Source organism: Simochromis diagramma, unplaced genomic scaffold, assembly GCF_900408965.1.
Source record: "Simochromis diagramma unplaced genomic scaffold, fSimDia1.1 OVJJ01000321.1, whole genome shotgun sequence".
Lineage (NCBI taxonomy): Eukaryota > Metazoa > Chordata > Actinopteri > Cichliformes > Cichlidae > Simochromis > Simochromis diagramma.
The window spans coordinates 16,293,581-16,364,858 of record NW_024386772.1 but is presented as its reverse complement, the minus strand read 5'-3'; the positions used below and the strand labels follow the sequence as shown (position 1 = coordinate 16,364,858).

At 41.6% G+C, this 71,278-nt stretch overlaps 4 protein-coding genes and 1 long non-coding RNA gene across 7 annotated transcripts; 3 read left to right on the top strand and 2 right to left on the bottom strand.

Moving 5' to 3' along the window:
• Positions 1–15,207: 15,207 nt before the first annotated feature.
• LOC120747198 (interferon-induced protein 44-like) lies at positions 15,208–16,002 on the bottom strand. Its single transcript, XM_040052900.1, has 2 exons — positions 15,885–16,002; positions 15,208–15,761 (listed from the first exon to the last, which is right to left on the bottom strand). Exons 1-2 carry the CDS (start codon positions 15,972–15,974, stop codon positions 15,600–15,602), a joined length of 252 nt encoding a protein of 83 aa, XP_039908834.1. The 5' UTR covers positions 15,975–16,002; the 3' UTR covers positions 15,208–15,599.
• Positions 16,003–16,066: 64 nt separating this feature from the next.
• On the bottom strand, positions 16,067–17,461 carry LOC120747182 (interferon-induced protein 44-like). The gene is made up of 3 exons (XM_040052863.1): positions 17,082–17,461; positions 16,546–16,692; positions 16,067–16,258 (listed from the first exon to the last, which is right to left on the bottom strand). Exons 1-3 carry the CDS (start codon positions 17,133–17,135, stop codon positions 16,082–16,084), a joined length of 378 nt encoding a protein of 125 aa, XP_039908797.1. The 5' UTR covers positions 17,136–17,461; the 3' UTR covers positions 16,067–16,081.
• Positions 17,462–31,659: 14,198 nt separating this feature from the next.
• On the top strand, positions 31,660–41,205 carry LOC120747133 (C-Jun-amino-terminal kinase-interacting protein 4-like). 2 transcript variants are annotated; one of them, XR_005699049.1, is made up of 3 exons: positions 31,660–32,146; positions 35,283–36,792; positions 41,002–41,205. XR_005699049.1 is itself a non-coding variant. In XM_040052788.1 (2 exons), exons 1-2 carry the CDS (start codon positions 31,847–31,849, stop codon positions 35,523–35,525), a joined length of 543 nt encoding a protein of 180 aa, XP_039908722.1. In that variant the 5' UTR covers positions 31,660–31,846; the 3' UTR covers positions 35,526–38,178. The 2 variants fall into 2 exon arrangements, 1 of the variants encoding a protein (XP_039908722.1); XM_040052788.1 differs by lacking the exon at positions 41,002–41,205 and having other exon boundaries at positions 35,283–38,178.
• A 4,603-nt stretch (positions 41,206–45,808) lies between these two features.
• Positions 45,809–49,924, top strand: LOC120747056 (interferon-induced protein 44-like). 2 transcript variants are annotated; one of them, XM_040052654.1, is made up of 7 exons: positions 45,809–46,266; positions 46,418–47,695; positions 47,915–48,113; positions 48,218–48,364; positions 49,080–49,251; positions 49,386–49,486; positions 49,624–49,924. In XM_040052654.1, exons 2-7 carry the CDS (start codon positions 47,595–47,597, stop codon positions 49,798–49,800), a joined length of 897 nt encoding a protein of 298 aa, XP_039908588.1. In that variant the 5' UTR covers positions 45,809–46,266; positions 46,418–47,594; the 3' UTR covers positions 49,801–49,924. The 2 variants fall into 2 exon arrangements, with proteins under 2 accessions (XP_039908588.1, XP_039908598.1); XM_040052664.1 differs by having other exon boundaries at positions 45,809–47,335; positions 47,662–47,695.
• Positions 49,925–68,248: 18,324 nt separating this feature from the next.
• LOC120747212 lies at positions 68,249–70,603 on the top strand. Its single transcript, XR_005699069.1, has 3 exons — positions 68,249–68,624; positions 69,621–69,754; positions 70,182–70,603. It is a non-coding gene; the product is annotated as an uncharacterized LOC120747212 (long non-coding RNA).
• Positions 70,604–71,278: the final 675 nt, after the last annotated feature.

Genomic DNA, 71,278 nt, shown 5'->3' with positions numbered 1-71,278 from the left:
CTGGGTGATGGTGGTACCCAGGAAGCGGAATGAGTCCACAGAGGTGATGGGGGTGTCAGTCAGGATGATGGGGGGGAGTGGAGCTGTGTGCTTCCTGAAGTCCACAATAATCTCCACTGTCTTCTGGGCATTCAGCACCAGGTTGTTGTGGCTGCACCAGGACACCAGACGTTCAACCTCCCTCCTGTAGGCAGACTCATCCCCGTCCGAGATGAGTCCAATAACGGTGGTGTCATCTGCAAACTTGATTAGCTTGACAGACTGGTGGGTGGAGGTGCAGCAGTTAGTATACAGGGAGAAGAGCAGGGGAGAAAGAACACAGCCCTGAGGGGAGCCGGTGCTGATGGTCCGGGAGTCCGAGACATTCTTTCCCAGCCTCACATGCTGTTTCCTGTCAGTCAGGAAGTCAGTGATCCACCGGCAGATGGGATCAGGCACATTCATCTGGGAAAGCTTGCCTCGGAGATGGTCTGGAAGGATGGTATTGAAGGCAGAGCTGAAGTCCACAAACAGGATCCTGGCGTAGGTTCCTGGGGAGTCCAGATGCTGCAGGATGAAGTGTAGGGCCATGTTGATGGCGTCATCTACAGACCTGTTGGCTCTGTATGCAAACTGCAGGGGGTCCAGGAGGGGGGCCGTGAGGGTCTTGAGATAGGAGAGAACCAGGCGCTCAAAAGACTTCATAACCACAGATGTCAGAGCCACGGGTCTGTAGTCATTTAGTCCAGTGATCCTAGGTTTCTTGGGGACAGGGATTATGGTAGAGGACTTGAAGCAGGCAGGCACATGACATGCCTGCAGTGAGGAGTTGAAAATGCCAGAAAACACTGGGGCCAGCTCGTTTGCACAGTGTCTGAGGGTGGCAGGAGACACACCGTCTGGGCCGGGAGCTTTTCGAGCATTCAGACTCTTAAACTGCTTCCTCACACCTTCTTCATGAATATGAAGAGTTGTGGTGGGAGGAGGTGGTGTGAAATCCTCTTTTGTGTGGGGTGAGGAGGGGGGTGTTGTAGGTGAAGTGTTTGAAGGTGGTGATTGCTCTATGGAGGGGGGAGAGGTGGGGGAATGAGTGTCCAAAGTGTCTCTATTGTTGGGGCCGTTGGAGGTGTGAAGGCTGCCTGATGGCTCGTCAAAATGGCAGTAAAAGTCGTTGAGGGTGTTGGCCAAGAGCAAGTCATCAGTGGAGTGGGGGGTTTTAGGCTTGTAGTTGGTGATATTCCTAAAACCTTTCCACACAGAGGCCGAGTCATTCTCTGAGATCTGCTGCTGCATCTTCTCAGAGTGCTGATGTTTAGCAACGTCCACTTCTTTAGTGAACCTGTACTTGGCCTCTCTGTAGCAGTCCCTGTCTCCGCTTCTGAACGCCTTTCTCTTTTCCAGCCACAGCTTTTTGAGTTTAGGAGTAAACCAGGGTTTGTCATTGTTATAACTCACCCTGGTGCGTGATGGCACAATGCTGTCCTCACAGAAGTGGATATAGGAGGTGACAGTGTCCGTAAACTCGTCCAAGCTGTTAGAAGCAGCCTTCATTGTGTCCCAGTCTGTAGACTCCAAACTCGTGCGAAGCTCCTCCACAGCCTCGTTGCTCCACAGCTTTTTAGTCCTCACGACAGGTTTGGAGAGCTTCAGCCTCTGTCTGTACGCGGGGATTAGGTGGATCATGACGTGGTCAGAAAGTCCGAGTGAAGCGCGGGGCACCGCACGATAGGCCCCGCTGATCGTGCTGTAACAGTGGTCTAATGTCCTCTCCTCTCTGGTCGGGCATTTAACATACTGCTTGTATTTGGGAAGCTCATGACTCAGATTGGCTTTGTTAAAGTCCCCAAGAGCAATAATGAGAGAGTCCGGGAATGTCCGCTCCATGTGCAGTATCTGCTCCGCTGAGCTGCCTGCGCATCCGCATCTGGCGGGATGTAAACAGCGGCCAGGATGAATGAAGCAAACTCCCGCGGAGAATAAAACGGTTTGCAGTGAATAAAAAGGTATTCCAGAGAGGAAGAGCAGTGCTGAGCAATCACTGTTACATCTGTGCACCAGCCACTATTAATGTAGAAGCAGACACCTCCACCTTTGGTCTTACCAGAGAGAGAGGCCTGCCGGTCTGCGCGCAGCAGATGAAAGCCCTCCAGCTTGAGCGCGCTGTCCGGGAACCCAGGAACCCAGGAACTCCAGACAATAGATGAGATCTTATGAAGTTTACTGGTTCTTTCATTTTGTGAAACTGTAACAATAAAGCATATGTGGAAATGTACATTACTCATCTGTACTGTTAACAACAACATGTGCCAATGACCTAACAATGCATTTGAGAAGCTAGCATGACGATTAGCACCGCTAATTAGCATATGAACTGGCGATCTCATTTACATATGAATAGCACATAGAAAACTTGTTAACTGTGGTCCATCACACATAAAGACAACACTTGGAGTGTCTCATTGCCTTTTACCATTAAATACTTACAGACAATGCTTTAACAAACACCCAAAGAAGGACATGAATGTGGAGCAGCCATCTTGAAACAGCATAGCAAGAAAACATGAACTTCCTGTCTAACTCTTCTTCTACTGTCCCAAAATATCGACTTAAAGGGGCCACAGGGTGGCGCATTTACTAACATTTAAACATGAAATTAACTAAGCAGTAACATAACACTCCCCGCCTGGGATTATAACAATCCCACATTAAACTGTCAGTCACTAAACTTTTGGGGGGACAGCAGCAAAACCACTTCTGTTACAGGACGAGAGAAAGTCTTCTTATTGCCTGAGTGCGAAGTAGTTACTTCGACTTTCCTGACAAGTCCATCTTTCCCTGGGAAAGTCTTGGTTATGATACACATGGGCCAATCGCTCCTCTTCACCTGAATGTCTTTGAGCAGAACGATGTCTCCTTCCTTGAGACTTTGTTTCTTGTCCTGCCATTTGTGTCGCAACTGAAGAGTATGAAGGTATTCCCGTCTCCATTTGGACCAGAACATGTCAGCGAGACCTTGTACTCTTTTCCATTGTTCTTTCAGAAATATCCCCTTTCCAAAGTCACCAGGGGGTGGCGCTGCTGAGTCTGGTTTCATCGTGAGCAGCATCGACGGCGTGAGGATGAGGGGTGACTCAGGATCGGTGGACACAGGAATCAGGGGGCGAGCATTCATAATAGCACAGACTTCTGCCATGAATGTTGACAACAGTTCATGTGTTAGTAGTGTTCTTTTGCAGTCCTGTAACATAGAGTCGAGGATACGCCTCGCAATCCCAATCATCCGCTCCCAGGCACCGCCCATATGGGATGCATGAGGTGGGTTGAAGATCCACGAACAGTTTTGTTTGCTTAAGTAGCCTTCGACATCCTTGACTGACATGTTTGATCCGTCCATTTTCAGTTCCCGAGAGGCGCCGATAAAGTTCGTACCGCAATCCGATCTTAGTTGTCTTGCTGGGCCTCTGATTGCAAAAAGCCGCCTTAAAGCATTTATGAAGCTGTCTGTGCTCATTGATTCGATCAACTTGATATGGACTGCTCTTGTCGACAGACAAGAGAAGAGCTAGCTTGTCCTCCTCTCGTGCGCCGGGTTACAATGTCCCATGGCCCGAACACGTCTACACCCACATATGTGAAGGGGGGTGCAACTTGCATTCGTTCAGATGGTAAGTCTCCCATTTGCTGACATTCCGCTTTTCCTCTCAATTTCTTGCATGTGACACACTTAAAAAGCACTGTGCTGATAGCCCTTTTGGCTCCTACCATCCAGAATCCTGCAGCTCTAATGGCACCTTCCGTGAAATGTCTTCCTTGGTGTTTCACAGTCTCGTGATAGTGCCGTATTAAGAGCGTTCCCAAGTGGTGTCGGGCAGGGATGATGAGAGGGTGAGTGGTGTCGATACCCAGTTCAGATTGTATGATTCGGCCTCCAACTCTTAAGAGTCCATTACTATCTAGAATAGGATGCAGTTTCCAGAGACTGCTTGAGGGGGGAATCGTGATCCCTTCCTGAATACACTTTATTTCCTTTTTGTAGCACTCACTCTGAACACTCTTTATGATGCAAACCTTCGCATTTTCCAATTCTTCCACTGTGGGTTGACAGAGATGCCAACCACGACAGCTGGATGCTTGGTTGGATTGACCAAAGGAACGAGCAATGTGGGTCAAGCGGGCAACTGCTCTGAGGAGAGGACTGTAGTTGGAAAACTTCTCAAGATGAGATGAACTTACTGTTGACTTTGTGGCTTGTGTCAGATTTGTTGTCACCAGCGGACGTATTTCCGTATCAAGGGTGGGATCCACAAGGTCAAACGTGACTGGAGATTGCGACTGTGCAGACGGTTTGAGGAGAAAGGCTGGCCCTTTAAACCATGTTGTGCTGCTCAGTTGCGCTGCTGCAACAGAGCGGGACCCATAATCTGCTGGGTTGAGTTCGGATGGAACGTGCTTCCACTGGTTGGAGCATGTTGATTGGAGGATGCGTTGGACCCTGTTATGCACGTACACATAAAATCTTCGTGACTGATTGTGGATGTAGCCTAGCACGACTTTACTGTCAGTGTAGTACTCAATGTCGTCAAACGTGATGTCTATTTCTGCTACTATCAGCTCCGCAACTTCAACTGCAAGCACTGCAGCAGATAACTCTAGTCTTGGAATTGTGAGGCCGGCTTGAGGAGCTAGCTTTGTTTTTCCAAACACAAAGCCGATTTCTGTTTTGTTTGAAGTACACAGTTTGATGTAAGCGACAGCTGCAATGGCTTTCACGGATGCATCAGCGAATACACAAAGTGTTTTAGTTTGGGCGCCAGATGTAGAGAGAGAAGTGTAGGGGCGTGGTATTTGGAGATCTTCTAAATCTTGAAGTGAGTCCTTCCAATTGCTCCACTCTGCCTTCATGTTGTCTGGGAGTGCTGCATCCCAGTCATCCGTCAAGCTGGTAAGTTCTCTGAGAATCAGTCTGCCTTGAATTGTGATTGGAGCGAGAAACCCTAGGGGGTCGTAGAGACTATTGACAGTAGAGAGGACACCTCTACGTGTGAAGGCCTTTTGCTCGTTGTCAACTTTGAATGTGAAAGTGTCTGTGTTAACATTCCACAGCAGCCCTAAACTGCGTTGCACTGGCGAGTTTTGAGCGCACAGGTCCAAGTTTCCAATATTTTTTGCCCTGTCTTCTGGTGGGAAAGCCTCTAGGACTGTAGGTCAGTTGGAGATTACTTTGTGTAGTCTGAGATTTGAGGAAGCAAGAGCCCGTTGAGCTTGTTGGAGAACTTGTATGGCCTTTTCTTCAGTAGAAAATGACTTGAGAGCGTCATCGACATAGAAATCTCGCTCAATGAATGCCCGCACCTCAATCCCAAAATCTAGCTCACCAGTCGCTGCTGCTTTCTTCAACCCATATATGGCGACAGAGGGGGAGGGACTGTTCCCAAAAATGTGCACTCGCATGCGATACTCTATAACTTCAGATGACATGTCGTTATCTTTGTACCACAAGAAGCGGAGAAAGTCTCTGTGGCTCTCTTTGACAACAAAACAGTGGAACATATGTTCAATGTCCGCCGTTATGGCCACCTGCTCCTTTCTGAATCTTATGAGCACCCCAACAAGACTGTTGTTGAGGTCGGGGCCTGTTAGCAGCACGTCGTTGAGAGAGACTCCTTCATGTGGGGCGCTTGAGTCGAACACGACCCTAATTTTGGCGGGTTTCTTTGGATGGTAAACTCCAAACAAAGGGAGGTACCAGCATTCCTGGTTCTGACTGAGAGCTGGTGGCACTTCAGCATGTCCTCTGGTAAGCATGTTCTCCATAAACTCCAGAAAGTGTGTTTTCATTTCAGGTCGTTTTTCAAGAGTGCGCCGGAGTGACATAAGGCGATCGTAGGCCAGTTGTCTGTTGTTCGGGAGCTGTTGTCGTGGCGATCGAAAAGGCAGAGGACCAACCCAGCTATTGTCACTGCCCTGATAGAACTCTGAGTCCATTATTTGGAGAAACTGCATATCCTCAACTGATGGTGCAAGTCTGTGATCATCCGCTGTTCGTGTGAAAACCTGCTGACCAATGCTGTCCACATTACGTCCTGACACAGGAAGGCTTGAGGGGCTGTGACTGCGCTCGGGAGCTTTGGTGAATGTCTCTTTAACAGTTATTTGACTGTTGCATGGCTGAAAATGGCTTGCACGGCCATTCTCCAGTATGAAAGTCTTATAGCTGTTCACGTGTGGGGGTCTGTGCACTCCATCGAGACAGACGTCACCTACCACGACCCAACTCATGTCGAGTCTCTGAGCAAATGGGGCGTCGTCTGGGCCGTTTATTTGCTCCCGGACTTTGTGGACTCGAAGCATGTCTCGTCCCAGCAGTAGTAGTATGTCGGCATTTGGGTCTAATGGCGGGATCAAGTTAGCAATCTGTCGTAGATGGGCGTGGTGTTGGGCAGCTTCTGGAGTTGGTATCTCAGAGCGGTTATCTGGAATGTCGTTACATTCGAGGAGTGTTGGCAGAGGAAGACTTGCCTTTCCATTCACTGACCACTTCTTCCTGATACTCCTGTGAGTCCGGCACACGTCTTTAACATGTACGGGCGACTCTCTCCTTGGATCTGAAAAACATCAAAGAACTGGGAACGTGCCAGCGATCGATTGCTCTGATCGTCCAAGATTGCATACATTTTCTTTGTTTGCTCTCTGGGTCCAGCAGGGTATACATTCACTAGTGTGATTTTTGAACATTCTCTGGCGCTCACTCCTTCCCCACACACCTCAGTACACCGAGACGTGACTTCTTGGGTGTCTGCTTTGTCACTCTCCCCGCCTTGCTGTGGGGAAGGGGGCGATTTAGACTCCCGTGGTGCTGGACCTGGGTGGAGGGCAGAAATGTGATTTTTGCTGTCACACTCAGTGCACGTGATTTCTGATTCACAGTTCTTGGCTAAATGGTCAGTGGATGAGCAGCAGCGAAAGCAGACGTTTAATTTTTTGAGGATCTGTTTGCGCTCTTCCAAGGATTTCTCTCTGAACCCTCTGCACCTTTTCAGAGGATGAGGCTTGCTGTGAATTGGGCACTGTTTATTTGGATTCACAGCATATTTGGATTTTTCTGCATCTGCCTTGTCCTGTACTTGAGTTTTGTGAACAGATATGGGCCCTTTGGGGAACCTTTCGTGCATGTGTTTTCGTTCTGGTGTTATGGGTTGGTTAGGGCTGTGAACGCTGAAGCTAGGGTCAGTTCGTGTTCTGGCTTCAGTGCGAATGAAGTTGACAAACACAGTAAAGGGGGGAAAGCTGACGCCATAATCGTGCTTGTACCTTGAACCAATATTCATCCACCTTTCTTGTAGATTGTACGGCAATTTTTCGACTATCGCTTGGATCCCTCTTGATGTGTCTAAGTAGGACAAGCCAGGTAAGTAACCATCCAACTTAGCTGTCTCTAGCTCTAACATTAGGTCGGCAAGATCACGGAGTTTATAAGGCTCTTTAAGTGTGATTTTAGGGAAGCTGTCGACCTTTTGAAAGAGAGCTTGCTCTACAGCTTCTGGGGAGCCATATACTTCTTCAAGTCTGTCCCAAGCCATAGCTAAACCAACTTCAGGGCATCTGATATTGACAGCTCTCATTTGTTTGGCTTGTTTAGCTGAATCTTTACCAAGGTAGCGCACCAGCAAATCCAGCTCTTCTCCTGGTGAAAGGTCTAACTCTGCAATTGCGGTTTTGAAAGATGATTTCCATGCCCAGTAACTCATGGGTTGGTCATCAAAGCTGGTAAGGCCTGTAGTAATGAGCTGGCTGCGGGCTAGATATTTGGCAAGGTCGTAAGTCGGTTGGATCGGGGCATGTTCATTGCCCCGAGCACAACTGGATTTATATGGTGTCTGAACAAGAGGTGTAAACTCTTTGTAGCTGGTGGATAGGGGCTTGTACAGTTCGTTATGAGTAGCAGCACAGTTTGTTTTGTTTCCTTCTTTTACAGCAATTTCTTGAAAGGCAGGTGCAGGGTCTTTGTATTCAGTTTTTACTGGGGCTGTTGATTCTGCTGCATTGATAGCTGTTTGTTCCAAAACATACTGCACAGTGCGTTTTTCTTTGTTCTCAGATAGGGATGGCCCATAAGCTACACTGCGTGTTTCGAAGCCTAATTCAAGTAGACCAGCTTCTAAAGAATTAGCTTCTGCTATGGCAGCTTCCTTCTCTTGTTCCGCTCTCAGCGCGTCAAGAGTAGCTTGTAAGCGTGCTTGCTCGACTTTAATTTCTATTTCTCTCTTTGTATATGAGGCTCTTGTTTGAGCAGCTTCAGCCTTTGCTTTTGCTCTGAGCAGTTCAATGCTAGCTGACGAGCCTGCTCTTGATGGTGGTTTGTGGGAACGGACTGACTCTGTCTCGGCTTTGAAGGATTTACTTTCAGACATTTTGGATTTGTTGTATTTTGATTGTGTCCGTCCGTATAGTTTACTTAGCTTTATAGGATGGTCGTAGCTCCACGCGGTGGCTTCTGTAGCTATGATGCTTGCTGTGGTGCTGTCTTTTCACTGTAAATGGCCTCGCTAGAAGTCTGACTAGCTATCCACACAGCTAAACATGAACCCAGGAACTCCAGACAATAGATGAGATCTTATGAAGTTTACTGGTTCTTTCATTTTGTGAAACTGTAACAATAAAGCATATGTGGAAATGTACATTACTCATCTGTACTGTTAACAACAACATGTGCCAATGACCTAACAATGCATTTGAGAAGCTAGCATGACGATTAGCACCGCTAATTAGCATATGAACCGGCGATCTCATTTACATATGAATAGCACATAGAAAACTTGTTAACTGTGGTCCATCACACATAAAGACAACACTTGGAGTGTCTCATTGCCTTTTACCATTAAATACTTACAGACAATGCTTTAACAAACACCCAAAGAAGGACATGAATGTGGAGCAGCCATCTTGAAACAGCATAGCAAGAAAACATGAACTTCCTGTCTAACTCTTCTTCTACTGTCCCAAAATATCGACTTAAAGGGGCCACAGGGTGGCGCATTTACTAACATTTAAACATGAAATTAACTAAGCAGTAACATAACAATAATATTAGATTGATATTTTAAATATGACAAAATGCTTATTTTACGCCAGTAAAATTCTTGTATCTCTGCAGTTTAAACATTTACCATGTTGGAGAGGTATTCAGGAATGTTTTGCTTCTATAACATTTTTCCGGCATCGTTTTATTATAGGTTAAGTGCAGGAATTGTTAGGTGTGGATTATTAAATAATAGTTTATTGCAATAGCAAGTTGTGCCTTGTTCTCAGATGGACAGCAAGTGGAGAGTGATAGATGAGATGAGGAGATGAAGGAGGAAGAGAAGCAAGGAGTGATTCACAGGCAGAGCCGAGTTTATTTCTCACAGTTTGTTGTTGGCTTATGGTTCCAAGCGCTGTCGGTAAAACTAAGAAACGGTAAAAACTATTTTCTAAGGAGAGCGCTAGCAAACACGGTTTGCCTGTGAGTGAAAAAACAAAAAGAAAAAAACACTCCTTCCCTATTGGTGGAAAAATGTACCATGTCGACCAATCAAAAAATGATATGGCAACATGTGGCATTTGGTTGTTTGGGAAGAGGGGGAAGTAGGAGTGACCGGCGAGAGAGAGAGAGTGAGCGAAAGAGAGAGAGAGAGTTTTGATATGTGAGAGGTTTGTGACGTTTGCCGTGTTTGGAGTCTCAAGTTAGTGTGTTGTCTTGTGTAGTTAGTGTGTAGTGTAGTCGTGTTTTGCTTTGTGTGTCAGTTCTACTAGTGAATGTCACAGTTGCTGCAAAAAAGCCACCAAAGACAGATTGCAGTGTAAACGCTGAGTGACACACCTGCTGTCAGACCTGCAGGTTTATCCCTGTGCTGTTCTCATCTGTGTTATAGTGGACACAAACAATTTTTTGGAGTTGCATAAATAATTTGTGTGCCTTCTTATCTGATGCAGAACAGCTGATTCTTCTGTAAAGTAGTTTTAAGTAGTTATATAAAAAACTGAGCCTTGGCTGCATTTTTAGGTAAATAGTACCATATAACTTTGTTGTTTGCAAAACGTACAATTTATTTAAAAATGTACAATTTCTATTTGCATTTGAAGTTATGAAAATGATTCGTTAAACATGCTTGTGGTTTTTACAGTCAAAAATATCACTTTCTACTCGTATTTTAAATTTTGTCTGAATTTAGATAAATCGTGCTGATACAGTATGTCGAAATAACAAAATAACAAAGGTGAAATATAGTCCAAAACGGCCAATTATACCCTAGACCCCAGAGGGTCAAAGGCTAAAAGTAAAGTTGTCACCAAGTACTGTTTATATTTGTGTGTATTGCTGCAGCTTTTTTGAGTATTAACTTGGTGCCTTTGTGTGAACTAATGGTAATATGAGGGACCGATCCATATGGTCACAAAGAATAGCCACTTGTTTCTGTGATACCAAAATGTGTTTCTGGTCAGCACCTGCACATTAAACTACTTAAACATTATAAATGTCTTCAAGCTCACACTGAGGCCTGTGGGGCACAATCAGCCACTGAGACAGTAAACACATTTATGTGTATTTGTATATGAATATTTCATACTTTAAAAGGCTGCCTGTTTATTTAAGGGAGATGAACAAAATACATTGGAATTGTACGTGATAATATGACGGATGATAAATTCAATAGATTTTAAGTAGATACTTGTAAATTTTCTTAAAGTCTTATATGTTGAATTGAACTATGTGATCTATTCAAAGCCTCTCCCAGTCAGTGCTGTTCTCCATGCCTGTCTGACTGTACATGATGTTATTAGCACAAACACTTTAAAGGTGATCATTTAGGACTTCAGCAATAATACAGACAGCAATGTAGTTAGCAATAAAACAGTTTAATTGGGAATTAACTTAAAAAAAAAAAACAAACAACAAACAAACATCTCCTATTTCTTGTCACACAGGAAAAGAGCATCAATGTGCTGGAAAAGCTTGAAAAGGGACCTTGAAAGTGCTTGAGAAGTGCTTGAATTTGACCCTGAAAAAGGCGTATGAACCCTGAGAGATGTGCTCAAAGTAAGAAAGTCAAATTAGTAACCAAGCTGAATATTGTGCTATAACAAAATAATATTAGTAGGTGAGACTACAAACTTAGTCTGGTGGTTGTGCCTGATAAAAAACAAAACAAACAGACAAAAAACCTATAAACTAAGCCCCCTGTTTAGAGGTGATTGTCAGTTTGATACCATGAAAACCGCTGTGTATCACCTAGTCAATCTAGTAATCAACAAGTACCTCACTGACGAATGCAGCGGCTGTAAGCTTGATCAGCCCAGCCAGAGACAGCACGAGTGTCTGTTGGAGGACGTGTTGGAGGACGACTTTTACGCTGACAATTATTACAGCATCAGAAAAAGACTCCTCACCCCTCGTTTCATTCCTTCCATTCAACGTCTGCTGATTGCCCGCAACATCAAAATGGACGACGTCAAAGTCCGCACGGTGGCACAAACTGAAATCAGTAAGGAAAGTTTTTGACGCCGTCGCCGAGGCATACGACAATCTGGTGAGGTTGGACGTGGTGAAAATCGGACAGCTACGCTTGGTCACAGAGTGACAAAGGAGGCTGCTAATGTTTTCTCTGAAACACTGATTCTTTTCAAAAAACAAAAAACATATTGTACCGTATCTTTCAAACAGCTACCCTGCTTATTTTTTTCAAACATGCATCCAGATTTGTCTTTCTTAAAATGTGTAACCTGCATTTTACCACATTTTTAAAAGCATGTATCCTTTTCAAACATGTATCCTACATTAAGCACACTTTTAAAACATGTATCCTGATATGGCCACCCTTCCAAGGCCCTGAGAAATTACCCAAATCACTATGGGATAAGGATGGGGACTTACCCTATGTACCCATGTAAACGGTGACTGTGAAGTTACAATTCTTTTCTGTTTAAAAAAAAAGAAAGCATTTTTATTTTGTATATAAATAAATGTTGATGTTGTGCGACGGGATTGTGTGCTTCAATTTTACTTATAATGTGTCAAATCACTACAACAGACGGCTCAAGACGATGCCGTCCAGCATTACTGAAGTGACACTTTAACGATGCTGCATATCACAGTCTTTATGATGAAAAACATGTTCTCTCATTAGCAGATGTAGCAGAATACATTTATCGCAATGTATGAGCTACACTTCTTGTCAAAAGAAAAAAAGAAAGAAAAAGAAAGCTGATTGTAAAAGCATTCAAAAAAAGCTCCTGCCTTGACCTTCCTTCTGCAAGCATGCACACATGCACGGTCGTCGTGGGCCAGTTGAATGGCCCCCAAGGTCTCCCGATCTGACCACCTTAGACATTTATCTTTGGGGTCATCTGAAGGCAATTGTCTATGGTGTGAAGATACGAGATGTGCAGCACCTGAAACTACGGATACTGGATGTCTGTGCTGGCATTTCTCCTGCTGTGTGCACACTGCTATCAGTGTGTGAAGAGTGGGAGAAGAGGGTTGCATTGACAATCCAACACAATGAGCAGCACAGTGAACACATTTTATAAGTGGTCAGAAACTTGTAAATAACTCATGAAAGAATAAAGTTACGTTGAAACCAAGCACACCATTGTTTTTCTTGTGACATTACCAATAAGTTTGATGTGTCACATGGCCCTCTTCCTATTGAAAAAACAAAAGTAATATCCAAGATGGCCGACTTCTAAATGACCACCATGGTCACCATCCATCTTGAGGAGTTTGCCCCCTCACATATACTAATGTGCCACAAACAGGACTTTAATATCACCAACCATTCCCATGTTATTACGGTGTATCCATATAAATGGCCCACCCTGTACATTTGGCTGAAATATGGTAAATATTAATTCAAAAAATCAAGACATACCAAAAAACGTAGAGTTGGCTGCTCGACTTGACTGAGAAGAATGCCTTTTTTAAACCACGATCCAAAGCCCGCAAGATGAAATCATGCGTGGTTTCACAAGATTTAACGTTGCTATATTATTGACTTACTTCACCTGAACATGATATGAACAACTTAATACACCCTTTCTGCACATCATGTAGTTTTTACACTATGTAGTTACATTTAACTTTAAAACATGTGGCAATTGTGTTAAATACATGCAAGATGCTTACATAAATCCAAGAGATGGCCAGTCCCTTTTTTTCAGTGCAGTCACTTTAATTTCAAAACTGTGTAATCTGTGTATATACTGTATATTCTGTGTATTGCCTGTTTATGCCTTGTCCTTATCTTCAACGCCATGCTGCTCTGTTGTATGTTAATTGCCCCTTGAGGATAAATAAAGTCTTTCTGATTCTGATTCTGTTTCTGCTTTTCACAGTTTTACTGCCTCTCAATAAGTAGCTGGTATTTTCCAACAGCGACCATAGCAATCTGCAAATAGGTTTCCAATCCAGCACTGACAAGTTTCATACTAGCAACTGCCAGCAGCCACTCACCATAAGTGGTTGCTAACTGGTTCCTAGGCCTGAGTGTCCAGGATGGAAAATGGTGGGGTGTGGTATAAGCTTTGAGAAGGGGAGATGCAGATGTTACTTTTGTTTTTATTAAACACAAGGACAAGAGAACAGCACTATACTGCTAGCACAACTTCTGCTCATTGATAGTATGCTGTCTGTGCAGATACTAACACAAAGCTAGCAAAGAACGCAGAGCGATGATAAAACTGGCTGCATCCCAACCTCAGGTCAGAAGCTCGAGCATGATCTTCAACAGGTAACAAAAGCAGTAGCCCTAACGTTCATGTGGTGTAATCTGTTTTAGTGTGACCTGTTTTACTGTGAAAGGCTCAAGGGGAAAAAGTTCGACTGTGAACCAGCAGCTTGCTGAAAATGAAATGGCTTGCATGGATTTGGACGGTAAATGACGAGTCTGAGTTGCTCTACAAAGGGTCACTTGAATCGTTGTCCCTCAAAATGCCACCTGTCAACCATGTCTCCACAGTAGAATCGCAGTGACGATAACTGTCTCTCTGTGTTTTCATCTTTCTGCTCAAAGTTTGTAAATCATCGTTAGGATAGGGATTTGTGTCTGTGCTTGACTGTAGTATAAGTACTATTATTGTTGTTTACTGGTAAATATGTGACAGTGCTCCACCTCTCTCACATGTAGCCGAGTTCCAGTCAACCCCGTATCCAGTGTTGGTCAAGTTACTTGAAAAAAGTAATCAGTAACTAATTACTGATTACTTCCCCAAAAAAGTAATCCCGTTACTTTACTGATTACTTATTTTCAAAAGTAATTAATTACTTAGTTACTTAGTTACTTTTTAAAAACACGATTTACAACCTGAAGAGGTGATAAAGCGATAGCTCTTTCAGCCCAATTCTACTTTTTCTACATAATCCATCATACAAAATGTAATCAAATGGAAAAGTCTCTTTTTTTTAAACTTGTTTTATCAGTTTTAATCTTTTAACTTTATGCATCAAGCAAAAATTTAATTATATGCACCATTCTCTGACTTGAATAAATTAGTTTAACATTTAAACCTATTTTCTGCACATTCCAGCACATAAAATAAAATATTTTTTTGTGTTTACACTCACTCTTTCAAATAGATGCAAGTAAAACACAGCAGAAAATAAATAAAGTCAAAGACTCAGCAGTCCTATTGCTCTATTTTCACCTGTAAAGCAGGACTGCGGTAGGCGGAGGTTTACCCTGGTGCAGGTGTGCCGCAGCGGTCAGTTGAAGAATCTGCGACTTTCTCTGTGAATTTCCCATTACGTCGTTGCGCACTCGGTGCTTGCTCGGAAGTTTAGGGTTTTTTTTCGCTGTAAAAAGTTTTCTTCCTACGCACAACGGACGCTAATGTTTTTGTCACTTTTTATGGAATCAAACTCAAAATAAGGTCAGTACTTCCACGCTTTAAATGCTGCACGCTCATACTCTCTCCCACAATCGATATATGATCCATTGTTGATCTGCACACAGCTGTTGTCACCAACGGCGCACTCGCTTACGTCACTGTCATGAGACATTCTCGCAAAAAAATCACGGTTTTAGTAACGCAGTAACGCAGCGTTCCTACGGGAAAGTGGTAATCTAATTACCGATTTTGCAATAGTAATCCCTTACTTTACTCGTTACTTGAAAAAAGTAATCAGATTACAGTAACGCGTTACTGCCAATCTCTGCCCGTATCACAAATTGTTTAAAAAATTTCAAGAAAAAGAAGCAAAATAAAAAATTAACAAATTTAATCATTTCTGCTGTGTATTGTGATTTTTATGTGAACAGGGCCACTGGACTATATTGTTCAAAGGTTCACGCTCTACTAAAAACTACAAGAAGTATAATTTGAAAGCAGTATAGTTTTCTAACACAATTAGATGTCTGTTCAAAGGTTGATAGATACAAGAGCAAAACACAAAAACTGAAAGCCAAGTCTACAAAGCAAACACAGAAACTTTGTCATGCAAGCAAAACAAAGGCCAGAAGAGTTTCTAGTCTAAAGGTAAATGCTTTAGCCAAGGAAATGAAAATCAGCATGCAAAGAATTACTCTGACATCCTTGTTCAGACCCAAAAGTCATTTTAACACAACAATAAACAAGGTTCAGCAGGTCTACAGTTTGTTGACGTAGTCCTCTCCAAAGTTGATCATCTGCTTCAGAGCAGCCAGTATCAGTGTGTCGACGTCATCATCTGTTTGGATCTCAGAGTGGTAGTTCTTGACAGGAAAGATGCAGTCCAGTGGAATACCCAGTGACACACTCACTGTCTCCATCTAAATTTTAACAGTTTAACCTTTGTTAGCATTTATTTTACTTAAAATTTACGTGAATTAAACTTATACTTATAAATACTGAAAATTTAAAACGTTGTAAAAAATTTACCACTAGAAAAGTACCTGTTTCTTCAACCAGGTGCTCTTATACACATTTCGTATATTTTTTTTGACTTCTGGACAGGCTTCATCAATTTTGGTGAGAATTGCCATTTGGGGAATTCCTGTCAATACACAGAATATTGAAGAATATCAGAGTTGGTGATGTTTGTCAGCTTATTTAATTCATTTTGGGTTTATCCTATAACCACACTTGGCTCTTACTCATGTCCCTGGCTGCAAGTCTGACAGTCCTCATCTGTTTTTATTATATCATCACTCATGAGTATTGCTTTGTTGGCATCGATCACAGACACTAAAACATGAACTTTGTCATTTAGAGTGGGCTCCTTGTTGTACTTATGATCATGTTCGGATAATGAAGATTCAGGACTGACCTGGAAAACAATCAAATCAGTTAAACAAGTATATAAAAATGTTTCACATGTATATACATGCACAGTGTAATTTCTCCCAAGGGTAACGAGGGATTGCCCCCTCCTGGTTTACATGTCCATGCCTCTGCCAGACTTTGATCCCCGTTGGAACAAATGTATCTCCTCCTCTGATTTTTAAATCTAACTTTTAAATACACCGTATGTGTTATTTAAAGGCATAATTAAATCGTGTCATTGTATACACCATTCAATAGTGTCTGCAAAAAATGCCTTAAACTTCATGATACCTTGTAACCATCCTTCACATGCCCCTTCATGGCCAGTATGATGTCTTCCACCTTAACTCCTGTGTCCTTCTCAAGGCCCATGATGTCAGTGAAGGCAAAAGGATAAAAAGTTCCTGGTCCTCCTTTTTGGATTTTGAAAGTTTCATACTGTAAAACAGAAGGTTTTAACGATTCAGGATAACAGGGTTACCTAATCACTGAAGACTACAAAGCTGGTTTCTGGTTTAGTATAAGGCTGATATCTGTGAGAACAACTACGGAGAAAAGTAAAGTGAAACTAACCTTCAGACAAAGATTCAAGAAGCAAAAAATACCCCCCCCCCCATCTGTCACGCAAGAGCAGACCACATCCTAAGACCTCTAAGTGCTAATCTTTACTGTGCTCTAGTGGAAAAACAAGAGACCTTGGTTCTACGTGCAGCTTTATAGCCGTTTAGTTTCAGTCCCCTAGTTTTGTTACAAATTGCATGACTTTTGTTTAATAAATTGCACAAAATACATGAGCTTGACTAAACCATACTAGAATTAAAACATACTGTTTTAGTGAAGCTCTTTCCAGAAATTCCATCTGCCAAAGCATTTGCGGCCATTCTGCCTTGTAAAAGAGCATCAACTGAGTTGATGAAGCTGGACTTGCCGGCACCAACGGGTCCATGAAGAAGAATTCTGAGGTGCTGGAGCTCAGAGTTATGAGGCTGGTAATTATTTATGCTTGGGAGATCATTGGTTTTGCCACTGTTCAAAGAAGAATATTTATGAAGTTAAAGTCAAGAAAGTGAAACTGATAGTGGTGCAGATACAGTGGTGAGACTATGCTATGAACACCAATGAGGATGGGAAATTCAGCTGACAGCAACAGATTTTTGCAAGTAATTAATTTACAACGTTTACGTGGCAACAAAAAGCCCATTAAGGATCAAACACTCACTTCCACTGTATTTTCCTCCATTCTTCACTTAAAGCTGAAAAATTGCACAGAGTTGACAAAGAAAACAGAAAATATTTTTTAAGAAAGCATTTCTTAAAAATATGTAATTTTTTCTGATCTGTTTGACTTTATTGTGTTATGTTTTATCTTACTCGTTGGAGTGTTTACAGGTCGAGACTTTTGTCCTCCCATTGCTAAAAAAAAGCACAATAGTACATCCATACATATGCATTAAAACATTTAGAACATAACACTCTTTGCCCAAAATCTATTAGACCAATGAAAGTACCAATGCTTTCATTGCTATATTAATCAAACTGGGGAAATACAATTCACTAATGTATTTTTATTGATTAAAAAATTAAATAACAGGAAAATGTGTTTTTGAAAAAATATATTAAATTTATTATGTTTGTAATACAGTTTTAGCATGCTAAAAATATTCCCATAGTGTCACAATGATCATCCATCCTTGATTGCATTTATGAATGCAGAAGAATGCACACTTTAGTTTTACTTTTAGTTGAAGCATTTTGTTGATAAAATAAAAAATAATCCTTACCTTGAAAACTTGTACCTAATTAAAGTTTTCCTGTTGTATGTGCCTGTCGAACTAAATAGGAACGACAACTTTTGAGACCATGAAGTGGAACTAATGACTGCCACCGTGTTGCAAGCTACAAATATGGGAAATACGTTCACATACTTTCATTTTTACAAGTCTTGTTTTGTCTTCTGACTGGCGAGCACAGCACCGTCTACACTGTACATGATTTTCTTTCAGAATAAGCCAATCATCTCCTCCTGTGGAGATATTTTAAACAAAGATTCTTAGTTAATTTTAAGACCCATAACATGTATAGATGTAAATGTATCCTGTAATTAGACCACAGAAAATATGCTGAAAGTCTTTTTTTATGCTGAGATGGGCCTCCCACCTGTAATACCTCCACAGTGCACTTGGGGGTAGCAACCCAACAGCTAAAGCTTGTGCGGCTTGAATCATGAAACACGACAATGATCCCAAGTTCAGCAAGAAATTTACAACGAGCCGATGAAGCAATGGCCATGCATCATACTGATGTCATTGAAGATTTATTTTAATCTTTCCCTCCTTCAGACACAAAAACTAAACAAAAATAAAATGTAAAAGTTTAAAACAGAAATCTCTCAGTCCTTTCAAAGCCTCTCATGCTAGTATAAATCAATAAACACCAACATGATAAAGTCAGATGAAGTCACTGAAAATGGATCTCTTTGACCTCATAAAGTTGTATAAATATTAAACAAAATATGAACAAGGACCATTAACATGTGCAACTCTTGGAGTTGCACATGTAAACATGCAGAATGAGGTTATTTTATGGCTGCATGTCTGTTTGGTGTATCCATGCTTTTCTGACCCACAATACCCCCGGCCATGCTCTCAAGTGACCGTTACACGCTCCATTAAATAAAGTTTATATGAAGATCACAAACCATCTATAACCAAAACTTTATTTTATGGTCACACATTATATATATACATTTTTAAGCAATATTACCTTGTTAAATGTTTTTAACATCTTATTTAAATATATTTTTAACCATTTTTACAGACAAAATAAACTTAAATTCACATGAACTCATGACAGAAATCTACTGCTCGGCCATGTGCTATAAAGAACACATGGCCTAAACAGCAAGCTAAAAATATCTGAGACAGGAGCATCGGTTGAGATAGTTTCCAGGACTTTGTTGTGAAACTGTAAACAGACACTGATAAAAGTTAAAGAAAACAATAAAGAAATAAACAACAACATCACAGTGTAATTACATAAATCATGGAACAACATGAGTTCACAACAACTGCACACTCCATTCAGTAATACGGTAAGCTTTTCCACAACGCACTGCAATATTAAAGTGAACAGCTCAGGAAAATGATCAGAGAAATCGCATAAGTCAGATATTTCTGTGATGCACGCATCAAACCCCCGAGATCGCACCAAGTCCAGTTTGTGTTATTTTTCATGAGTGGAGCCAGTGACCCACTGGGTCAGGTTAACACAGTCTATAACATTTAGAAGTACTTGACCAGAGGTTTAGACTCATACCAGACATAAATATTAAAATCACAAAAGACTGTCAGGCTTCTGAAAAATTTTGGCCATAAAATCAGACAATTCTTTGATAAAGTCCTTCTTAAACTTCGGAGGACAATATGTTAGTGCACAGAGCACAGGACTGCTGACATGTGCACATAAATGGTCCGCAGGTGCGCATTCACTCTCAAATAAAAGAGGCACACCAGATAAGAAGTTACAACGCGCGTTTGCGTACATTAGATTTTCTGGAGGAGGACAGACATTTGTTTAGAACTCTTAAAGATGTTGAAGAAGCAAGCTCCTTTAAGCAATTAGGGGATAGTTGTAACATTTTTGACATTTCTGTCTGTAAATTGGAGCTCTTTCAAGGTAGTGGATTCAAAATGTGATGCAAAGTATTTACATGTCTCTGCTATTAAATAGTGCAGCTATTTTCTGTGCAGCACAATTACTCATTGCATGGTATGGTCTCAAACACAAAGAGTGAAATGTTACAATTAAGCCCATAGCCTGGGTTAGTTGTAACATATCCTGGGGTGAAATGTAACACAATGAAATAAGGGTACTGACAAAACATTAACATGTAATCTTTTTTATTCAACACATGAATGCACTTAGAGCCATTTATGTAGCTGTGTGTGTGTGTGTGTGTGTGTGTGTGTGTGTGTGTGTGTGTGTGTGTGTGTGTGTGTGTGTGTGTGACAGAATGCAGAAATCTAGCTTTTGAACATATTCCAACCCCCCAAAAAAGACAAATTATGGAATTTTCTGCAACTGAATATTTCATTAATTTTGGTTGGTCTTCCTTGAGTTTGGCCTCATTGGCTCAGTGGGCATTGTAACCTACAACTGTTGCACCAACTTTTGAACATAACAATGAAGCTGAAAAAATTTGTGCACCAGCATCACAATTCCATTACTTTTTTTCATGGCTTACCTTGGTGTGGTTTGCAAAGTGCTTCAGAAAGATGAGGAAATCTGTTTCTTGCACCCATCCTGATTTATTTCCACTACCAATACTTCCTACTGGTCCATCTCTGACAAAGTGGTCTGCATAATGTATGCGTGGGAACACAAACAGTGGAGGAATTGTGTTGCCAATGGCATTAACCGCATATCCAAAGGTGACCAGTGAACATCTCTCTGCTGATGTCATTGCCCCAACTTGTTTAATATAAGTTAAAGTAATAGTGTGGTAAGTTGCAACATTTGCATTATTGTTACAACTAACCCAGACTGTTGCTGTTACAACTGACCCAGACTCCTGTAGCCATGAACTAGCTAACATTACAGCCAACGGCTAAAACATTAGCACTAAAGACATACATAGAATATATCCCATAGAATTACAAATAACATAATTTAAGTTTGACGAGTTTAACTGCAAAGCAGATAATGCTATTAGAAGATGAAATAAAGTAAAAAAAAAACTTTTTGGCATACATATTACTTTTTTTCTTCTTAAATTGTCTGTTTTTGACAAAATGGGCTGATTTTTCACATGTGATAGAAGAACTGAATTGGGCATGTACAGGATGAATCACATCATTTGAAACTTAGCCCTGATTGGAGAAATTGGAAGTGTTACAACTGACCCACGTTACAACTATCCCCGGGCTCCCCTACTTTGGTGTTCCTCCACCTCCAAATAAATGTCAAAAGGAGTCCGAACCGCAAAAGAAGCACGTAATCTCGGAAAAGTGGTTGCAGGAGGTGAACTGGCTTCAAACAAACGATGAAAGCACAGAGATGTGGTGAAAATCCCACTCTAGCGGACAAAAACAGTGCCTATTATATGTACGCAAACACGCGTTGCAACTTCTTATCTGGTGTGCGTCTTTTATTTTGACAGCGCACCTGCGGACCACTTATGTGCACGGCAATGAAAACGGGTGTTAAACACGGTGCCTAAACCAAAATATTGTGAAAATGCAAGAAAGCAGACCTACACATTTTTTTTAATATGCACATTGAAGGACACATTCTGGTGAAAATGACTCCAGGATTCCTAATAGTGTTAATGGAGGCCATGGTAATGCCATCTAGAGCAAGTATCTGATTAGACACCATGTTTCGGAGATTTTTAAGGTACAATAACCTCAGTTTTATCTGAATTTAGAAGCAGGAAATTATAGTTCATGCCTTTAGGATATTGGTATGGCTTAAAGATATTAACTGAGATGAGTTTCAGGGGTGATTTGTGGCAGAAGGATAGCACCACTAGTGAAAGAGGAGGTTTGCAAAATGGTAGTGAGATCTGCTGTGATGTATGGTTTCAGAATTGTGGAACTGACAAAAAGACCGAAGTCAGAGCTGAAATTGGCAAAGTTAAAGATGGGTAGACATTTCAGTGGGATTAAGTAAGTAAGTGTCTAAAATTGACAACATTTGAAATTAGCACATCAGAGGCATAGCCCAGATTGAGCAGTTTGGAGACCAAATTATTATTAGGAAAACCTTGAGACAATTTGGACATGTGCAGAGCAGGGAGAGAGGATATAGTGGACAAAGGATATTAGACATTATTAGACAAAGAAGTAACAATAATACAGTCCATGGCAGGATATCCCTATGTTAATACTATGTAGTACTAGGGATTACTATAGCCTGTAAAGTTGTACAAATAACAGACCTAAGCTCCAAATCTGCAGTTTGAGAAGGTTTTTGAAAAAGATCTACCTTTAAATAATATTTGTCACATTCAGAAAGTGCTTCAAGTAACAGCATAACAGACACTCTGACAAAGGGGAAGAGGAAAAGATGACTATATATACGCACAGAAGGGCAGGTAGGGAAAGAGGAGTCCTTTCCTTCCTCTGGCTAACAGAGGAACTACATCACAGAAGACAAGAAAAGCAAAACTAAAAGCAAAACACAACAAAAACTAACTCTTAAAGTAAAACAGAAAGTGTAACAGCTAAAGAGGGAAAACACAGACATGAATGACCGAAATACAGTAAACGTGACACCAGAGGATGGAATACTGAGAGAAGAAAAGTATAAAAAAGCTAGCGTCTTGGAACAAGACTAAATACAAGAATGAACAAAATTGAAATCTGAGTAAACTAACCCTGTGTGATTCATTTACTTAACCTGCATGCCAGTAATTCAATAAGTAATGTGAACAAGAAAACTATGCTTCTTCAAAGTCACATGGCTTACTTGAAAACAAATAGATGAATATGAAAGTGAAAGCAGTAAGGAAACTAACAGAATACCCCCACACACCCCATTGCAGTCATTGTGTCCAGAACCACGTCGGAGAAGGTAAGACCTTTTCAATTATACTGCTTTGACTCAAATTCAGTAAGAATACCAACAATAAAGACAATTAGTTCACTGTGTAGTTAGTTACAGTCACAGCCTTGCTTATTCTGCTCTCAGTGTGTGTGTGTGTGTGTGTGTGTGTGTGTGTGTGTGTGTGTGTGTGTGTGTGTGTGTGTATGCATGTGAGAATGTGTGTGTGTGTGTGTGTTTGAGTGAGTGTGTGAGAATGTGTGTCTCTCTGTGTGCGTGACTTCCAACCGTTTCTAACAACATCCTTAGTCAGAAAATGTTAATTCCCCCATACCCAATATATGGTTCAATCCCTGTATTGGTTCACCATGCACAACACAGTGAAGCCATAAAAAGGGCAGGAAGCTTACTAAACATCAAACAACCCTTCACAAGGATGTCCTTGTGATAAAACACTACAGCCCCTCCAGAACCTCGAGAGGCTGGGGAGGGGGACAAAGGAATTCCTTTCATCACAGAGATAAAACAATGTAGAGATGGTAAGCATAAAAATGACAACATTTAACAATTCACTTTAACACTACCCTTCATCTCTAAAATACTCGAAAAAGTAGTTGCAATTCATCTTCATTCACACCTGATTAATAATAACATCTATGAGAGATTTCAATCTGGTTTTCATTCAAGTCACAGTACAGAAACTGCTTTACTTAAAGCAGGGGTGTCCAAACTCCGGCCCGCGGGCCGACTGCAGCCCGCAATCCATTTTTAATTGGCCCGCAAGTAATTTTATAAATAGAATAGAATATGGCCCACACTTCAACTTTTGCTTGAGTGTATTGGACTTCTTAGTTTTAACACCAGGGGGAGCTACTGTTGATCAAGGCAGTTGCTCCACCAAAAAGGACAATCGCAAAAGAAATTTACCCCAAGTTACTAAACATGGCAGAACCAAAGATGCAAAAGGTAGAAAGTGAATGCAGAAAATTTCAGACATGGTGGGAGAGTGAATATTTCTTCAAAGAATTCAAGGGGAAGTGTGTCTGTTTGATCTGCACTGAAACTATGGCAGTTATGAAAGAGTATAATGTACGACGTCATTATGAAACCAAACATCAGGCCTATGCATCCTACACTGGTGCTGAGCGAGAGCAGAAATTAAAGCAAATGGTAGCTCTCCTGCGGGGTCAGCAACAGTATTTTTTTCATGCTCAAGGGTCCAGGAAAAGGTTACAATAGCCAGCTATGAGGTCGCCCAACTCATCGCAAGACATGGCAAGCCTTTTTCAGATGGAGACCTCATAAAACACTGCCTCGTTAAAGTCACCGAAATAATGCGCCCGAAAAAAGTGCAGGACTTCAACAACGTTAGCATGTCCAGAAATCCAGTTGTGCGACGCACTGAAGACTTGTCAGCCAACATTAAACTGCAACTGTCTGATAAAGCTGTGCTTTTGATTTTTACTCCATCGCATGCGATGAGAGCACCGATGCCACAGACACCGCACAGCTGCTATTTTTTTGTGGGGAGTGGACGAGAGCACGAGCACCAAGGGCGTAGATTTGGCATGGACGGAAGGGACATGTCCCCACCAATATCCAGCGATTATTGAATTGTCCCCACCAATAATTTGATCTCTTCGAGTAAAGAAAAACAAAACTGATAGAAATTTAAAAAAAGCGATCTGTCAACGTCTCCCAGCGGTGCAGAAAGAGTTAAATTATGTTCTCTTTTTTTTTTTTTTTTTTGCCTGTCCCATTTGGCTCTTTTGCCATCAGAAAGAGGGAAAGAAAAACAGCTGAGAAGAAGGACGGGGGAGAAGGGCAAAAAACAAAAACCAACAGAATAAGCAGACAAAAAAAAAAAAATACATATATCGATCACCTGGATCACCTGTTGAGAAAGAAAAAAGAAAACAAGCAGAAGAAAACAAGAGTAATAGAATAAACAACATCACAATGATATATGGGAATATGACAGTAAATGCTAAATATTAAACATTATTGTGCAGCACGTAAGATCGACAGCGCACAGTGTGCTTTGAGGTAGGAGCCAAAAAGGGTGTAGTTTGTGTGTGTGATCACCCGTGTGTACACCTGTGAGCATTGACGCGCTTGTTTTTTAAAAGGTTCCTTCATGTAATGATCTGCTAGAGGGTGTGGAGGGCCACTCCAGACATCCAGAGGCCCCCAGAACACAAGAGACCAAGGAAGACCAACAGAGGGGCAGCCGCGCCACTATCCCAGAAAGAGCTGAGGAGAGTCCCAGATGAGGGGTAACTCAGCAGCTGCGGAGCAGAAGCCAGGGGGGGTTGCAGTGACTTGCCCCGTGAGCTCCGCCGGCAGCCACCTGTGCCTGAGTGACCGAGCCCCTGGCCGAGAGGCCGGGGGCACCCCACCTCCGAAGTGGCCCGAGCGAGCCCCAGGCTCCAGGCCCCGATAAGCGGCCGCCAAGGAGTGAGCCGGTGTGTACCTGGACGCCCCTCCCCGGACACAAAGAACCACCAACGCACCGATGTCTGAGGGCGTCTGCCACCGGCAGGGGAAGTGGTGGGGGGAGATAGGCCTCCATACCTTGGAGGGCCTGAGATGTCCCCAGAGAGGTGGCGCCTGATACCCAACCTGACATATAGACACAGACATACAGGCACACACAGATACAAACATCCATTCCCACCCTCATGCTCTCATAGGCAATTACTCCACACTCAACTAACGTGGAGACAGACATAAAGAGACGCTGTACACACGATCACACTCCCCAAGCGTACTCTACGAACCGGGTCTAGGTACCCTTGCCCCTGGAGGGGGGAACTGCACCCAGACCCAGGTGGTGTTACCCTTTTCCCTGCGGTGGGGAGAAGCAGACCGCCCTGACTCCACAGCAGCAGAAAGCCCCACATTCCAGACCCCAGTCGGACGGCCAACTCCTCCTCCCGGCCCCCCGCTCCAACAGGCCGCAGAGAACGGGGGGGTGTGAAGACTCCAAACCTCCCTCCGCCTGCTCATATGTAGTGTTGATGAATGTGTGTTCTAAGGTGCATTTAAAACCGAGGAGGGCATGGAGCTACCTGCCAGAGAGCAGCAGGTAAGTGCATAGCCCCTCCTGCTAGCCCTCAATGTCTACGTGTATTTAAAATTGAGAGGTGGGCAACGACGCTGGGGGTGAGGTGTACACCCTGATGGTAATTAGGATTCCGTGTAGCGTGCCCACCCCCAAAATCCTATATGTATGTGTTATGAGAGTGTGAGTAATGTGAATGTCTAAGTTGTGGGATAAAATTGAGGCAGAGGCAGCCAGAAGGGGACAGAGGGGGGGGGATGCCTCCTCTGCACCCTGGTGACACACCCCTACTCCAAGGCCCTGCATGTGTGGGTGGTTGTGGTGGAGCGGGAAGAGGGAGGCAGCTGGAGATGGGGAGGGAAGGAAGGGAGGGGCAAGTGACCCCTCCCTGGGGCCAGCTCCCCCGCTGACCCCAGTAGGCACCCCCATACTCCGCGACCCGCCAGGGAAAGGGGGCCCAGGCCCATCCGGACCGGGGCCCAGTGCAGCAGCGCCGCCCGGCCCCACAGAGCCCGGGACAGTCCACCCGACCCCACCACAGAGAAAACTGCACCCACCCCATCGTCCACTCATCTTCCAGACTACACAAGACAATAGACGCCCAGGCTGAGATCTTCCTCCACCTCTCCTGTATCTCCCCCTCCTGCAGAGAGAGTTCCTGAAGAGAGGAAAGCTCCTGCAAGATGTGACAACCTCCCCCACCAGTTGAAGAGCCTCCCAGGTGGCTCGATGCACCGACGGCACCCTGCGCCAGGGCTGGGCACCCATACACCCATACACCCACCCACCCACAACCCCGGCAACACACCAACCAGGACCCAAACCCCCGAGGCCCGGCCAGGGCCCCAGCCCAGAGACGGAGCGCCCCCAGAACCTTACGCCCGTCCGGGACCCACCCAGGGGCAGCCAGGCTACCAGGTCAGTAACCCACGTCCGTCAGCACAGACCCTCCCCTAGCCCTGCTGCACGCAGCCACGAGGAAACCGTCACCTAAGAGCCAACAGAGCCACTAATTGGCCATGACCGCTACCCCGGGTTGAGCCCTCCAAGGAAGATGCTCCTGGGGAACCCCCCGACGCCCTAAGCCTGTCCCTACCCCCACACCAATCACAACAGTGAAGGCGGGACCAAACTAAATTAAACTAAATTACGTTCTGTACTGGAGTCCTATATCATGTGACAAATATGGCCAATGTGACTGGCTGTGCCTTTCAGGGAGCTCTGTTTAGTTTTAGCACCATTCTCGTCCTGCGCTGCGAGGACCTGCAAGGAGGAGGATGGCAGCAAAAAGAACCTGGATATAAGAAAGTATTTTTCAAAGAAACCTGTAAGTCACTTAAAGTCAAGTTCACTCATAAAATCTGTCCATCATAATAACATTACAGGCTATGCAAGGCAATACATGCCAACCCTCCCGACAATCCCGAATTTCAGTGCCCCTCTTATTACTCTTTCTGGGTTGCAAAATAAACTTTTAAAAATTTTTCAGGCGAGAATGTAGCTGTGCAAACTTCAAATATCTGAACCGGAGAGAACAGCAAACTCCCGGCACATTGTTTTAGGCTTTGGCCCACATCAGTCTAAAATTGTATGTAACCATGAATAACGTGTTACCATGTCCACCAGGAGAGACAGGACAGTATAGATGTAAAACAAATATGCCAGCAGTTTATCTCAGTTAATAAGAGGAGCAGGCATGCGTTTGGCTCCTTCGCATAGTAGACATTGAGTTGTTGTGTGAGACACCAGTAGTCCATGTCTGTTGCTGTAACAGTAGTTCATGTTTAGAGTAAAACATCCCAGCTCACTGACTTGATAGGGGCAATAGTGCCTAAAATGGTGCATAATTTTGCTGAGAGATCTTTTACTTTGTGGTCATCTTAGATGAGTAGTTTTATGGACAAAAACCACCAGGTCATTCAGTGTTCCCTAATGTATAAGAGATGTTGGTGTAGTATAACTGAAGTAATGTTGTTAAGTCCTTAAAGTCATATTCTTTTATTGTCATGACTGTATTTTAAGCTATTTTTATTTTTGTATGATATCTGATTTATATGGAATATGGTTGAAGTAAACTAAAGTCTAAAATACTTAGTCAGTCATTTGTTTAATAGTAACTTAACATTATATAATTCACATATAAAACTATGAATTGTAATTTTAAATGGTTTAAAAGCACGTAGAATAGCATATGTAGGCAAGTATATTTCTCCTTTTTTTTTATTTTTTTTTATCAAGAAGCAAAGACGAAAAGGGAAAAAAAAGAAACAGGGCAGGGTTCGGTGGTTGAATCATCCGTCCCCACCAATGCCAAAACCAAATCTACGCCCTTGACGAGCACATTAGGTGAGTAAAAAATATATTCCACAGTACCCGTGTGTTAATGTGCAGGTACACATGCTTCAAATATCAATAATGCGCATAAATTCTGTCACTACCCTGCTTTTGCGCACCACTTTCTTATATGCGTTTTTCTTGTTAACACACAGAGTACACGCACACGCAAAGTCAGCTGATCTCATCTGAGGCAGATCTGCTCCTTGATCAAGTGACATTTGTCTGGATTTTTGGCACAAGTGGCGTACGATCAGCACCGCAGCTGGATGGCCCGATTTACATACCCAGTGCAGCTGATACTCACCAGAATAATTTACTAAAATTATATGCACTCCTGTTATTAAGTCCAGTTCAGTCTGTTAATGTTGATAACGGTTTCAAACGAACGTTAATAGGTGTGTTGCTAAGCCTAATAACTTAAATAACAAACTTGAAATGTACCCGTCCCATTTTCCCCTTTATTGTTTTTTCTCTGTGCTGTAAATCTTCTGTCTAAGAAGAAATCTGAGGCTGCTGTTCTGAGAATGAGCTATCAAAGCTTTTTCTGAATAAATCAATAAAGATCCATTTATGGAAAGCTGTGATGAAGGCAGTTTTGTCTTTAATTATATTCAACAATATAACATATTCGACCACTTTTAAGTGATTTTTCTAACTTTAATACACTAAAGTTAAGGTTATATACCTAATTTCTAGTAAGTGGCCCAGCCCCTCCTATGTTTTTATGTATGTGGCCCTCTGTCAAAAAAGTTTGGACACCTATGATTTAAAGTCACTAATGATCTTCTAATCGGAGCTGACTCTGGTCTTCTCACCATTCTCGTTCTTTTGGATCTGAGCTCAGCCTTCGACACCATCTCTCACGCTGTCCTTCTTACCAGACTTTCCTCTCTTGGCATCTCTGACACACCCCTAGCCTGGTTTCAATCATATCTCCTTGACCGCTCCCAGTTTGTTCAAATGAAATCATTCCACTCTCGTCTATTCCCGGTCACTTCTGGTGTACCCCAAGGTTCAGTCTTAGGCCCTCTTCTCTTCATAATTTACATCCTCCCTCTAGGTACCATTTTCCGCAAACTTGATCTTCACTTTCACTGTTTTGCTGATGACACCCAGTTATATCCCTCCTGCAGACCTGATTCATCCCTCCCACCTTCTTCCCTTACAGAATGTCTATCCGAATTAAAATCCTGGTTTAGCTCTAATTTTCTTAAGCTCAATAAGGATAAAACTGAAATCCTCCTTATTGGCACCAAATCCAACCCTTTGAAGGCAAACCATTTCTCATTCACTATTGATAACTCCACAGTTTCATCAGTGTCATCCTAGACAGTTCACTTTCCTATAAATCTCACATCAATAATCTCACCCGTTCTGCCTATTTCCATCTACGCCAGCGGTCCCCAACCTTTTTTGCGCCACGGACCGGTTTATGCCCGACAATATTTTCACGGACCGGCCTTTAAGGTGTCGTGGATAAATACAACAAAATAAAACTAGTACCGGTACCGAAAAAAAGAAGATTTATTCATAACACACATGAAAAGACCCAGGAAAACCGAGTTAACGATAAAAACGATAACAAAATAACGCTGAAAACCGATAAAAACCCTGAAAACCATACATTTCACACCTGAGCCTCAACTCTCGCGGCCCGGTACCAAACGACTCACGGCCCGGTACCGATCCGAGGCCCGGGGGTTGGGGACCGCTGATCTACGCAACATTAAGAGATTACGTCCTTCTCTTTCCACCCAGTCTACGTCCATTCTTGTCCACAGTCTTGTTACCCCCCGTATTGACTACTGCAATTCTCTTTTGCGTGGTCTCCCCCAAATATCCCTCCATAAGCTTCAACTGGTTCAGAACACTGCTGCTCACATTATCACCAGAACCCCCTCCTACCAGCACATCACCCCTGTTCTTCAGGAACTTCACTGGCTCCCAGTGAAATTCTGGATAATATACAAACTTCTTCTGCTCACCTTCAAGGCCATTCATAACCTCGCACCTCCATACCTTACCTTGTGCTTTTGTTTTATTGTTCTTCATTGTGTCATTGTTCTATTATGTGTTTTTATCTATTGTACAGTGTCCTTGGGTGTCTTGAAAGGCGCTGTATAAATAAAATTCATTATTATTATTATTATTATTATTATTATTATTATTATTATTATTATACCTTTCTAATGTGACGATTTTGTCTCTTGTTGTCCCTGGCTCTCTCTCTCTCTCTCCCGCTCTGTTCCTGTGATGTGCTACTGGAGTGTAACTACCGCCCCTCCCCCCTCTGCTCAGCGCAACCACAAGGCTCACATGCCGAGTGAAGCGAAAAAAAAGGGTGAGAGAGAGGGTGAGAGAAAGAAAGAAAGAAAAAAAAAACACCGGCTGGCGCCGTTCACTTCAAAGAGTCAGCTTCATTCACTAATTGATAACTTTTTCATTAAGTTAAGACCTGATCTGTTTGAAATTCATAGCCAGTGCTCTGACACAGAGCCACCAACCTCTGAACGCTGAAAAAGAACAGTGTATTCAGAAAACACATTATATGCTGCTGGACACTGCTCTAGTGTCCCCTCTCTCCAGTGCCTTTCGTTGGCAGCATCAAACAGGTCATCAGAGGAGGCGGAGATGATGTAACTTTTGTGCTGGTGGACCTAAGAAAAACAGTTAGGCGCACCAGTGCAACCCTGGCAAAAACTTAGTCTAGAGCCCTGGCATTTGTAACACTTTTGTGGAAAATTCCTTTCCATAGCAGTTTGCTTGGTAGGCCACTCATCTTTTATCTTTATGTAGACATTTATATAGGCAGACCTATGTTTTTTATTTTATTAATGCACAGTTGGAGAATCTTATAATATATATTTTTATTTTTTACTGGTGACTTCTAAAAAGTTGCGCACAAATCCCCTTACACATTTTTTAAATCTCAGTTTATTTTATTTTATTTTATTTTATTTTATTTTTTACCATATTATTTAGGAAACTTTCGAGGTGATTTTTTCTCCATAAAACTGCCAACAATTTTATGCCGGTAACATGATGTGACGTCATCACGTGATATGTCTGGTCAACAACTCAGCTGTTGGATAGTTGCTTCATGTACCATGAGAATTGTTGGAATTACAGGTTCTATTGGACGAAATAAAATGCCTGGATTTGTGTGTCTCATTCCATGTTAAAGATAAACGTGTCATTATCGTGCAGTGTAACAGTACGTATACATTTCTAAATTCAATCAGCTACAGGAAAAAAACATTCTGTTGTTTACATTTAATGTGAAAAAATACAGCGCTGTGTGCCGATATAATATTGTTTGTGCTATATTTTCATAAGATAAACAGTATCTTTCGCTACTTCTGGGTCTTCAAGGGCTGGAAACTGATCCTTGTGGTTTTGTTCTCATGGTGATTGAGGAATTTGGGAGCTTCGGGGGAGCATTTGAACGCAGCACGGGACAAGCGAGGAAAAATAGGAAGAAATCCACGTAGCCTGTCTTGCATCGTAATAGTACATTCGTGCGCTGTTCTCAATGTGTCCGTTTGATTAAAGAAAAGCTGTCTTTATTTAAGGAACACGGGCGTTCATAGTGGCGGGGTAAGGCGGAGAAAAAACTGGTCCTGTTAGTTGAAAGGAAGAGGACTAAAAATGGAGCTGGAAGACGGAGTTGTGTACCAGGACGACCCGGGGACATCAGTGATGATGTCTGAGCGGGTGTCGGGCCTGGCCAACTCAATTTACCGCGAGTTCGAGAGGCTTATCGGTAAATACGATGAGGACGTGGTGAAAGAGCTGATGCCGCTTGTGGTGGCCGTGCTGGAGAACCTGGACTCCGTGTTCGCGGAGAACCAGGAGCACGAAGTGGAGCTGGAGCTGCTGAAGGAGGACAACGAGCAGCTCATCACCCAGTACGAGCGGGAGAAAGCGCTGAGGAAACACGCAGAGGAGGTGAGCTGAATGGATCTAAGAGAGGGGGAAGGAAAATATCAACATTCAGCATCCTTTTTTTTTTCTTAAAGGAGGGTAATGAAGCCTGCCTCAGGTGCTTTCTCCTCCCAGCATCCCTGAGCGATGAATTAACCTATACACGTGGCCTGGCAGCATCCATGGTGTTCAGTGGGGATGTAAACAAGGCAGAGTCATGCTAACGGCTCACTGAAATGGCCCTGTCTCCTTGTTGGCTCTGTTTTCTAGCGGGATGATCTGTCATATAACTGTGTCTATCTATGAAACAACGCATCAAAGCCACATCCCTGGCAAATGCACATATGATGTCCTATTGCATCAGATAGTGAAGTCAGAAACAGCAGGTGAAGTGACTCAGCGTTTTGGGCCATCACTGTAACTGTAAAATACATATATGACGTTTATAAAACACATCAGTGTGAAGAGAATGGAGCTTGTGGAATAACAGTGAGGCATAAAATGTCACAGAAAATCCCACCACAGCTTTAACCAAACTACTCTTAGTGATGTTTACATCACTAAACAGCATAATTTCCATCATTCATGCATGTGCAAAGCCAAACATCCTGCACAACAGTGTTAATTCTTTAAGCTCTTATCTTCATATGCAGAAAATACTGTGTGCACAGATAGATGACCACAGTTCAGATATCTAACACCTGGAAAATATCAGAAATATACATTTATATTACTTAAAGGAGATTTCCAGTAATTTAGCTATAAACATACTTTTGGGTAAGTTTGGGTAATTTGTAAGAGACAAAAAATAAAGTCTAAATTGACATTACAGTCCTTCCAAACTTAAAAGTTTTTATTTAGAGCTGGAAAACACCTGCAACCTACATTTCCTGTAATGCTCTCGGATCTCATTATTTATAACAGACTCTCACAGCTGGGGAATGTTCACATCTTCCAAAGCTGTCAGGTTATAACACTGTTGTTGTGCAATAATTACTTACGTTGTAGGCCCATGCCTATGAAGACACAGCTTCTAAAGTTTAGGATGTGATATCTGAGTGGGTGCACATTGGCAGCAAAAGTGGAGCCCTGGATTTCGTGTTTCTGGCAGGGTGTTAGTGTTTGTGTGTGGTCAATCTGCCCTGAGCCCTCAATATGAAGGGTGAAGCGATGTGACTCGGACCTTCTGTCACAGCTGGCCTCTGTGGCTCAGGGGCAGTGGAAAAGCAGCCTGGTATGCTGTGGAACCTCCATCCAGTGGGTGATGCTGCACCTTGGTCACAGCAGCCACAAACACTCGTATACACAGTGACAATACTGCTGTATCCTGCATTGTTTTGCAGTATAATGTGTTTTAAATAGACACAGAAACAATAAGCCGGTTTCCTGGGTAGGACTCTTTATCTAAAGCCCCGAGGAGGAGTGAGCAGGGGTACGCTGAGCCTCCTGGGAAGGCACAGTGTTACTTCCAGGTCATGTGATCCTTTGTGAGAAGAGGGGAACATCCTTCAGCTTTCATTTCTGCTTTTCTTTTGTTTTTGTCTTGGGTTTCAGTGTCAACAGACTGACCTCCTTCCCACCCATTTTATCAGACCGATGAAGGGTGGGACATTTCTGTTTTTGGAAGTCGTTTTTAATGACACCTTTTACCCGCTCCTTCACTGTTTCATAACAGGTAAAAAAGGATAGCAGCACATTCCTGTCTGCTGTGATGTGTTTGCGAGCCTGTTTCCACTAAACTCTGATTTAAATTGAAGATATTCTTGAAAAATGAAGCAGAATAAAGCAGACGGCTGTGAGAATATCTTTAACTTTAATTACATCTAAGGCAGCAGTTCAGCCCGTTAAAACTTATTTGCATCATCTTTAAATTTCTTGGGTGTGTCTGATCTGCACTGTTGATGTTGTTTGCTGCGGGAATACTTTCTATCATATCTTCACAAACAGGAAGCTGGTGTTTTAATTGTCTCACACATAGTTACTGCTTTATCTTAGGTCCAGCGTGACTGATTATTTCTATTATTCCTTATTAGTTACTAGCTCCTTCTGCCATCCCTGGGCAGTATTAACTAAACAAATTTTATTGGTTGTTTCTGGAGTTCTGGTGTTGATGTAATGTAAAGACTGGACAATAATACAGAGTAAACCCTGACAATGAAATTAATGCCTTTTGAGCAAGCACTTGGCGACAGTGGGAAGGAAAAACTTCCTTTTTACAGGAATAATCCTGGAAGAAACAGGCCTTCTATGGTACTACTGTACTGCTAATATGGAAGACTGAGAATGTCAGCAAATGTTCATGCTTGAAACTTTTCATGATTCCTCATATTTCTACCACTTTCTTTTACTTTTATTTAATTTTAATTTACTAGTAGATTTCCAGTTTAAGATCCATAGTAATTACCTTAAATTTCACTTCTATGTAATTCATACCTTCAAAAACACAGTAGCGACTCCCTTAAAACCACGGCAAGCAGGCTGCTACTGATGAAAAAGAGTGCCATTTGGGTCGATCACTGAGTATAAACTAAATTAGAGATTTATGTCTTTGCAAGGAAGTTTCCTGCATCTGCTTGTACATCAAAGTAGGGTAAGATTCCTGTGCCCACAGGAAGGAAGAGAGCCACGTCAGGGCCTTGGCTTGCTAAGCTGGACAGGATGTGGACATTGATACACACACATAAACAAAAGTGCATTTTCAGAGGCCGGCCTATAAGGAAACTGGGAGGAAGCGGCACTGCAGATCAGACTCAAGACACATTTGATAATCTGTCACAGTCGTAGGACCATTAATACTTTTAGGGATCCAGAGATATGTCCTTCATTTTCAGAAGCCACAGTTATATTTGTACGCGTCACATCAGTTTTCCTAAATGTTAATACTGTAAAACAACTAAATTGTATTTATAATAGAGTTTTTATTCTAAATACAGTGACCAAATTACTATTTCAAACATGCATTTTGCAGTGGGGCAGAATTCCTCATTTGGTTTCATTACTGTCATGTAAAAATAGAACGCCCAAATTTAGGAACGGTGTCTTTTTTTTTTCGTATTGCAAAACAAGCATCAAACAAGATCAGACTGCTGACAAACCAGCTTTGTTATGTTTTGCATTAAGTGTCAGTGAGTCCAACAAAACTGTTTGTGTGTGTGTGTAGAAGTTCATCGAATTTGAAGACACTCATGAGCAGGAGAAGAAGGACCTGCAGAGCCATGTGGACCGGATGGAGTCCCACTCCCGCCAACTGGAGCTCAAAATCAAGAACTATGCAGACCAGAGTGAGCAAAAACACACATTCATGCACATGCGCTTATATTATTGTGTACGTGCTTTCAAAAAAAACTTCCATGTCTGTCAGCATCCATGCGCTGAGATGAAATCTCATCGCTATTATAAATAATTCTGTCTGTTTCAGTTCCTGCAGTTAGTCTATTTTTCACTCCCTTACTATCTCCTTCCTCTCATGGCTTGATATGTATGCACACATTAACTATGCAGACTCTCACGCTCTCTTTCTTCATCTTTGCGGGGGTAACAGTAATGGGATTAAAGGATTTCTGTTATTCCCATCCTCCTAATGCGGCAGTACATTACCCGCCCATCTTATGGGTGGATTAAGCGGTAGAGGGGAAGCGATTGGTTCATACATTCTGTCTTGTCAGAAAAAAAGAGGGGATTCACACAATGACTGGTCCAGTATCTGGTGACTAAGCAGCTGGCTGGTTAAAGCAAATCATTCATTCACACAAAGCTGCGAGCGGGAAGAAAACAGGAATTTCTTTCCGAATCTGACTTACAGCAGAAGCTTTAACAAGGCAAACATAAGTATCCCAGTGGCTGGTGTGATGTGGAAAATCAAAAGTGAATTATTTATCGGTTATTGCTTTGTTGTGATTGCTGTTTGAGAGAATGATTCCTGCTCAGTAGGTTCAGCTAATTTGCTGCCACTCCCAGTAAATGGTAAATCATTCATTCATCAAGGTGCTTTAAATCCGAGTCCACTGAGTTAAACGGCCGCAGTTGCAGCAAGAAGTTAGGCAACAGCAGTATAGCTTAGATAATGTTAGTGCTTTAGTTTACTGGCCTGACACGGAAAAGATCAATAATTAAGAGATTGGAGCTGAGTTTGGGGAATTCAGATTTAATTGATTAATAAAGCATCCAGCAGAGTAACAGCCTGATGAGGAAGTTTTAAACAAGTCATGCTTTATACTTAAAAAAAGATTTTTAACTTTCAGTCAACATGAAGCAATATTTTGAATAAAAGCAGCTGAAACAAATAAAATCAAAGGTTTACCTATTCAAATAATTCAACATTAATATGGAATCACTAAGAAGAATGTGCTTGGTATAAACTGAATGTATAGCAATCAAGCAAATTTAATCAGACCAGATTTGTTAAATTTAACCTTTTAAATTGTTCATATGTAACAAAATTAAGTTAGTTAAAATGAGCATTTCGGCCAAAACGTTTTTTGAGTGTAGAGCTTCACAGTGGATGATGCTGTTTGCTTTTTGACATGTAAACTGTTCATTTGGTATGCATTTCAGGATTTTAGGCTAAATGACTCATAAATCCAGTCAGGCTTATGGCCTTACATTCAGCTTCTTCTCCACCCAGTGATTACTTTATAAAACAACACACACACACACATACACACACACACGTTCGTGCACATGCATACAGATGTTTACACATACACACACATAGTGCCTTGTCTTAGAACCATTTGGGGGGTTTTACGGTGGGAGGTGCTTTTGCTGTGATGTGTATTGTGTTGAACTGTTTTCCCAATAAAAGGATAAAAGGCAGCAAGCGGAGGCCGGATTTGGCGTCATTTTGTGGTAGACACCGACGAGGCCTCCCTTGCAAGTAAATCGATCGATCGATCGCTGACTGTCTTGTTTTCTTCATGATGAATAAGTCTCTAAACTAGCGGGGCTTGTGGGAACACAGACCCAACATTTATTTGGTCCTTCAAGCCGGATCCCAACACATCGCATCCACCGAGGAGAGGGAGATGATGCCGCCGAAGTCTGCTAGCAGTCAACGTCTGGGACGCCTGTTGAAAGACCTGGAGCTTAACTTTGTCACCAGGCCGGACAGTTTGCATCTGAACTCCCCTCGGGATGGATGACAATTGACGGGATCCAGAGACTCTTCCTGTGAACGGAAACAACACGAACAGTGAGTACAGAAGGCCTTAGAGAGCGGCTACGTGCCGTGCGTTGAACGCAGGTACGGGAGCGTGCTAGCCGCGTGAGAGAGATGCAGGCTTCTCCACCGTGTGGAGCGTAGAGACTACCTAGGTTCGGTGACTCCGCCGTGAGGAGAGTTCGGAATCTCCGCCATTTGGGGCGGTAGGAGAGTGTCCGATGGTTGAATTCTCCGCCATAAGGGGCGTTTGAGAGCTTTCAACAGAGAGTGCGCAAACTGTGCGTGTAGACGCAAGTGGTAGGCCTATTTTGTGTGCATGTGCGGGCCAAACGTGGTCTGTGTGAGTGAGTCTGATTGTCGTTTTGTATGCAGTCGCTTCTAAGCTGATGCGCAAGCTACACATGTTCAGAGCAGGAGCTGGTTGAACGTATCAGAGGGGAGGGAAACAGAGCTATGATATCTCGAACATGCAGCTATCCGTGAGTTCAGTTTCTTCCTCGCACCTCATATGGGCAACAGCTTTTCTGCATCCTGATTCATGTGTGTGAGACTTCTGTAACATCAGCATCATGTTTTTGTTTTGGAGAAAAGCAGGTGATCGTGTCTGACGTCATGGTATGTGTGGGTTGCAGAGAGGTGTAAAAGTATGTGAGTGAAAAGATCTCCAGCTGGGGCAGACATGATTCTGCAGGTCACCTGCCCAGTGGACACAAAGAAAGAAAATATTTGTGTTGATGAAATATGACTGATAACATGAAGAGTGTTTGGTGTTTCTCAGCCTGAAACAACTGCAATCCCACTTTCTGTTTTTGAGAAAGAACAGTTATTTAAAAAAAAAAAACAGAGAGAGATGCGTGTTGTTCAAGCAGTGATGAGAATAATGAAAACGTATTGAGAGAGGTACTTAAAACTCACACAAACAGAAAATGTATTAACCATACTAACACTTACAGACACAAGAGAGTTCATGAAGGTTAGACAGCATCTTAAGCATGAGATTCTGTTTGTCATCTTGTCCAAGTCACTTAGTGTGATGAAAAGTGATGCAAAGACCAGTGGACTCATAGCAAAGTAGTTAAGAAATGATCAAATAATAGCAGAGAAATGTGTAGGAAAGGCAGCTTTAAGAACATGCCCTGCTGGATATGCAGCTCCACAGATATCGATTAAACCTGCTTAATAACACACACGTGTAATGAAAATCAACTTGTTATCAAATGCTGAATTTGTCCAATGCTGACAATTAACTCTCTAGGTTACAGGACAACATTTTAACTTTTGTGGGAAAAAAAGATTCTGGTTTGACCAACCAGTGATCAGACAATAAATTTAGTTGTTAATATAGTAAATTGGGAGATGCTTTCTGCTTGATTGATGCAGCACAAGTAATTTACTGTATGAGGGAAATTCTATTTTTGTGATAATATTTTGAACATGCATTTCTGTTGTCCTGTCAACTTGGTGGGTTAATAGCTGATATGCAAATTAGTTGATCATTATTAGATTAAGGAAAGGTGACTGAATTCTAGCACAAGTGAATGAGATGTGTTGGAGCCTGTTAGAGTGGAGACTCTAAAACACTGAGTTTCCTAGTTTTGATGTGCGGGTGAATCCTGCACCCAGATACACACCTTTGAATACGTCAGAACAAACTTGTTTTGTGAAGTACATGTCAACATGTCACATATTTTGTGATGACGGGGAAAGAAGGAAAACTGAATAAAATAGGTCTGTGACCTAAATGAGTGAAAAGCACAGACCTGGGGATTAAACTCATATCTAATAAGACAACAGGGTTATGCTGTATGTTGTGTGTGGTGTGGCTGATTGGATGAATGTTTGAGATTAAACTAGCTGTTGATTTGTCTTTTGTTACTAAGTTGAGCCTGCCAATTAGGTTTGGTATGATTTATCCCCCTGAAATGAAGAACACGTGTCATGATTTAACAAGGCCTGTCTTTCCTTTCCTTTCCTTTCTTTTATTCTTTTTATTTTGTTACTTTCACAGTGCACTAAAAGTTTTGTTTGATCATTTTTCTGTCATCTAAGCAGATCCGAACATTTGAATAGGAAGAACTACACAACATGTTGTTGCGAACGGTTGCAAGTGAGTTTCTCCAAAATTAAAATGGGCTCAGGAGAAAGCCACTTATTGGGACAATTAAGGAAACAAGTCCCTGTCCAAAAGGATTCAGCGAGATAATCCAGTCTAAATTCTTTTTCTTTTTGAAATGTCATCATTTTGCTGAGGGTGGAAATGAAATGCGACAATAATTTCCACTATCAGCAAAGAAAGAATGAATGACTGAATGAAAAATGAGTGAAAATAAAAAATGGGGAACTGACTGACTGACAAAAGCTGACAAGACTGACTGACTTAACACCATTGTGTGAAGTTAACCCCCACCTGACAAAGGTGTGGATGTATCTCTGTGTGTGTCTTCTTGTTGCAGGAACAGGAGGCGACCACAGGAGGAAACTTGGGTCACATGACTATGTGAACTCTGCAAATTTAACCTTTTTAGTTGTAAATTTTCTGGATTTTTGAATTTACCAAGGGTGTGTTATTTATGGGCTTGTGTTGCTCACAGAGATCACTGTGAGAAAGAGTGTATACACCTGCGCAGCGCTAACATTTACATTTCTTTTCAACAGCAGATGGTTAATCCTGTGATTTGATCATGTGATTTACAGCAGGACACAACTTAATGTTTTTCTACCACAGGATTACTGAGATTTTGTGTGAAGGAAACTGGTTACAGGCTATATGTTGGTGATGAAATTACACTGTGTTGTTGAGAAAATGTTGGAGAACATGTGAATGTTACAGGGGAAAAGTGAATACACTGTGATACTGTGTTTCAAACCAGTGTTGCTTCTTTTTACAGCAGTGTTAACTTTATGACCTTTTACAGTACCTCTGGAATCTGGATGGCCGACGCCTGACCACCAGGATGATCCGTGTGTTTGGCTAATGTTTGTTTTCCTTTAAGAGTGTTTGTAAAGGATTCAGCACAGACAGACAAGTGACAATTGAACAGATGTGCAGTGGTTACAGAAGAGTTACATGGGGCTCATTATCTGACCACTATTGGGCTCATGGTGAGTGACAAACTTAAGGAAAGTCACTGATTACAATGTGGAATGATGTTGAGATGTTCAAAGATTTGGAGCAAATTATGGAAAAAAGTAGGAGTTTAATGAGTTTAGAATAAACCTGCAAGGATACTTGTCTCTGTGATGCTGAATACTTTATTACACTTATGAGCAAGGCACTTTTAACTTGAAGACTTTGTATTCTAGGATACAGGCTCCGGATGGAGCTGGGAGTTAAACAAATCTTAACATTTAACCACTGACTGATGTTTTTACACAGGGTTACAGGTTTGGAGTATGGCTGCTCCAAGGGACAAACCCTGGAGATTGTTTTAGAGAGAATGTGCAACATTCTTGTACATGTCTCATTGGGGAGTTGACACATGGCGAGAGCCGTGTGGCACAAGAGGAGTGTCATTTTTTTAATTTGCAGATGTTGTGAGGTGCCATGACGAGAAGGAGTGTCTGAGGGGATCATCCACAACGTGGAAGCTGAGGCCAGGAGAGAGGCTTCAGGAGGATCAGAGATCATCTTCAGCACAGCAGACATCCTAGGGGGGAGATTACCATTTTATGACTAAGGATGTTGTTAGAAACGGTTGGAAGTCACGCACACAGAGAGACACACATTCTCACATGCATACACACATACACACACATAGTGCCTTGTCTTAGAACCATTTGGGGGGTTTTACGGTGGGAGGTGCTTTTGCTGTGATGTGTATTGTGTGGAACTGTTTTCCCAATAAAAGGCAGCAAGCGGAGGCCGGATTTGGGGTCATTTTGTGGTAGACACCGACGAGGCCTCCCTTGCAAGTAAATCGATCGATCGCTGACTGTCTTGTTTTCTTCATGATGAATAAGTCTCTGTCAAGGATATCAACAATTATCAAACACTCAGGTGAAGAAACAACACTTAGACACTTGGAGAGATTTTTAACGTGCACGGGTGAGAGCTCAACAGAGAGACTCACACTCAGTTGCAGGCGTTTCCTTTATTTAAAGCATAGTTAGCAGTTTCTGTTTTTCATGTTCGTGTGTATGTGTGTGTGCAGCAAGTCAGTTTCTAAGAATAATAAAGATAATGCGAGTCAACTTCTGCAGATGTGTGGGTGCGGTGAAGCTCCTATTAGGGCTGGGCGATATGACCCAAAATTCATATCTCGATATTTTTTACCTAGACGACGATATAAGATATATATCTCGATTTTTTTTTTTTTTAAAGCCATAAAGTAAGAACAAAAAGAGAGTTCTTAGTCAAAGCTGTGTCCCAGATGTCACACAGGCACTTTTATTAACATAGAGCATAGATGTACATAAAATTTACTCAAAAATAAATTATGAGCATTTATTAAATAATAATGCTCCATAAATAAAAGAAAACAATGTTGTTTTTGTGCATAACAAAAAGCTCACAATTGTGGAGTCAAAATGTAAACTAAAAGACGCTGAGCATAATAACAAAGACAGATTTCACAGCTGCTCTGTTCCCAACTTCTACTGTGTGACTGACAGCATTGAGTTTGAAATCCTCTTCGTAACCACGTCTCTTAACAGGTGCCATTTATGGTCCTTATACACAGTAAGGTAATATTACGTTGAAGCACAGTACGTATCACTCCGCGAGGCTCCTCGGTAGCCGTAATGCTCTGACAATCCATCAAGCGGTGCAGCACCGTAGCTTACCAAAGTCGTACTAAAACATTTTTTGACAGATTGCTGAGCGCTGTGTACCACATAAAATCGGTTCGCGGCCATCAAGCACAACCAGAATTCATACATAAGGCGCGCTGTCAACTTTTGAGAAAATGCAAGGATTTTAGGCTGTGCAGCGCCTCTGGGCTGCATGGCGTTAGCGTGGTTAGCTCGGTAGCGTGGTTAGCTAGCTAACACGTTGACGGCGTCCAGCCCCACGCACGGGTCGATGCGCAGTAACTCGTTAACGGAGATTTGCCGTGTTCATCTTGTCGCTTCCTGCAGGTGAAGCGATGGGGGAGGAGGGGGAGTTGTGTTCAGTGAAGGAGAGGCGAGGCCGAGTAACGTTGCGTAAAGACAAAAGTTGACGAAAGAGAGGCAAACTTGCGGCTCCACAAGTATAGTTATAACGTAACATAGACTATATCGATATAAAAGATATTGTCACATCTTATATCTCGTATAAAAATATATCGATATTTTTTAAAAACTCGATATATCGCCCAGCTCTAGCTCCTATCAGCTTCTGAAGATGTATATTTTTGTGCTGATCTTGTGGCCTTATCACATGGCACACGCGGCTTGCAGTTTCACGTTTATCAAGCTGAGCTGCACAGTGAAAATATGAACATTATCAGTATCGAAGCAAAGCATAAAAACATTTAAACATTATTCTTTGACAGTCTCTAAACTAGCGGGGCTTGTGGGAAGACAGACACAACAGGTAGATTTGAAATCGGACGGAGGTTGTTAAAGTTGTTAGGGTCTAAAGAGGGTTTTTTCAGTATGGGAGTGACTGAAGCGATCTTGAATAAGGAGGGAACGATACCGGTGGTGAGTGAAGAGTGGATGATAGCAGAGATGAGTGGGAGTAAGGAAGAAAGGCAGGATTTCACAAGCCCTGTAACCCACACACTGCAAACCACAACACAATTAAATATAAATTAAAATATGCAAAACAAATAGAAGATGCACATTCTCTGTCATATAAGCCTGGAGTGTTTTCCTGCTCGGAATTGCATACATAGAATTCACTGCATGAATAAACTTTCTGAATCCTTTATCATCCACAACTGAAAATAATTGTGGATGATTACTATACTTTTCTAATGTGACAGTGTTGTCTCTTGTTGTTGTCCCTGGCTCTCTTTCTCTCTCTGCTTTGTCTCTAGGGGCCACCGTATAGATTTATATAAAAACATATATAAATAAAACCACGTTTTTTTTTACATTAGTAATTCCTTTTGTGCATAATTTTATATTGTTGTTGATAATAAATGAATTAAAGCAGCAAAACAACCTGAAGAGCCGGTTGGGAGCCGAAAGAAACTGCTCTTTTTAGTGAGGCGAGCCGAAAGAGCCGGTTCGCTAAAAAGAGCCGGAATTCCCATCACTGTTTTCCCATCATCTTTTCTCATTAGCCACAGCTACACTCAGTTCACGCAGTCTACACTGTGCCCAGAGGGTCAACAACCCCACACATGAACTCATTCACGGTGCAATATCTTCCCCCATCAAAACAACAACTATCAGTGAATTTACAATGGAATATCAACAGGAACGGTCATAAAATTTACGTAGCAAAACCAAATGCAGATACGCAGTTTTACATCTTAACTGGCAACACGTGCTCCCGAGACATGATGGGAGACAACTAGCTGCTCCCAACATGCCGCACAGCTCCCACCTGAGTGGTTAGCTGCCCTCAGCAACCTGTGTGTCCATAACAAAGCCTCTGAGGTGATGGGGAAGGCGATACTGTTGTCGAATATGTCTTACAGGTCCCCCAGCCGTCTCCGAGACCAGGTCGGAGGCCTGGGTTTGGAGCTGGGACCCTGACTGCTCCCCGGATGGGCTGATGGGGTACCAGGCGACCACCCTATTCCGTTTGATCAGCCACACTCTGTAAACCACATCTGGCAGCCTCTCAAGCAAGGTGCAGGGTCCAAACCACTGGCTTACACACAGTTCAGTTAACTACGTGACAAGGCAAGCATATGTGGGTGTGTCTGTGTGTGTCATCTCCTGTCACACCATACATGGCACACCCTCTTCTCAGATTGCTCTATATATATATACATGTATATATATATATATACATGTATATATATATATATACATGTATATATATATATACATACAGTGGGGCAAAAAAGTATTTAGTCAGCCACCGATTGTGCAAGTTCCCCCACTTAAAATGATGACAGAGGTCAGTAATTTGCACCAGAGGTACACTTCAACTGTGAGAGACAGAATGTGAAAAAAAAATCCATGAATCCACATGGTAGGATTTGTAAAGAATTTATTCGTAAATCAGGGTGGAAAATAAGTATTTGGTCAATAACAAAAATACAACTCAATACTTTGTAACATAACCTTTGTTGGCAATAACAGAGGTCAAACGTTTACTATAGGTCTTTACCAGGTTTGCACACACAGTAGCTGGTATTTTGGCCCATTCCTCCATGCAGATCTTCTCGAGAGCAGTGATGTTTTGGGGCTGTCGCCGAGCAACACGGACTTTCAACTCCCGCCACAGATTTTCTATGGGGTTGAGGTCTGGAGACTGGCTAGGCCACTCCAGGACTTTCAAATGCTTCTTACGGAGCCACTCCTTTGTTGCCCGGGCGGTGTGTTTTGGATCATTGTCATGTTGGAAGACCCAGCCTCGTTTCATCTTCAAAGTTCTCACTGATGGAAGGAGGTTTTGGCTCAAAATCTCACGATACATGGCCCCATTCATTCTGTCCTTAACACGGATCAGTCGTCCTGTCCCCTTGGCAGAAAAACAGCCCCATAGCATGATGTTTCCACCCCCATGCTTCACAGTAGGTATGGTGTTCTTGGGATGCAACTCAGTATTCTTCTTCCTCCAAACACGACGAGTTGAGTTTATACCAAAAAGTTCTACTTTGGTTTCATCTGACCACATGACATTCTCCCAATCCTCTGCTGTATCATCCATGTGCTCTCTGGCAAACTTCAGACGGGCCTGGACATGCACTGGCTTCAGCAGCAGAACACGTCTGGCACTGCGGGATTTGATTCCCTGCCGTTGTAGTGTGTTACTGATGGTGACCTTTGTTACTTTGGTCCCAGCTCTCTGCAGGTCATTCACCAGGTCCCCCCGTGTGGTTCTGGGATCTTTGCTCACCGTTCTCATGATCATTTTGACCCCACGGGATGAGATCTTGCGTGGAGCCCCAGATCGAGGGAGATTATCAGTGGTCTTGTATGTCTTCCATTTTCTGATGATTGCTCCCACAGTTGATTTTTTCACACCAAGCTGCTTGCCTATTGTAGATTCACTCTTCCCAGTCTGGTGCAGGTCTACAATACTTTTCCTGGTGTCCTTCGAAAGCTCTTTGGTCTTGGCCATGGCGGAGTTTGGAGTCTGACTGTTTGAGGCTGTGGACAGGTGTCTTTTATACAGATGATGAGTTCAAACAGGTGCCATTCATACAGGTAACGAGTGGGGGACAGAAAAGCTTCTTACAGAAGACGCTACAGGTCTGTGAGAGCCAGAGATTTTCCTTGTTTGAGGTGACCAAATACTTATTTTCCACCCTGATTTACGAATAAATTTTTTACAAATCCTACCATGTGGATTCATGGATTTTTTTTTCACATTCTGTCTCTCACAGTTGAAGTGTACCTCTGGTGCAAATTACTGACCTCTGTCATCATTTTAAGTGGGGGAACTTGCACAATCGGTGGCTGACTAAATACTTTTTTGCCCCACTGTATATATATACATATACATGTGCAAAAGAACAGAAACTTGTGGTTTCTAAACGTGCAACAGAAAGTTACAGCGAAGAGACTGCTCCCTGCATACAAAGGTTAAAACCTAATATCGAAAAAAAACATTTTATCAGCACACATAAAAGCAATGGTCATGTACAAATGACAATCTTAAAAGAATCAACTCTAACATCACCCAGGACCAACTTGCCATGGGAGACCCTACCAGGCAAAATCCCTCTGGTAAAATATCGGTTGAAGATGTTCTGTCTTGTTTTCGTTCTTCATGAGGAATAAGTCTCTAAACTAGCGGGGTCTGTGGAAGCGCAGACTCAACAGTCATCAGTGACTTTGTTGGCTGGTGTGAGACCAACGCGCTCCAAATCAACGCCAGGAAGATGAGGAGATGGTCATAGACTTCAGGAGGAAGTCACCCCCTACAACACTGGTAAACATCCAAGTTAAAGACACTGAGATTCTGTATAAGAAGGGCTAGAGTCGACTCCACCTGCTGAGGAGACTGAGGTCCTTTGGAGTCTGCAGGACTCTGTTAAGGACATTCTATGATACTGTGGTACCATCTGCCTTTTTCTATGCAGTGGCCTGCTGGGGGAGCGGATGCACGGACAGGGACAGGATCAGGATTGACAAACTGGTCCTCTGGAGTCTGTGGAGGTGGTGGGCGAGAGGAGGATGTTAGTAAAGCTCACATCCATCATGAACAACCCACATCACCCTCTGCATGAGTCTGTGCGTGTGCTGAGCAGCTCCTTTAGTCAGAGACTGAAACACCCTCGCTGCAGGAAGGAGCTCTTTCCCAGATCATTCGTCCCAACAGCAGTTAGACTCTATAACTCCTCAATCACAATGTCATGAGTCACTGGTTTCTGTACCTGAGCTGGGGTAATGCACTAATTTCAGCGCTGTGGAATCAATAAAGTCTTATCTTAAGTCAACATAGTGAAACTGCCAGTCATGTCAAATCAAGTAATGTGGTATACTGTAAACTGAGTCAGCAATCAAGAAAAGTAAAAAAGAAAGTAAAAGTAACGCTATGATAACAAATGTGAAAGTAGCAAGAACAGTATAAAATGGGCTCTGTCTGCCTGCACTGTAGTCAAACTGTCCAGAGCCACACAGGAGGAGGTAAGGACTTTCAGAATAACTATTACTTTATTCTTTGCATTTCAATGAAGTTACTTCTTCTTTCTATTCTTTCTTATCTGTTGTATAAATCTGCATTTTTTTTTTACAACAATGTAATTTATTATTGTTATTTGGTTACATTTAGTGGTGCTACCTAAAAGTGCTTCCTTTCTCTCTCTCGGACCTTTTTTTGTATTTTCCATTTTCCAGTGAAATTTTAAAGACAAAAGAAAACAATATTAGACTTTTGTTGTAGGTGAGCAATGATTTTATGAAATTACAACATTTCTTTCAGAAATATTTTTATGTCAGTTTAATATTTGATAGTTGACCTGTCCATGTAATTGTCTTGTTTACAGATATGGGATCATGTAAGTCCTGACTTGCTCTAACAACAAAACTGTGTCTTTAAATTAAATGCTGAAAAGCTGTGCAACATTTTGAAAGCAGAAAATTGTTTCCTCAACCTCAACATTTTACTGTGAGACTGGACTCTGCATTTCTAACTTCTAGTCAGATTTTTCCCACTATTGCAAGTCAAATTTGTATAACTATAACACTTGATGACACTTAATTATTGAAAACAAGGGATGGTAAAAGTTGATTAAAAGTTGATTTTGAAATGTCCTGATGTTCATATTTTATTCATGTGTTCATATTATGTTACCATTATGTGAACGTGTTATTTTTTCTTTAGCAACTTTTAGTAAGCCATGGAGGCCTTTTCCAGAGTGAGTATGATGGATATACAGTTATTCATTTAGTTGTTCATTTAGTGCAGCTCTACTCCTTTACATGATTTATGTGGTTTGCTGCATTAGCTAACTGGTGTGTGTAACAGCACAGCCTCAGTCACAATGCTGTGTATATATTATAAGAAAATAAATGATCAAATATTAGAAAATGAAAGTCAGGCAGTATTTTCACGTGTTTGTTTTTCATTGAAACAGGAATAATGAGAATATCCGGACATTTTTGAAATCATATAAACCTCGAAATCAGGATGCAAATCATCTCAGAATTTTGTTTTTGGGACCAGTTGGTGCAGGAAAATCAAGCTTCATCAACTCTACTGACAGTGTTTTACAAGGTAGAGTTACTGGTCGAGGTTTGACTGATGCAACCTCTGGAAAAACTTTCACTAAAAAGGTATCAATCTACCTTATCTATCTACAAACAAATCAAATACTGATTAAATTACTGATTATAGTTGGTTTAAATGAGGATTTGTTAACTCCATATTCTGCTTTCAGTACAAAACTTTCAAATTCTCCAAAGGCAGTCAAGGTCATTACTCCTTTGTTTGCAACGACATCATGGGCATGGAGCAAAATGATAGTGGCGTTCATGTCAACGACGTCATTCTTGCCCTGAGGGGACATGTTAAAGAAGGTTACGAGGTACACTGTTCTGAACTTTAATTTCATGTAATGCATAATCTGTACCACGTTTTTTCTTTACATTTTTTCACTTTCAATGCACATAATTGGGAAACACAAAACCAAATTAAAAAAATTAAAAAAGAATGTAATGATTTGCAAAACTAATAAATGATTAATTTATTCACAATGGAAAAGAAACATAGGATAGAAAACATCAAGACACTGAGACTTGGAGGGCTGTGGTTGAAAGGGAGGAATGAGAATTAGCACCTCAGTGTCTGAGGCAATGGTGCTCATTTCGAAAGTAGGAGTGGCCACCCTGCGTCAGGGATGAGATGCTGCCAGCGTGGAGGAGTTGAAGTATATTAGAGACTGAGGGGAGGGGGAGATTGACAGATGGATTGAGGTCTCGTCTGCAGTGATGCAAACGCTGGTCTGTTGTAGTGAAGAGAGAGCTGAGCATTGAAATATAGCTGTCCATTCCACTCATGTTTTATGAAACACGTTTTATGTAGTTGCTTATTTGTCAAACTATGATATGTTATATAAGATATAACTTTCCTGGCATGATAAGACTGCTTTCACTCTTTTTAAGGGCTCCGTTCTGTTTTCTACTGTCATTTTGGTCGCCACTTTAAAATCACCATTACTTTAGACTCTATTTAACAAAATAATGTATTACTCGAACTCTTACATAATCTTTCAAATCTCTATTTGTTGAATTGCTTTTTAGTTCATTCCACAACAGCAACTGAACGAGGGCGATCTGGGATACCGCTCATGTCCCAGCCTGAATGACAGAGTTCATGTTCTGGTCACTGTTGTTCCCAGTGACTCAGTGTCTCTACTAAGTGAAGAGGTTGTGAAAAAGCTGAGAGAAGTCAGACTGGCAGCCAGTAAAATGGGTACGGCAACAGTTTCAAAATTGTAATACATCATGTGGAATAATTTTGATATGTAAGTCTATAGACAGTAATAATAAAAAATAACAACAACAACAACAAATACATGACATCTTATTAAGTTTTTGTGTTAACAGACATTCCCCAGCTGGCTATTCTCACCAAAGTTGATGAAGCCTGTCCTAAGGCAAAACAGGATCCCAAAAACATCTACAAGAGCAAGTACCTGAAAGAACAGGTAAATCTTTTCTGTTGGCAGTTTTTGATTTTTGTTTAGTTTTGAGACCTTTTATAAAATGTTAAGTTACATTTTTTAAATTCAGCGCCAAAATCATTTTATACTCACCAATTAACTGACTTTTATTTAATACTCAGGTTGAAATTTTTAGCCAGCTGCTGGGACTCCCAGTGAACTGCATCTTTCTTGTAAAGAACTACAGTTCAGAAATCAGCAGCGATGACGCCACTGATGCTCATATCCTGTGTGCACTGAAACAAATGATTGTCTATGGAGACGACTTCCTCAACCATTTGAATGACACATTTGAATGAGAGACTGAATGTAGTACATACTGAAATATAAATCACGTCACAGTTATTTTACTTAACTGAAAACTGCATGGCTAACTTGTATTTAGTATAAAGGCATGTGATTGGATTTGAAGCATTCATTTTTGAAAAAAGGAAGTTCTTGAATGCTGTTTGGAATGCGGGGAATGAGACACAGAAGGGGGGCACAGCTGGGAGAAATCAGGACTGACGAGACAAGGAAGCAAAGCAGGACACATTCACTTAAGACACGGACCTTCAAAGTAAAACAGGAAGTATGACACAGAGACGCATACTTGGCACAGTGGAGACAGCAACTAAGAAACACAGAGACATAAACCATAAGGCAGAGGTCTAAGAACCAAAATACACAGAGGGAAATACTAAGCTTGGAACACAAGAAACTAGACTCGAGGGAGTAACAAAAGACCAACCATGAGAACATAATGCACAATACAGAGTGACAGAAAACAAGAAACTCAAACATGCAAAGACACAGACTTACACAGAACAGAGGGGGCACAGAGAAACATGAAGGGCAAGGGATCAAAACTAGAAACCATAGAATAACTCACAAGTACAATAATACAAAAACCACGAAGAACTAAACACGCTGGGTCAGGAGACCCAGGACCCTGACAATATCTGTGTGTGTAAGCGTGTTGGCGTTGACCTTATGTTAGGTTTTGTATTGTTGATTGTCATTTATGCTTAGAAATATTTAACCATATATGCTTAGAGGTGTATAATCAATTGTGTAGTGATAGGATGTGTGATCTTTAGCAGGCTGCAAAGGAGTAGAATGCACACCTACATCCTGGGAGCATGGGAAGAGGTCGTACCATGTCTTATTGTTTTATGGTAGGATAAACGTAGCTATATCTGTTTTAGTCTAAGTGCCTTTTGTTTAGATGAACTGCTGGACTTCCAGACCAGCAGGTTTAGGGAAGTCATTTATGGGGTCACACTCTGACCCCCCCACACACACACACACAGGCAAGGTACTCTTTGTTTGTATGTAGACGTCGTATGTTAATGAACCTATGCATATTCATGTAACCTCAATAAAAGAGCAGTGTTACGGGGGAGCGGACAAGAGCAACTGGGGTCAAGCGAAGGAACGGCGTTTGTCTGGTTCTCTCCCGTGCACGAGAAACATGAAGAACTTTGCCTACTTCGTGTCTTGCTTGCTGTGTAATTATATTGTCTTCAACGTTCCAGCGAATAGGTTCAAGCTACAAACCTATCACCTTATTGCACTCTAAGTCTCCTCTCCCCTGTATCATCTGGACAGTCCCGCCAAATGAAGCTTCCGACCCTCGAACGACTGAATGCTCAACTCTTTTATGAGCACATTTTGCAATATGTGTAAGAAAATCATTGTACCCACTTATTCTAATAAAAGAGGTCAAAGAGAAAACAAACATTTTCAATCAGTTAGGCTGAAGCATAAAAGCAATTACTTATGCCTACATCTTACCGTACCTAGATTATCAAACACCCAGAAAGTCATAAAATGATCATAAAGCCCCTTATTTCAAATTAAACCCCCCCTTTCAATACATCTTATGTGTCGAAGAATGAAAGACAATTGATTAGAGTGAGCAACCTGAAAATGCTTCATCACCTCTTCAAAAATCTAAGGAAAAAGGTTAATCATATTATTTCCCAGAAGACCTCAGCAATTCTTCTCCCAAGTATATTTGCTCCGGGCCTGCAAACCTGTGTTAAGGAATAAAATCAGTTTAATTATCATGTTAAATCTTTTGAACTCCTGGCTCCACCCAGAGCCTGCATCCTCGGAACTGCCTAGAAACAACACCTGTGTGTTAACATCAACTTCACATTTGAAACTCAGTTCCTTCTGCACTTATCATCCAATCTGTGCTATAAGGAACAAAGCTTAAAACAGAACAGTTATCAGTCATGTGCTTCATACAAAATGTCCATACAGGGAGTGCAGAATTATTAGGCAAGTTGTATTTTTGAGGAATAATTTTATTATTGAACAACAACCATGTTCTCAATGAACCCAAAAAACTCATTAATATCAAAGCTGAATGTTTTTGGAAGTAGTTTTTAGTTTGTTTTTAGTTTTAGCTATTTTAGGGGGATATCTGTGTGTGCAGGTGACTATTACTGTGCATAATTATTAGGCAACTTAACAAAAAACAAATATATACCCATTTCAATTATTTATTTTTACCTATGAAACAAATATAACATCTCCACATTCACAAATATACATTTCTGACATTCAAAAACAAAACAAAAACAAATCAGTGACCAATATAGCCACCTTTCTTTGCAAGGACACTCAAAAGCCTGCCATCCATGGATTCTGTGAGTGTTTTGATCTGTTCACCATCAACATTGCGTGCAGCAGCAACCACAGCCTCCCAGACACTGTTCAGAGAGGTGTACTGTTTCCCCTCCTTGTAAATCTCACATTTGATGATGGACCACAGGTTCTCAATGGGGTTCAGATCAGGTGAACAAGGTGGCCATGTCATTAGTTTTTCTTCTTTTATACCCTTTCTTGCCAGCCACGCTGTGGAGTACTTGGACGCGTGTGATGGAGCATTGTCCTGCATGAAAATCATGTTTTTCTTGAAGGATGCAGACTTCTTCCTGTACCACTGCTTGAAGAAGGTGTCTTCCAGAAACTGGCAGTAGGACTGGGAGTTGAGCTTGACTCCATCCTCAACCCGAAAAGGCCCCACAAGCTCATCTTTGATGATACCAGCCCAAACCAGTACTCCACCTCCACCTTGCTGGCGTCTGAGTCGGACTGGAGCTCTCTGCCCTTTACCAATCCAGCCACGGGCCCATCCATCTGGCCCATCAAGACTCACTCTCATTTCATCAGTCCATAAAACCTTAGAAAAACCAGTCTTGAGATATTTCTTGGCCCAGTCTTGACGTTTCAGCTTGTGTGTCTTGTTCAGTGGTGATCGTCTTTCAGCCTTTCTTACCTTGGCCATGTCTCTGAGTATTGCACACCTTGTGCTTTTGGGCACTCCAGTGATGTTGCAGCTCTGAAATATGGCCAAACTGGTGGCAAGTGGCATCTTGGCAGCTGCACGCTTGACTTTTCTCAGTTCATGGGCAGTCATTTTGCGCCTTGGTTTTTCCACACGCTTCTTGCGACCCTGTTGACTATTTTGAATGAAACGCTTGATTGTTCGATGATCACGCTTCAGAAGCTTTGCCATTTTGAGACTGCTGCATCCCTCTGCAAGATATCTCACTATTTTTGACTTTTCTGAGCCTGTCAAGTCCTTCTTTTGACCCATTTTGCCAAAGGAAAGGACGTTGCCTAATAATTATGCACACCTGATATAGGGTGTTGATGTCATTAGACCACACCCCTTCTCATTACAGCGATGCACATCACCTAATATGCTTAATTGGTAGTAGGCTTTCGAGCCTATACAGCTTGGAGTAAGACAACATGCATGAAGAGGATGATGTGGACAAAATACTCATTTGCCTAATAATTCTGCACTCCCTGTATTTTTTAATTTCATGTTGATCCTCTGAGTGTCGTGGTACTTCTTTTCATTTTGAATTTATCAGAGCTAACCAAAATGTGTTTTACTTTCCTTACTTTGCTCCTGTCTCCCTCCAATATCAGCTAGTATCACATATCCTTACCGATCGTGCTCTTTTAATAATTTACTGTTTTAAAGGGAAAAAACCCTCGGTCCCTTGGACCAGTGTTTGTTATTCTATAACTGTATTTTGAATGTAATTAGTCTAGCAATCCCCTATATAAACTCCTAAATATTGCTTTGGTTCTGACTATTTTTCTCTATAAAATTTAATTGACTTTTACAGTGGCCTGCTTTGGTTAATGGTAACCTGAGTAATAACAAAAATTTTCTCCCCTTTAGCATTTGGCATTTTCCCAACAATATAATGTAATACCATAATCTAAACCCAGTCAATAAAACAGAATTTTCTTAAAGCAAACTTCAGCAACCCAAAATTAGCAACCGAAAGGTTAAGTCTGCAGCTCCACTCTCATGTGAAACTACACTCTTCCCCTCTGGTCTCTCTTCTCCTCATGGCAAAGCAAAACAAAGCAAAGCAAAGCATCCACCCTTCTCTTACCGGCGTGGTGAATTGTTTGTCAACATTTACTCATCCTTGGTCCAGTCTTTGTCTCAGTGTCAAGTCAGTCAACACTTTAGTCCACATCGTCAGTCCATCACAGTTCAGTCACACACATTCATTCACTCACACCCATTCACACGAGATATTTGCTGACAGTGAAGACTCCCGCGCAAATAATCAGATTCTCCACCCTCAGCAACATGAGCTCATTCATTTGTTTTATTTTGTTTTGTCTTTTAGAAAAAGAGTTCTTTATGATCTTTTAGCTGGATTGTCTTGCTGCAATCCTTTTGGACAGGAACTCAAACGCTCATCGGTTCCCACAGTTAGGCTTTTCCTCAGCCCATTATAATCTGGAAAAGCTCACCTTATATTTGTTCTCCCGAAAATTTTACAGCGCTGTTAATTCAATCTTGCAGGCCTGCCTAGAACAAAAATGAGAAAAAGAGAGCTGATTATTAGCTCATCAAAGCACAAAACATAGTCACCTGACAGGTTTTCTCTAAGTGCACTGTTACAATAATAATGGGCCCCGTTATAGACATGTCCATGATTAGTAAAACTCCCTCTATTGAAATAAGAAACAACCCAAACCTAACTGCCAGAATTAACCCATCACTAAAACAACAACCCCAAAAATCTTAATCCCAGAAAAGTTTTGCTTACTAATCTGACAATATGTTGTGGGAATTAGAACTTCGGGGCCACAAAGGTTTTGCCCTACTCTTGGCTTAACTAATACTTACATGGTCTGAAATCAGACTTAAAATCACTCCCTCTGTTCATTTTCCCCACATCATATTTCAGTGGTTGGCCTCAGGTTCTTCAGCGTCCTGACAGTCTGAGGTCAACTCACATAATTTCACCTGCTAAATACACAGAAAATCTTGTTAAAAGCCGCACAGTTTGCACAAAATTAATATTCCCATTCAACCCTTTCTAAACACGTTATAACCATGTGTCATCACTAAATTCTAAACTTCTTTTCCAAATCTGGACTACTGGACTTAGTCACAGACCTGACCACTTTATTTAATTATCCTGTATTTTACCATTATGTGTTTCACCAAGCAATTCTTCTCAGTTACAGACATGTTTCTTCCACAGCCAGACAGGAAGCTTCAGTTCTTCTTCTTTTCTTTTTTTTCTTTTGTCGCCCCACATTCAGCTAATTTGCATACTCACTCATCTCATAAAAAGTTGCCTTGACAAGAGAAATGCATATTTAAAACATTACCACATTATTGAATTATTATTATTAAATTTATTTATTAAAATAAATAAATAAATTAAATTAATTAAATTAAATATTATTATTTTCTTTCTAGAGTAATCATTTATTTTGGTCAATCGGGACAGGAGCACTTCTAATTCACTATTCTAAAAACTACTTTAAGCTTTTAATCACTGGTTTATCTTTTTCCTTTTCACAAAAATCACTCTATTGTCATGGAACTTCCCTGAGTTATTCCTTAACTTCAAGCTTTAAGTGTGTTAAATCTACACCATTTAGCATTTATGTCATGTATGTAAGCATGTCTTCATTGCGTGTATGTATTTGTATTCAGATCAGGGGCGATTTTAGCCCATTTTTGGGGGTGCTTCAGCAAAATGAATCAAAGCACCCCCAAAGATTTCTTACTCTTTTTGACAATATTTGCTGTTTGTGGGACACACTACTAAAAATATAAAAAGCATACAGTACTTAATTGAGATGGAACTTTTTAACAACAAAAGTATAGATAACCCCTCCACCCTCCCAAAATGGTTTGTTCCAGCTCGCCTCTCCCCTGCTCTGGCTGTAGCTGTCGCTACCCGATCCGTACCGGAAACCCGATCGGTACCCCGCATGCGCAAATCTTACGTCACTTCCTCTCTTTGCCAATGTGACGCCCACAAGTGTATGGTCACAATTGTAATTTTTTTGTGAATTGTTTTGATGTAAAAGACCTGATTTTATGGTGGTATTGCACTTTTCATTTAGAGTTATGGACAATGTAATTGCGTGGCATTGCCACAAGGGGGAGATAGTGGTGAGTGCGATAGGCCGTTGCAACGCTTCTCTGCCTCAGACGAGGAAGAGCCTGCAGACCGAACGCAACTGATGTCTCCTATCTCTGCTTTTCTGTTAAAAAACAGGTCAGTAGTTCAAGTTTGCTCACTGCAATGTACATATAAAGGCAAGAAACCTTTTTCTGTCTTTGGTTAAAGACCGCGAATGTTGTGAGAGAATGTGTTTTCACCGATTGAGAGAAAGCTAACTATACCGCCATTTGTAATGGAAGCCGCCATTCCACTTGTAGCCCAAATAGGTAGCTGGTCTTATTACCGGTTTTATTTTGTGACAAATGCAGCTCTTAGACAATTCTTGTATCCTGACATTATTGGAAGTTACAGTTGATTAGAACTTACCCAGTTCTTATGTGTGAAATGTAAATAGTCTGATGTATACTGTTTGTGGATGATTGTAAACTGTTTGTGAGCAATGGTAGAATATTTTTGTTTATTGGTTACAAATGTAATATATTGTTTCAATCTGTTAAAGTATAAAGAAAGTATAATGGCGACATAAGCAGGTTAATTGCAGTGTTAATAGTGCTGCACAGAAATGTTTTTGATGCTGAACAGCAGTAGAATTGGTTACAGATTTACTGTAAAGGACACTCATACAATGATTATTTTGTAAGTTTATTCTTGCGAGAGTGCAAGGTAAGCAAAAGGGTTTGAGCGATGGACCTAATTGAATGTGTTTGTGTTGTTAAAAGAGAAAGGTGTGCGTCTAAATGGAAAGAAAAGAACGTTGTTAAATTCTGTTAATAAACGAGACGAGGAAGAGCCTGCAGACCGAACGCAACTGATGTCTCCTGTCTCTGCTTTTCTGTTAAAAAACAGTTTAAAAACAGACCCCATTGAAGGCCTGTAACACCAACATTGCGACATTCAATATATTTGAAGGACACGGTTAGCGCCCACTTAGCTCTTAGCATTTCTCAACAGCTCTGCCTCCTTTTCGACTACCGGGACATTTAAACAATGGATAATCCGTATACAAACAAATTCATGCTTTTCTCCTCAACAGAGAGCGTCCCCCGATTGAACAACAGCGCCGTAAAATAAGAAGAATGGTGCCTAATGACAGAGTTAATAATACAGACTTTGTAACATGTCACGTGAAGATTCAGCAGCCAGATGAAGTGTGTACTGGCAATTGACAGTGATAGCGGACATCATCATCACTATTCCAACAATCCTCTCCACACAGACAAGCATAAACACACTCGACTATCACTAAATCAAATTTAACACACGTTTGTAATGACGCTAATTCAGTTTACAATAGGGTTCATTCGCTCAGTCAGCAGGTGGCGGTATCCTCGTACACTGGGGAGTAAACTGCCATTAAACGAACAGAAGAAGAAGAAAACCCCTGCACATGCGCGGTACAGATCGGGTAGACCCGATTTGTACGGTCCGACTTTGCACATGCGCAGTAAGGATCAAGGAGTCCTGATCTGTCACTATCACTGTCACTATTTCATTATCGGAAACATTTTAAGAGATACTTGTTATTCTTAACATCTTAACAGATACTCTGACCTGTAACTATCGTAAAACGCTTTGACCGGAAGTAGACACCTTTCGCGCATGCAGGGTACCGATCGGGTTTCCGGTACGGATCGGGTAGTGACAGTAGCACCCGCCTTGCTGCCAGAGCGATGGTGGCTGAGACGCAGCAGAGTGGAGGTGTAAGTGCCTGGCTTAAAACAGGACATATTAGCTGCATTTAACCTTCAGTTACTCTTTATATAGTTAGGTAGGAGTCAGACCATGTTTCTTTTTAGCTGAAAAACATTACACCAGGTAACCTGCAGTGTTGGAAACGTGTTATATCTATATTATTGCTAATATATATTTGTAATATATCTATATCATGGCTAAAGCACTTCTGGATGGATGCAAACTGCATTTCGTTGCCTTGTACCTGTGACATGTGCAATGACAATAAAGTTGAATTCTATAAGTAACATGACAAACGTCTGTTCAGACAGTGAATGGACTGATCCTTCCGTAACGCTTTTCTACTCTCCCGGATTACTCAAAGTGCTCTATACAACATTCACATGCACACACTTTCTCTAAACTGAGTGCTTCCTAACTACATTCATACACACTCTTGACATGCAGATTGGAGGAGCCAGGGATCAAACCACTAACCTTCCAAACAGTAGGTGACCTGCTCTACCTCCTGAGCTACAGCCACCCGTTGGCAAAGATGAGTAAACCATCACTAGGTTTGGGATAAAGTGTACACTCACAAACCTGTCAAACACCGGTCAGTCAGAAGTGCCAGCTTGATGCCAGATCTGGGCCAGACCTGTTTTCTATGGGCCTGGGCCACATACACCAAACTACAATCAAGCCAGATATGGCATGCCATCACATAGACAGTGCCATTTATGCCAGGCCTGGCACATATCTGGATGGCATTCGTCTTATCAAAACTTATCAAAACTTACATTTAACTACTGATTTTATCTATTGTTCTGATTTTATCTGTTTTGATTTTATATACTGTTTTGTTTGTTTGTTAATTAGTTTGTTTGTTTGCTTGTTTTAATCAATTTTAAATCATGCTTTTTATTTGTTTTTGTTTCTAATGTCTCTGTAAAGCACTTTGAATCACCTTGTTGTTGAATTGTGCTATACAAATAAACTTGCCTTGCCTTGCCTTGCCTTATCATGCCAGAAGTCAGCCAGCAGTGCCGGTTTGATACCGGATCCAGGCCAGACCTGCTTGCTATGTGGGTTATAGCTGTCAGCGATCATGCTCCTTTATCATTAACACTAATACATAAGAAGAACATTCCACCAAGTAAAAACTGGAGATTTACAGTTTTTCTGAATTGCTAAAACACATTTCCTAAAATCTCATCTCTTTGTCTCAAAACAGTAAACACAAAGTGTAAAATTCAAGCTACACTCACATAACCTTTAACTTGTCTTGCAAAACCAAACATTTGATCCAAAACTATTTTAACTTTACTCAAAATCAACCACTGGTGCCAAAAGCCACACGAATAAATACAAAACACTGTGAGATAGCTGGAAAATAATATTTATCTATTCATTCATTTATTCTTGTACTCACAATTTAACAAAAACAGAACTGCAGTAAAAAAGTTATATATACATTACAGTTTTTCTGAATTGCTAAAACACACTTCCTAAAATCTCATCTCTTTGTCTCAAAACACTAAACACAAACTCTAAAATTCAAGCTACACACACAAAATCTTCGACTTGTCTTGCAAAACCAAACATTTGAACAAAAACTATTTTAACTTCACTCAAAATCAAGCACTACTGTCAAAAACCACACAAAACCAGCCAATGTGCAAACACAGCTTAGCAACAATTACACACTAAAGAAATAAATACAAAACACTGTGGGATAGCTGGAAATAATATGTATTCATTAATTCATTTATACTTGTACTCACATTTTAACAAAAAAAAGAACTGCAGCAAAAAAATATAGAATATATACAACGCAATGCAACGAGGAAAGAATCCTTTAGCATGCCGAATCCCGCCGTAGCAAGATTCCACTGCTATCTCACCACATGCTCCATTCATTGCTTGAAGTAGATTTTCCTTTGTGTAAGGGTTTCGGTCATATACTTTCCATCTCCATGCTGAGTTTTCTCAGCATGGAGATGGCACATTGACCTATGACATTTTCTTCTCTTTTTTGCTAGATTCAAAATGTATGTTGTCTTCTATAATCCACTGCTGTATTTCATGCAGTCGAATTGCATTATTCTGACGGACTATATCCACAATAAGTGTCTCCTGGTGTTGTGAGCACATGCGTGTTCTTCCGCCCTCATGTGGCCATCTTTCTATTCTAAGCAAAATACCATTTAGTTATGAGTATACCTGTATACATAGCACATGTATACATCATTGTTGGATACAGAGAATCTTTGAGCTTGACTCAATGGTTAGGCCTCCTGAATAAATCTCCGTGGATGAAGCTGTATTCAATCTAGCAAAAAGCAGAAGAAGAGGTTGCAACATGTGTTTTCTATTTTGAGTGGTAGTGGGTTAATGATGAAATCAGTGTGTTAGTTGTGTTTCACTTCTGTAGCCTGTGTGCACCATTCTGGGTACAAGTGCACCACACTGCTAAATGTGTTTTGTGTTTGAGAATGTGTTTAGAGTTTTGGTAAATGGGAGATTCAGATTGCAGTTGCAAATGGTGTCCTAACCAGATAAATAGTGTTTAAGATTTTGGCAACTGTGGGATTGATTTGATGAAAGAGTTTTCATAGTTGACAGTTTAGTTTTTACAATGGTATTTAGTGTTTTAACAATTCAGAAAAACTGTAAAAAAAATTACATATTTTTACAGCATATTCAGATAATTTATTCCGCCTCAGCATCATGCCTCTGTGCTAGGTCAGGCCACAGGACTTCATCCACATCACATGCCATGGTCTCCCTTGCAAGGCAACGAGGAAAGTGTTTAGCAACTGTTTAGCATGCCGAATTCAGCCCTGGCAAGATTCCACTCCTATCTCACCACATGCTCCATCCATTCATATCTTGAAGTAGATTTTCCTTTGTGTAAGGGTTTCGGTCATATACTTTTCATCTCCATGCTGAGAAAACTCCGCATTAGGGTTCAAAAAGGGAGAGTACGGTGGAAGAAACACAATGATAAAATGCTGCTCATTGTGAAACCAATTGCGTATTCTTGGACCATGGTGAAAGCTCGCTTTGGACCAAGTGATATGGGATGCTCTGCCTGCTCGCAATCTCTCTAATCAAGCAATGCATCCCGTAGACCATCCAGGAATGTTACTATAAGTTCATTGTTGTATGGCCCAACAGTAACATGACTGTGGAGAACCCCATAGCTGCTGATGGCAGCACAGATAGTTACATTTCCACCATGCGGGCAAGGCAGTTGAATAATGGCACGTTGGCCTATGACATTGCAACCTTTTCTTCTCCCTTTTTTGCTAGATTCAACATGTAAACATGTAAACTAAACAAAATACCATTTAGTTACAAGTATAGTTGTATACATAGTACATGTTAACATCATGCTATTTCATTTACAGAACTAAAATTAGTTTGTTGTGTACAGAGAATCTTTGAGCTTGACTCAATTGTTAGGCCTCATGAATAAATCTTCGTGGATGAAGCTGTATTCAGTCTAGCAAAAAGTAGAAGAAGAGGTTGCAACATGTGTTATCAATTTTGAGTGGTAGTGTGTTAATGATGAAATCAGTGTGTTAGTTGTGTTTCACTTCTGTAGCCTGTGTGCACCATTCTGGGTACAAGTGCACCACACTGCTAAATGTGTTTTGTGTTTGAGAATGTGTTTAGAGTTTTGGTAAATGGGAGATTCAGATTGCAGTTGCAAATGGTGTCCTAACCAGATAAATAGTGTTTAAGATTTTGGCAACTGTGGGATTGATTTGATGAAAGAGTTTTCATAGTTGACAGTTTAGTTTTTACAATGGTATTTAGTGTTTTAGCAATTCAGAAAAACTGTAAGTATCGTCCTCAAGAGGAAAAAGATGATCCAGAAAAGATCCTGACTATTTTACAGGAATTGTATGGGTATAATATGTCATATGTCTCTCTGCAGGAAGAGTTATTTTCAAGATGACAGCAGGAGGGAGAAACATTGCAGGAATTTTCACATTCTCTTATGTGCCTCATGGATAGAGTTGTAAAACAGTCCCCTCATGCTCTGCTGAACAAAGATGTGTTGCTTAGAGACCAATTTGTTGAAAATGTGCTTGATTGTTTCTTACGCAGGGAACTAAAGCAGTATGTCCGCGGCCACCCTACTGCCACCTTGATGGATGTTTTCGTCGTGAGGCTATTGTATGGGAGTGGGAAGGTATGCCAGCGGGTGGAAGGGGTAGAAGTTACTCGGTCCCCTCGGTATCTGGATTTCAGCATACTGTTCAGGATACTGTACCCTACATAGAGGTAACCAGGCAGGTACTGCACCCTATAACTCTGAATTACATGAATTAAAAGAAATTCTCAAAAACCAGCAAGAGCAGTTAAATCAGCTCACAAGGCGTCTTGCTGCCTTGAACAGCATTCCCAAAACCTACTCAGCTTCACAGAGCAGGGCAGTAATTTGGAGACAGTGCCAGAAGGTTGGGCATTTTGCCAGGGAATGCACTGGTGAGCCTACAGTAAAGCATGCACAGCCAGCTGGTACAGCAGCACAATCCAGTTCAAATATTACTGCTCGTGAATCCAATCAGGGAAACTTCTACCCCCTGAACCACTGAGCTAAGGTTCAGTAGGGGGCTCCTCAGGCTCAGAGGCTGTAATATCTAACCCTGAAAGTTTGGTGTCAGCATGCCCCTATATGCAGGTATTAATGGGTGGAGTATGGGTCCCTTGTTTGGTGGACACAGGGTCCATGGTGTCTACAATAACTGAGAGCTTTTTCAGAGAGCATTTCGAACCATGGGGCATGGATGGACTTCGGTCATGCAACTGGTTGAAGTTAAGTGCTCCTAATGGGCTAGCCATACCCTACATAGGCTATTTTAAATTACATGTGCACCTGTGTGGTAAAGAGATTACACGGCGAGGTGTGCTGGTGGTAAGGGATCCCCGACGGGGTACAATGTCAGCACCTGGGGTTCTAGGAATGAATGTTATTAGGGAATGCTATGACGAATTGTTTGCACAACATGGTTCTTCCCTTTTTTAACTGCCCCCCAGTGTCTCAGGCCCCTATCTTAATACAGCAGTGCCATCAGATCCAGACTACGGCCCCCCCCAGAACGCTCAAGTCGGGTAAAGGTCAAGGGAGGTAGAGTTTGCTGAGTGCCCGAGGGTATCATGAAAATTGTGGCAGCTACATGTTCACAACATCTGGCAGGAGAGGCTTTGTTTGAGCCGCTCAGTTGTGGTTTACCTGCTGGCTTATTGGCATCCCCTGCACTCCTTTGTGTTAAGAGAGGCACAGTTTATATCCCAATTGTTAATGTGGGTGTGCAGGAGGTAGTACTGTCTCCTCGTACTCGTGATCAGTACCCTGAGCTATGCTCATCTGGTTAGCTCACCCCAGGGTCTCCAAGAGGAGGATATGGCAGCTACAGTATCTTCACAGACTGTAGCTAGTTCAGTGCAAGATAAGATTGCTGCTATTGACTCTTACTGTGCAGAAGCAAGGTCATGTGAGGTCACTGCTGCACAAGTATAGCAGTGTCTTTTCAGATCACGATGGGGATATAGGATGTACTAACTTGATTTCTCATGATATCCCTCTAGTGGACGAGACCCCGGTGCGGCAGAGGTATAGGCGTATTCCCCCCTAAGAATATGAGGCCATAAAAGCCCACATTCTACAGCTTCTTGAGGCCCAGGTAATCAGGGAATGTAGTAGCCCCTTTGCTTCACCCATTGTGTTGGTAAAGAAAAAAGATGGCGGCCTTCGCCTGTGTGTGGACTACCGGGCTTTAAACAGTAAGACCCGCAAGGACACCTTTCCCTTGCCACGTATTGACGAGTCACTCGACGCTTTATCCGGTGCCCGCTGGTTTTCCACTCTGGACTTTGCAGCAGGATATAATCAAGTCCCTGTTACAGAAAAAGACAAAATGAAGACTGCATTCTATACTCTATTTGGGTTGTTTGGGTGGAATAGGATGCCCTTTGTGTTGTGCAATGCCCCAAGTACATTTCGGAGATTAATGGAGAGCATCTTTAGAGACCAACAGTGTCAGTCATTGTTGCTCTATTTAAATGATGTCATTGTGTTCTCTTCTACAGTAGAGGAACATGTGAGTATGTTGTCTTGGGACGGTTGCAGCGAGAGGGTCTCAAAGCTAAGTTGGAAAAGTGTTCCTTTTTCCAATCTGAGGTGAGCTATTTGGGTCATGTTGTGTCGAGGGATGATTAAAATTGAAGCAGTTTCTAAGTGGCCCCAGCCTAATTATGTCTCTGAGTTGCGTTCCTTCTTAGGCTTTGCAAGCTACTATTATCGTTTTGTTGAGGGATTCGCAAAATTGGCCACCCCCCTACATTGCCTATTTGCTGAGCTGACTGGTACCAAGTCCAGGAAACCTGGCGTACAGGTTTTATCTGCAACATGGACAGATGAATGTGAGCAGAGCTTTGAAGGACTTAAACAGAGGTTGGTGTATGCTCTGGTTTTGGCTTATGCCAATTTTTCTCTGCCGTTTATCTTAGAGGTGGATGCTAGCTATCAGGGCCTAGGTACAGTGCTCTCCAAGAACAGTCAGGGAAGAGCCGACCTATAGCATATGCTAGCCGCGGCCCTCGTCCTACAGAGCGTAATATGAATAATTGTAGCTCTATGAAATTAGAGTTTCTGGCCTTGAAGTGGGCTATGACTTAAAAGTTCAGAGATTAACTGTTGAGGCAGAAATGCACAGTATATACAGATAATAATCCCCTCAGTCATTTGTCCACAGCCAAGCTGGGCGCTACAGAACAGCGTTGGGCTGCACAGCTTGCCGCCTTTGATTTCACTATCAAGTATAGACCTGGTAGAAGTAATAAGAATGCAGATGCTCTCTCACGGCAGCATCCCACTACAGTTACTTCAGTTGATGAACTAGGCATAGTCTCTGGTACCCCTCTCCCTGCAGTATGTATGAAGTATGAAACCACTAACTAAGGCTGTTCAAGCCACTATCTCAGTCTTTCCAGGACATGCACCATCTTGACCTTCGCGTTTTTCAGGAGGCTGACCCTATTATTTAGGAGTTTCTGAAGTTCTTGATACAGGGAAGGGGGCCTGATGCAACGGAATGGGGAAAAACTCAAGGGAAGCCCTCGAGTTGGTCAGGCAATGGCATAGGCTGGTGGAGCAAGGTGGCGTGTTATATCGTAAGGTCTCTCATCCTAGGGGAGAAGAAATGCTGCGGGTGCTCTTGCCCAAGTCACTGCAGGGTCAGGTTTTGCATCAGTTGCACTAGGAGCATGGACACCAGGGTGTTAAGAGAACCGTAGACCTGGTTTCTCAGCGGTGCTACTGGCCAGGGATGTACTATGACATCCAACAATGGTGCCAGGAGTGTGAGCGATGCCAACTAGCTAAAGATGTCCAAATCTATCCTAACGCTTATATGGGCCATTTTCTTGCATCCCGACCCAATCAGATCCTTGCAGTTGACTTTACTGTACTGGAGCCATCGCGCAATGGGGTTCAAAATGTTCTTGTTATGACAGATGTGCTTTCCAAATATACCCAGGCCATCCCAACCCATGATCAACAGGCATCGACAGTGGCAGAGGTGTTGGTGAAGGAGTGGTTCTGCAGATTTGGTGTGCCAGGGCGTATCCATTCTGATCAAGGTAGAAACTTTGAGAACAATCTGGTTCAGGAACTTTGCCAAATGTATGGTATTGAGACGAGTCGCACTACCCCTTACCATCCAGCCGGTAATGGCCAATGTAAGCGGTTTAATCGCACTTTACACAATTTGCTGTGCACCCTCCCTATCTCACGGAAAAGGGACTGGGCTTGTTATTTGCCGCAAGTAATCTTTGCATATAACACCACAGTACATCAGTCTACAGGCGAGTCACCATTTGCTCTGATGTTCGGCCAAGAACCCCAGTTACCTGTTGACTTTTTGTTGGGTAGGATTCAGGAGCCTGTGGCTGGTAGCACCCATGACTGGATTGTAGAGCATCAGACTCAGCTACGTCATGCATTTGAACATGCTAATAAACGCTTGGGGGCTGCAGCTAATTGGCGTAAGATACGTCACGACCAGCATGAAGGTCAGTTGGTTTACCTTAAGGAGGTTGGGTTTAGAGGCCGTCATAAAATTCAGGATGTTTGGAGTACCATGGTGTATAAAGTGCTTAAGGCCCCTGACCAAAATGGGTCAGTGTACACTGAGTCGCTTGAAGCATGTCCACCGTTCACTACTAAAGAATAAGGTGGAAGGTGTGTCTACCTGTCCTCCCAGTGTTCCAATCCAAACATTGGAAACTGTACCTGTAGAAGAACCTATACATGGTGGTGAGTGGCTTTTATTGGTTTCTGAGCCTACTCCGGCCCCAAGCAATTGCCAACAAAGACAGGAGACCCCTAGCCCCTATGAGCCAGAACCCTCAACGTCCTCTGTGGTGCAGGTTTGTACCGATCAGCTGCCAGTTACGGCCGGTGTTCATAATAATATGTAGAACTACTTGTGCTAATGCTGAGACGCACTCGAATCTGCATCATTTGCCCCAGGCAGCAGGAAGTAGAGCAATAGGGGCTGTGAACTCCCAGGCACCTGTGCCTAATACAGCTAAGCTGTTTAGACCTTGAGCAGAGTTGAGGGATGTCTCCTGAAGTCCACTGTCATCTCTACAGTTTTAAGAGTGTTCAGGGTATGTGAAGGGTAAACAAAAATTCCATGTATTATGCATGTATTATGCATGTATTATATTATATTACAGCTTCTGAGTTTGCGGGTCTTACATGCTGCATAATTGCCAAGGTTGATGCTAATGTTAGCTTCCAACAAAATTAATGTTGTTCGACCACTCACAGACAGCTATATTTCAATAAACTTAATTTAGCATTGCTCAATAGCTGTTTTTAGGTAGTATAATTGACCAGGGAAGTGTGTTTTTAACAAATCCTGTGCAGCAATGTTTTATCCAAAATGCTAGTTGAGCACATGTTTTTTACTCCAAATTGAGTCATGCAAATTTACTTTTTTTAACCTCCTTTTCTGTTAAGAGTCTCTGTGTTTTATCGTGGATTGATGTTTGTGGATTTTTCACCTGTTCAGTTAGAAAGCACATGTGTTTTACTCTGAATTGAGTCACATACACTGACTGTTTTTGCCTGCTCTTTGGTTAAGAGCAGCAGTGTTCAGGGCTCTAGACTAACTTTTTGCCACAGTTGCACTGGTGCGCCTAGCATATTTTTCAGACTATAAGGCGCACTTAAAATCCTTTAATTTTCTCAAAAATCGACAGTGGACCTTATGTATGAATTCTGATTTTGCTTACTGACAGCAAACTGATTTTATGTGGTACACGGTGTACTCAGGAGCCTCACAGAGTAATACCTACTGTGCTTCAAGTAATATTACTGTTTTGTGTGTGTATAAGGACCCTAAAATGGCAGTCATTAAGAGACATGCTTACAAAGCTCAAACTCAAGGCTGTCAGAGATGCAGTCGAACATAGAAATAGAGCAGATGCGAGAGAATTCAACATTAATGAATTAATAGTACCGAAGTGGAGGAAGCGAGAAGAATGAGCACCAGTGTTGTACTCAGAATTGAATTGTGTGCATGGTTGCAGTCTGTAGCCCGTAGTGTATTAGATTAGCATTATACAAACTGTCATGATCCTGGGTCTGCTGACCCAGCGTTTTGTGTTTAGTTTGTGTAGCCTTCAGGTTTCCTAAGTTCATCGTTATCATGCCTAGTTGTTTCCAGTTAATTTTTACTCCTCGTGTTCCCACTATGTTAAGTCTATCATGCCTAGGTGTTTCTAGTCATTTACCCCTCGTGTTTCCACTATGTTAAGTCTCCCCTGCTTTTCATGTATTTCATGTCTGTGGCTTATGTTGTCAAGTTCAGGTTGTCATGTCTATATCTCACTGTGTTTCCTGTTTTATTGTGAAGAGGTCTGGCGTGTCTGTGTTCATCATGTTCAGTTACTCTCCCCCTGTGACGTAATTATGTTCATGTGTCAGCTGGGTCCCCATGTGTTGCCACTTCCCTCATTATCCTCCTGTGTCCATTTAGTCTGTGTGCTCTCAGTCATTCTTTGTCAGGTCGTCTGGTGTATTCGTCTGTTGTACTGCTCCGTTGTTCCTATGTCTCCGCTCCAGGTATCCCTGTCAGTTCGTTATGTTTAGAGTTTTGTATGTTTCGTTTTAGTTCACCCAGTTTAGGTCATTGTTTAGTTTTCATCGATTCCCTATTATTTTGTACCCTCATTTCTTGCCTTAATAAACGGCTTGTTTTGTTATTCATATCTCATTTCGGTCTGCGCTTGAGTCCTTCCCTGCAACATACGGTCTGCCCTAGCCAGACCGTGACACAAACTTCCTATTGCTGCAATGTAGTTTTCTATTACTTATGTTTTTTTTACATGCTTTTTCATCAGAACAGAGCATCGTGAGATTGTAAGACATACAAGGAATATATGTGTGTGTTTTGTTCAATTTTGTAAGTATTTGTAATAAATCTGATTATTTAACAATATCCTTTTCATATCATGAAGGATGCAAGCTGTGCGTGTAAAGTATAGAGAACAACAAAAGTACATCTGTTTTCAGGGCCAACTGACCTACACATCGTTTTGGAATGTGGTGAGTAAAAAACATCAAAGTTTCCAGTGTGTTTCATAGATTGTGTGAATCAGTCAAGCTTTGGGGATGGTGCTATAATAGGTGCTATACCAAATGTTTAGGCTTTTTTTTTCTGGTTCAGTTTATTTAATTTCACTTTTTTTTTTTTTTTTTGCCTTGTTCTGGTATTAATTTCAAATGTATAATGCAATTTTATAATGTTCACAGTTGCCAAGAAGTTCAACATTCCAAACTTGGACTTCAAAGTTTTTGATGACTCAAAGACTGAAGTTGATGAGGATGTTTTTGATTTCCTTCTGAAAAAAACAAAACTTTGGTGTGCTAGAGATTTGTCTAGCACAAGGTCCAAATCCAGATGGTAAGTACCTTGGAGTGCCATCATCATCGTTATTTTCAAACTTTTAATTGACAGGGTAGTGGGGAGAGAAACCAGAGTCCAGTTTATTTCCTGGTTGCAAGTGGAGAGGGTGTGAGCAGTTACGTAAGCACAGTCAGTTGTCCTATCAAATTTCTTGATCCAAATATTAAGATTGGCTAAACTTTTTTCAGGATCCCACGGGAATGGAATAATGATGAGTTTCTATCTCTGATGGAATTTTTAAAGTTTAGTGTCCCATCAGCTTGGTAACAGCATTTTAACTTAAGCAAAGAAAAATCTAACATCTGCAGAAAGGTAAATGTCACTATAATCACTCAATCACTGAGCCACTGTGTCATTCATGCTTTAAGTCCTGGCTAGTAGAACATGTTGTAAGGAAAGCTAATAAATTTACTGAATTGTTAGTTCGATATATTTCAAATAATCTTATATTTTAGTGGGTACTACAATGTTTGTGATTGTATAGTGGCTAGTGTTATTTACACAAACTTAAACAAGAAGGCAAGAAGACATGAAACACTAAACATATAAAGTCTGATTTACATGATGGAGCCCTGCTCTCAAAAACTGACATGGATTTAAGTATTTCTGAAGCTGGATTTAAGAAATAACTGCTAAACATTTAAAAAGATTTTCTGTCTGTTATGGAATGTGATGTCATGTGCTTGGTTGTGACTAATAAACTTACATTAGTTTATGTTATCGATTCTGTCACTCATTGGCTAAAACACGGGAAAATCAGGGCACTAGAACTAAAAATCTTCAACACTGTGCTCATTCATAAAGTGCTTTACAAACCCGGCTACTAGGTGGATTTTCCTGTTTGAGTGCAGCTAGCCAAAAAACGTAGTCACTTACTGCTAAAGAAACGCACACTCAACGTGGACAGTACATCCTCAGTCTCCTTACATGAAACTCATTGTTGCAGCCAGGGGCAGCACAAAGGTGACCTCTATAATTTTCATGATTTGATAGATTGGCTGAGTTCTTCTGCAAGCACCTCCTTTACCAGTTCCAGTGGAGAAATTGAAGTGGACTCTGATGACACCATATTATTACAACACAGTCCTACAACAAGACGGAGAGCTGACGACACTTCTCTTGCCCGAGTAAGCTATGTAGTTTGTTGTATACCCTTTCAGAAAGTTGACACAAATTTGAATATATTATATGTATTATTATCAATGTCATAAAAGCACAAGATTCTGCTGTCTTTCCTTCAGCACAGCTCTGCATATTGTAGACCGGATCGGCAGCATAAAAAGTTAGTGTGCTTGACAGACAGACAAATTTAAGGGTAATTATTTGTGCTTTTTAACAGAACTTTAGGTGGCTTTGAAGCACAGTGATCATGAATATCTAATGAACCTCAATTCTATACTAAAAAATACTTTTGAAAAAAATAGCATGTATTTGTGACTATAGACCTTTGATTTGATCTAGAACAAACCTGAAAGCTTTTTTAGTATCACAAGAAAAATATTTATGATATATTGATTATATATTATTATATTGCTCTATTTTACTGTTACTTAGATGGTTGAAGATGTTCTAAAGAACAAACCAGGAGGAGAGAGGATCATCAATGAGTATCCCCGGACAAAAAGCCTAACGGATAGCAGACCGCGTGACATGGTCAAGATATTAGTTGTACATATGACAAGTGAACATGGGTATGCTGAAATAGTTATTTCATAAGTATATATATGATAACTTCATTTATCATTTATTCATTCATTTATTTTCCTAGAGGTGGTATTTAGACTTTCAACAGTGATTGTACTTTGTGTTTGTCTGTGTAAGACACGTCCTTCAAGACGCGTCAAAGAGAACTATGCAAAGGGTATCATCACATTGTTCCCATAGTAAAAGGAGCTTGCAAAGAAAAGCGTCTGGACTTCTTTAAGTTGCTTGAAGACGTTTCACCTCTCATCCGAGAAGCTTCTTCAGTTCTAAGGCCAAATGGTGGAGAGTCCCAGATATAAACCTAGTGGGAGTGACCCCCCACAGAGGGACAAAAGGACCCCCTGATGATCCTCTAATCGCCTGAGCCAAGGTGGGAAACTGGGCGTGGGTCCCAATCAGCCAGAGTTTCGGGTGTGTTCATTGTGAAACCTGGCCCCACCTTATCATGCGAATTCCTGAGGTCAGATGGCCCAGGATGTGAGTGGGCGTTAAGGCGTCTGGGAAGGGATCTCAAAACTGGATTATAGATGGCAGAGAGTTCCCATACCTGGCTGATCCTAGGAGCAGGTTGGGCTATGTAAGTACAAAAAAGAATAAGTTCAAACAATTTACTCTTCACTCGTGAACGTAAGACATTTTTCAGGCATGAAATATATGTAGAATCTTCTTAACAGTTTGGCTATGGATTCAGTAATGCTGAAGATGTTTTTCTTTTCGCATCCCTTTAGAGTTCAGCACTCCAGTCCTGAGCAAGGGAGCTCAGCTGCTGCAATTTTCAGATTGAAAGTGTAAATATATTTTAACATGTTAAATGTTAAAATGTTTAATTTTAGGAGCATTTTTACAATGCAGAAGATGGGAGTAGGTATCTGGCTTGGAGATTGAAGTTTATCCAAAAGGAAGCTTCTAATGGACAAAAGAAGACTCCCAGAATGTCAAAAACACAA

Bases quoted from the DNA above. Each gene is read 5' to 3' on its own strand.
- LOC120747198 (XM_040052900.1), bottom strand. From the start codon at position 15,974: ATGGCAATTCTCACCAAAATTGATGAAGCCTGTCCAGAAGTCAAAAAA. The intron at 15,762-15,884 runs GTACTTTTCTAG...GTTAAAATTTAG, and splicing joins GCACCTGGTTGAAGAAACAG to ATGGAGACAGTGAGTGTGTC.
- LOC120747182 (XM_040052863.1), bottom strand. From the start codon at position 17,135: ATGGCCGCAAATGCTTTGGCAGATGGAATTTCTGGAAAGAGCTTCACT. The intron at 16,693-17,081 runs GTATGTTTTAAT...TCTGTTTTACAG, and splicing joins GAAAGAGCTTCACTAAAACA to TATGAAACTTTCAAAATCCA. The intron at 16,259-16,545 runs GTATCATGAAGT...ATTGTTTTCCAG, and splicing joins ATGTGAAGGATGGTTACAAG to GTCAGTCCTGAATCTTCATT.
- LOC120747133 (XM_040052788.1), top strand. From the start codon at position 31,847: ATGGAGCTGGAAGACGGAGTTGTGTACCAGGACGACCCGGGGACATCA. The intron at 32,147-35,282 runs GTGAGCTGAATG...GTGTGTGTGTAG, and splicing joins TGAGGAAACACGCAGAGGAG to AAGTTCATCGAATTTGAAGA.
- LOC120747056 (XM_040052654.1), top strand. From the start codon at position 47,595: ATGTTCATATTTTATTCATGTGTTCATATTATGTTACCATTATGTGAA. The intron at 47,696-47,914 runs GTGAGTATGATG...TCATTGAAACAG, and splicing joins CCATGGAGGCCTTTTCCAGA to GAATAATGAGAATATCCGGA. The intron at 48,365-49,079 runs GTACACTGTTCT...ATTGCTTTTTAG, and splicing joins ATGTTAAAGAAGGTTACGAG to TTCATTCCACAACAGCAACT.